This window comes from Antedon mediterranea, chromosome 3 (genome assembly GCF_964355755.1).
Source record: "Antedon mediterranea chromosome 3, ecAntMedi1.1, whole genome shotgun sequence".
NCBI classification, from domain to species: Eukaryota; Metazoa; Echinodermata; class Crinoidea; order Comatulida; family Antedonidae; genus Antedon; species Antedon mediterranea.
This window is the reverse complement of record NC_092672.1, coordinates 22,518,185-22,590,273: the sequence shown is the minus strand read 5'-3', so window position 1 is coordinate 22,590,273 and position 72,089 is coordinate 22,518,185. Positions and strand designations below refer to the sequence as shown.

Below are 72,089 nucleotides of genomic sequence, written 5' to 3'. Positions count from 1 at the left end.
TCAGCTTATATTATGTTTAAGTATGTTTAATTGAAAGTGATTACATAACAAAAACCAGGAAAAATACGGAAATATTTTCCAAAAACTCATTTCTAAAAAATCGGTCAGAAAATAGTGTTTTTTAACAAATTACAGTTTTTCAGTAACTTAGGGGTTATTAGTTTACAATACGTCGTGAAACGCGTTACACTTAGCGACTGACGCGTTTTAGTCGCTGGTCAACGCATTGTGGAAATGTCTCCCCTTTGGTAAATTATGTGTCGAAAAATGGGGAATAAATTTTATACACACAATTAATACGATTTGTTTAGGCCTAACTAATATTTCCGATAAGAATGTCAGTATAATTTACATGTAACCTCATGATTTTCACTGTACAACAACAGCATAATAATCTTATCAGATTGCTTTTAACTTTAAGCTAGAGCTAGGCCTAGCTAAGCCGTCTGCTCAGCCTAGCTAGCCTTGAATTTTTGTCTAGAGGCCTATGTATTCATAGGCATGGTCGTTTCGCCCCATTTATCGTTCCTGGGTTTTCTCGCACATTAAGAATTGTGGAACACAAAATCCTATACAGAACAAGAGTAGTAAAGAATAGTAAAGCGATGTGCAAGCTTAGACCTGACTGAAAAGCAACTATTCAGGCACCCTATCATGGCCCATGGGTAGGCCAAGGTCGGGTGACAGCAAAACAAACTTCACTGCTGTCAGCCTAGCCTAGCTAGAGGCCAAGCTAAGCAGCATCGGTACATGCCTACACTCTAGTAGTAGGCCTAGGCCTAGCTTTATTGAATATATAGCCACATCTTTCTCAAATCTCGTTAAATTTGACATTTTAGTAATAGTCTCATAATCACATTATTACACTGTGAAACATAATAGGGTCACATTCAGAATGTTTTAATATACTTTTCGCCCGTCAAAAATAACATCGCGACAAAATAACAGATCGCCAGCTGCAGTAGTGTGATTGTGAAAAATGTCACGTGATCGTACTCCCTAGCAAAATAAAAAACCCAATTGGACCCGAACGGGGGAAAGTGTCTATTTACGCAAAATTGCGCAATGTATACGTGATAAAAATACCAGAAATAGAAAGATCTGGAAAAATTACATAAATATACATTTTACATTTTTTTTTTGGTGAAGAAATGAATTTTTTAGGATTATTCAAATATACCCCCCTTTTGCATGTAAAAGAATAGGAAATTACAAGGTATCCCCCCAAAACGCAAAAAGGCGTGATTTAAAAGAAAATCGTACTCATTGAAAAAAAAATTCAAAAAAATATGAAGTATAAGGGATGATATTTTTAAATAATAGTTGAAAATGTATGAAAAATAGTAATTTTCTGGGTGGAGCTCCACTTTAAGTACTAGCAAGACAAAGATTGCATTTGTTTCCTAAAATAGCATTTACACAATCATAGGCCATCTGTACAGGCCTACTGTAATTTTCAACTCACTATCACTTCTAAATACACTTTGCTAACAAATAGTATATCAACACTTAAATAAACGGAGAGTGTTTGAATGTCTGATAACTGTTATCACTTACGTTCCAAAATAGTGGTGGCGTACTTGCCACTTTGTTGTGTGACATGACAAGTTCAGTTTATATTTGCAAATTGCTTTTTCTTGTTTACATGAATGTTTTTCAATTGTAGTTGCTGGTTATGATATTTTGGACTAAATGTGATTTATGGACTGGTATGTGATATCTATATCTATATGTACTAAAATATAAAACGATCAGTGACTGTTGTTGAGGTTAATGTGAATGACTGCATAGTGTAGGCCACAATCTCATTGGCCCGTATTTATGACTATCTTTTGCCGATTTTGATACTGGTTTAGTCCAGGACTAAAGATTGTCGAGACTAAATCCAGAGATAGTCTCTTACGGGTCTCAGAGTAGACTTAGCAAATATTAGAATTATTATATCAAATCAAATAAACATTTATTTCTTCTAATCAAAGTAAAGTTTACCCGTTAGTTGTCTGCTTTGTATGTGCGTACGTTAAGTTATATAAAATAATATATAGTATGTCAAATATATTTCTTTTTTATTTTGTCCAATATACATATTAAATATATCATCAATTGGTTATTACAAAATATTAAAAACATATAAAATCTGGTTATTAAAAATTGTATTATATAAATATAGGCTACTATTGAAAAATTGAATGAAGTGTTCCGGTGTGCTCTGATTAAGCAACAATGGACTGTTAAATAAGTTCATTTGGATCTGATAATATAATGTGATAAAAAGTTACTTCTATATGATCCAATATAATGTCAAGTTTGTAAGATGATATCGGTACTTACATTTCCAGAGGACTTAACGTTTCGCCTACCAACAGCAAGGCATAATCATAAGTGAATACGTTCTGGTGACGTAACGGCGTGACGATGACACGGTTGAAAGGAGCCATTGTGAAGTTTACCGCTTGGTGTTATCCAAGAAGAGAAAATAACACCAAAGCAAAAAAGAATACTGTTCCCTACAGCAGAAGTAACACCACGAATTTACTGCCTTCCAAAAATACACAAAATGAATGTACCGCTTCGTCCTATTGTTGACTGCATCAACTCCATATACTATAACTTAGGAAAAAGCCTCGCCGATATTTTAGAGCCCCTAGTTGGAAACACTATACATCATGTAAAGAACTCCAAAGACTTAGTTAAAGAACTTGCGACGTTAAATGTCCCACAGAACTACACATTTGTCTCGTACGATGTTGTATCCCTATTCACCAAGACACCCACAGAATTAGCATTGAAAATCATACGAATAAAACTAAAAAATGATGATGACTTAAAAGAACGTAAAAATCTCTCCGTCGATGACATTTTAGAATTGCTGTCCCTTCTGATAAATACCACCTATTTCAGCTTCAACGGATCCTTCTATAAACAAATAGAAGGTGTTTCGATGGGAAGCCCAGTGAGCCCTATTGTGGTGAACCTGTTTCTAGAATGGCTAGAAGAGGAAGCACTTAAAACAGCTAATACAGAAATTAAGCCACTGATATGGAAAAGATACGTAGATGACGTTTTAGCAGTTGTTCCAGAAGGAGCTGCTGACAACCTTAATTATCATCTAAACTCAATCGATCCCACACACAACATCACTTTCACAGAACATATGACTAATAACACTATACCTTTCCTAGACGTTTCCATTTCACTCATTGACAACAAAATCACTACATAAGTTTACAGAACACCTACTCATACCAACCAATATTTACACTTTCATTCATGTCACCCATTACAACATAAATTGAGTGTTGTGAGCACACTTACCCGTCTTTATATATGCGTGTGTCAAATTATATACAAATAATTAAAATCATATTGTAGATATATTTCTTTTTATATATTTTTTCCAATATACAGAACAAATACATTATTTTCATTAATACCAAATATATAGAAACAAATATAAAACCTGGTTAAACATTGCATTATTTAAAATTTCAAAATATATTATAAGAAATAATGACGTGATCCGGGAGTGCTCTCTATGAATAATAATATAGCAACAATGAACTGTGTATAACAAACGACTTACTGTATTAAAGATGTAGGTAACCTGTACGGATTATGAATGGAATAACGCTATCTTCTTTGTGAAGCAGGTGACACATTTTGTAGATTGCGTTTTACCAAGAGAACACATGCATCCTGTTTAAATTCAAGTATATACATCAATTACAATCCTGCGCCCTACCCTTCTTGTGATTTTCCAAATATAGGCCTAGTAGTTTCTCGACAAAACAAATAACACTAACTTATTGTCAAGAGATCGGTAATTTGTAATTATATACTCACAAGAACTGTACAATTGTTTTGATTTAACCGTGATCTCCATTGTATTTTAAATTACAATTGAGTTTTATCCTTTTGTTTTTGTTTCAAGCTGTACCGTTTATCTATTTATTTATTTATTTGTCTGTATTGTACAGGCCACATACAGCGAACATGGGACATCAAAGAACTGTCCTAGTAGTTCTATTAATATCTGTAATTTGTAAAAGGGGGAAGGCAGAATACTTGTTAAAGTCAACTGATACTGTGGAATCAACACAAATAATGACACGCTTCTTAAGACTTACTAGCCTATACATAGATTCTTTATTCGTTTGTCATTCCGAAGTTTAAAATAAACCATACTAGCATATACTGATCTTGCATTTGTTTCGCTTTTGATTCTCGCACTGAGTGGTGATATAGCATATAACCTCGGCCCACTAAGGATCCATTCGGTTCTTGTACTAAGTGTGTCAGATCGAATCAACGCGGTATTCAATGCGACGATTGCAACTATTGATTCCATCTGAATTTCGCCAACTTTTTAGAGGATGAGTTTTACGCTCTCGCGAAATCAGTTGACATCTGATAGCCTACTACACCCATGTTCCTTGCCTCTGTTCAGTGACTTCTTTTTTAAAACTAATGATAGAGAATCGGTTGACAGTGAATATGCCTCCGACTCTGATAACAAACGTGTGGCATAGAGCGACCATGTAAACCACCATTTGAATTGCTAGAAGCAGTAAGACAGTCAACAAGTTTAGAGACTTGAAAGTAATCCAGTCGTCTCAAAACACGACTCTGACACGTGGTTCAATGATTCTATATCTGACACTGAAATACCTCAAATTGGTTATTTCTTATAAAGGCAAGACCGTTTACTCGGTCCAAAAGTAGTGCTGGTTAAGTCGTCTTTCTTATTAATCAGAAGACATGATCTTGAACCCAACGACGATATATTGATAATGAACTAAGACCAACTTCTTACCAAAAAAAAAGCATTTGTTCTGATGGTAATAAAGACGACTTCACTATAAACTTACTTCAACTCTTAATGCTTTTAGACCCACGTACAACCGAATTCATTTAATCGGCGAGTTTAACATCCCCGTGCTAAAGGTTTTCTTGAGGGGACTTTCTCTTAGACTTTACAAGATAAATTTTTAACTCAGGTTAATGATTTACCATCACGTAATGGTCATGGTAACGACAAGGTCAAGTATTTTTTTTTTACCTGATAGTGTAATCCTGTATAGGCCTAAAGATGTTAATGATATACCATCACGCAATGGTCATGTAAACATACTTGAACTCTTCGTTACGAGTATTATATCGAATATCTTGTATTTCTGAATCTACCCAGTTTTATCACACTGACCATAAGCTCTTGCATATCAGCCAAATTGACAGGCCTAATAGCATTAACGTCAATTGTACCATTTTAATATAACATTAGAAATACATTTGCCTCATGGTGTAAACTTGTACCATGCCACTGAACACTGATATTGTGGAATGTTTTTGCCTCTGTTAAAAACAATATTCTTAAATATGGAATAACCTACCAACTGAAATTAAATATTCCACAACAATTGCTTCTTTCAAAGCTAGATATCGACGGTCTCATTTTTTTTCAAAAACATTTTGCCTCTCTTATAAACAACATTCTTAAAATACTCATTTCATTAAAATCACCATCTAAGATACAACTGCTCCAGATTGGATAGATGGAGGTGAGGCATGGGCAAAACAAAGCTTATCTTACTTACTTACTTACTTGTTTACTTGTTTCCGGAGCTCAGCAATGCTGGGTCCGGAGTCGAGGCTAGGCTATGCCTATAAGCCCCTCTTGATAATTACATCAACTCTTGAATATGGCGCAAATTTAAGAGGGTGGTTGGACCATGCCCGTTCAAGACCGGACTTAAATTGATTGGTTGATCTTGAAGCTACTACATCCTCCGATAACGAATTCCATAATATAATAGCTTTTCGACCAAATGAGTCCCTCATCCAATTTGTGCGTGAGAACTTAAATTTTAATTTAAAAGAATGACCACGTGTTCTAACATCTTCATCACGCTCAAAAAAAGAATCAGCAGAAATACTATCCACTCCATGTAAAATTTTAAAAATCTGTATCAAATGAGCTCTTTGCCTTCTGTATGCGAGAGTAGGTAGGTTGAGAATTTTCAGCCTTTCTGAATAAGGTAAATGACGAATGGAAAAAATAAGCTTGGTGGCACGTTCTTGGACTTTTTCCAATAGGTCTTCCTCCTTACAATGTAGCGAGTTAAAAACAACGTTGCAGTATTCCAAGGTCGGACGAATAATAGCTTTATATAAACGAAGAAACCCATCCATATTTAAAAACTTGAAAGCTCGATATACCATGCCCAACTTCCGATTTGCTCTCATTGCTACATCTGCCACATGTACATTAAAAACAAGTTTAGAGTCAATAGTAACACCGAGGTCTTTTTCATGATCAACTTCATTCAATAAGAAACCACGCATGGCATACAGATGTTTGTTGTTTTTCTTCCCAAAGTGCATTACTTTGCACTTACCCTCGTTAAAAGGTAATTGCCATTTGTCAGACCAGTCACATGCTTTCTCTAAATCTTCTTGTAGAACTTGAGCATCATTCACAGTGTTAACTACTCTATACAATTTAGTATCATCTGCAAACATGCGTACAGAGGAGGAAATAACAGAAGGTAAATCATTTATAAACATAATGAAAAGAACAGGTCCAACGACGCTTCCTTGCGGGATACCACTACGAACATCAGCCCAATCTGAAACACATCCATTGACACTAACCCGTTGTTGTCTATCGTTAAGAAATTCTTGAAACCAGTTTAGAAGTTTACCTCTAATACCCAATGCACTCATTTTCAGAAGGAGTCTATGATGAGGCACACTATCGAAAGCCTTCTTGTAGTCAAGGTAGATACAATCAAAACAATCCTGATTATCAAAATAAGAAAACCAGTTTTCAAGAACATCAAGTAATTGTAAAGCACAGGAACGACCTTGCCGGAAACCAAATTGCTCATAACAAATAAGTGAGTGATGTTCAAGAAAGTCCAATAATTCCTTCCTGATAATTCTCTCCATAATTTTACCAACTACCGAAGTTAAACTCACAGGTCTATAGTTGCTTGGGTCAGACTTCACTCCTTTTTTAAAAATCGGTACCACTGTAGCCCGTTTCCAACTATTAGGGACGGCTCCTTCTTGAAACAATTTCGTAAAAATAATATGGAGGGGATAGCAAATGATATCCTTTAGTTCGACTAAGATGCGTGGGTGAATACCATCAGGTCCAGCTGTTTTAGTAATATTCAACGTTGATAAAATATTCAAGATTTCGTCACAAGGAAAGTCAACTTGAGATAAAAAATCCTCTGAAATGTCATCAATAGCCGGTACATTCGAATTAATACATATGTATCTATTAATACATAAGAGAGTCGATGGTATTAAATGCCGAGAGGAAATTTAAAAAATGAAGATCTGCATAGGACTTAGCTTTGTCAGATGAGCCAAAAAGATTTAAAAAATAACAAATAAAAAATCGTCCTCATTAACGCAATATACAAACTGATATGGATCCATGCAGCGTCTTTCGCTGATAATTATAAAGCAGTCAATTTATGTGAACCTAAAATTATCAATTTAGAAAAATTAAATATTCCTGGAGGTTTTATAAAATTATGTCTAAACTATAGAGGGCACTATAATATTTTGAAAAAATGTCAAACCATTATAGAGGGCACTATTATAAGACTAAAGGTATTGGCATTTATAATAGTAAACATGATCTCAGGCTAGCCAAATGTGGAAATTATGGTTGCAACTCATTTTTTTCACTTATTAAACAATTGATTAAAAAATTAACTTCTTGCTGATCGATATTAGTATGTTTGAATGATCTCTTTTTCTATCTAGAGTGTAGTATAAATTATAAATATCTGGGTATAACGTGATCTAGTATAGCACTTCGGAGGGAAACATTATTAATTTATTATTATAGCATAATAGATCCTGCATCCTGTTGTTAGATTGCCTGGACTTCGGAGAGAAACATTATTAATTTAACGTGACTTTGTATGCAACAGTACACATAAACACTATACACTTTTCCTCAGCAATAACATTTTAATCTATGTTGATAAAGATCATGGAAAAACAAAATTATAATCTCAGAGCTAGCTTGCAAATGTTAGTGTGGAGTAGTGTATGTTACCCTTTCAGTTATCGATATTTTTCAGTCATTATTATATATACTATAGTTTAAGTTATTATGATTATTTTCACTTATTACTCTAATATTTAATGGTTTTTTATTTCAGTGATGTGTGACTACAACAGAGATCGAGTCGGTTGGTTTAAAATTAGTTGTTCCTGTATTCACGCCATTTATTTTGTATCCGTTTGTTGTATTGTTTGTATTCTTTTTATGTTATTTTGATGCCAACTATGTAAAAGTGTAGTTTATGTCAACTATGTAAAGGTGTAGTTTATACCAACTATGTAAAGGTGTAGTTTATGCCAACTATGTAAAGGTGTAGTTTATGCCAACTATGTAAAGGTGTAGTTTATGCCAACTATGTTAAAGGTGTAGTTTATACCAACTATGTAAAGGTGTAGTTTATGTCAACTATGTAAAGGTGTAGTTTATACCAACTATGTAAAGGTGTAGTTTATGTCAACTATGTAAAGGTGTAGTTTATACCAACTATGTAAAGGTGTAGTTTATACCAACTATGTAAAGGTGTAGTTTATGCCAACTATGTAAAGGTGTAGTTTATGCCAACTATGTAAAGGTGTAGTTTATACCAACTATGTAAAGGAGTAGTTTATACCAACTATGTAAAGGTGTAGTTTATGCCAACTATGTAAAGGTGTAGTTTATACCAACTATGTAAAGGTGTAGTTTATGCAAACTATGTAAATGTGTAGTTTATACCAACAATGTAAAGGTGTAGTTTATACCAACTATGTAAAGGTGTAGTTTATGCCAACTATGTAAAGGTGTAGTTTATACCAACTATGTAAAGGAGTAGTTTATACCAACTATGTAAAGGTGTAGTTTATGCCAACTATGTAAAGGTGTAGTTTATACCAACTATGTAAAGGTGTAGTCTATACCAACTATGTAAAGGTGTAGTCTATACCAACTATGTAAATGTGTAGTTTATGTCAACTATGTAAATGTGTAGTTTATACCAACTATGTAAAGGTGTAGTTTATGTCAACTATGTAAAGGTGTAGTTTATGCCAACTATGTAAAGGTGTAGTTTATGCCAACTATGTAAAGGTGTAGTTTATGCAAACTATGTAAATGTGTAGTTTATACCAACTATGTAAAGGTGTAGTTTATACCAACTATGTAAAGGTGTAGTTTATGCCAACTATGTTAAAGGTGTAGTTTATACCAACTATGTAAAGGAGTAGTTTATGCCAACTATGTAAAGGTGTAGTTTATACCAACTATGTAAAGGTGTAGTTTATGCCAACTATGTAAAGGTGTAGTTTCAATAGATTATTATTATAGCATAATAGATCATGATCTATGATCATACATGATTTCTCTTTATCGTACTAAATGTTATGATGGTAGATCAATGATGATTTAGTCTACGCTATAAACTGTGGTTCAACTTAATAATTTATTAGATAATATTTTGGCACATATGTTTTTTTGTTTTGGCATCCTGTTGTTAGATTGCCTGGACATAGCATAAAAAAGACAATAAATACAGACTTGGGCAAGTCTAATAATTGAATTTACTAAACTATGTATACATGCTGTTTATTCTCGGTAAAGAATCATCAAGTTTACGATTGCCAAGTATGATTCAGAGAATACATCACACATTGTGTGTTAATTCAATATTTAAAGTTCAGTGATACAACAGATTATTTGTTCTCGGACATCAATCTATGTATATACATTTATGTTTCATTTTTGGTATTAATTAATTGAATTATTAATTTATTATATGAATTTATTCATAGATTTATTTATAAAAGTGTTTTGAATTAATTATAGTTTCAAATAAATATTAATTAAACATTAGTTTTCATAAATTTAAAAGATTTGGTCTATATTAAGGTATTTTAATCTTTGAGAATTTTAACTTGTAGGCCTATTGTTTTAAGAGGGCCCATTCTAGTCAGCTTTCTGCTGTAGTACAGCTGTTAGAGTTACCGTACCCTTGTAAAAATAATGTATAATAATCTCACCACGTTTGTATTGTTTCCGGTTTTGGTATCTAAATTAATTGTGTCTTTATTTGTTTACTCTTGTCTTTTTTATTGACACAAAAAAAATGAAAAATTATGAATTTATGTAAGGCACGGTACGGCAAACAACTATGACGTAAGATGAAGTTGTTAAGCCAATCATGGAGGAAATATACATATATTTCCTCCATGATATGTATATTTCCTCCATGAGCCAATTTAATGTAGAATAGAATTGCAGAATAATCAATAGAATACTGAGAATAATGACGGTGTATTTGTTCCAATGCCATTGTTACAAGGCCTTATTTAAATAAGTAGGTTTGAGATGATTACAACTATATTTGACATGTTATGAATAATAAGACTAATGAATATACATGCAAACTGCATGTTATTCATATTTACACCATCAATCAATCAACTTATTATTGCTAGACAGGACGGCAAAAATACATATGACGTTGAATTAGCTACAGTTGATATACAATGAAATATCAATGTTGAAAAAATGGTATTTATATCCCATTAATATTATTATTGAAAAAAAATTGTATTTTTGACTTGTGAACCCATATGTAGAACGCGTTTGTTTATCTATTTGTTTTAATACTTCATCTTTGCTATGCTAACACATTATGGTACCGTAAATTACAAGCTAAAAACCTAAACTAAAACAAATAAAAAAGGGATAAGTTAATAAAACACGAAAATCGCATAAACATCATTAAAAACATAAGTACAACGTTGCAGTTACAAAAATATATAAAAGCAACAACAACAAAATCATTAATAATATTTTGTTGTTTTATCATTTTAGTTTGTATCACTTGTATTCTATCCTTCGTGGTTCAAGTATTTATTAATTAGTTTCACCATAATTTCTCATTGTTAAACACGGAATTCATTGTACTTTTTTAAATCTATAAACACATTCTGTATAAACATACATTTCTATTGTGCACCTGGTGGTACGTCTCAGTTCATGTAACATTAATTGTTATATTGTGCACCTGGTGGTACGTCTCAGTTCATGTAACATTAATTGTTATATTGTGCACCTGGTGGTACGTCTCAGTTCATGTAACATTAATTGTTATATTGTGCACCTGGTGGTACGTCTCAGTTCATGTAACATTAATTGTTATATTCTGCACCTGGTGGTACGTCTCAGTTCATGTAATATTAATTGTTATATTGTGCACCTGGTGGTACGTCTAAGTTCATGTAACATTAATTGTTATATTGTGCACCTGGTGGTACGTATCAGTTCATGTAACATTAATTGTTATATTGTGCACCTGGTGGTACGTCTCAGTTCATGTGACATTAATTGTTATATTGTGCACCTGGTGGTACGTCTCAGTTCATGTAACATTAATTGTTATATTGTGCACCTGGTAGTACGTCTCAGTTCATGTAACATTAATTGTTATATTGTGCACCTGGTGGTACGTATCAGTTCATGTAACATTTATTGTTATATTGTGCACCTGGTGGTACGTCTAAGTTCATGTAACATTAATTGTTATATTGTGCACCTGGTGGTACGTATCAGTTCATGTAACATTAATTGTTATATTGTGCACCTGGTGGTACGTATCAGTTCATGTAACATTAATTGTTATATTGTGCACCTGGTGGTACGTCTCAGTTCATGTAACATTAATTGTTATATTGTGCACCTGGTGGTACGTATCAGTTCATGTAACATTAATTGTTATATTGTGCACCTGGTGGTACGTCTCAGTTCATGTAACATTAATTGTTATATTGTGCACCTGGTGGTACGTCCCAGTTCATGTAACATTAATTGTTATATTGTGCACCTGGTGGTACGTCTCAGTTCATGTAACATTAATTTTTATATTGTGCACCTGGTGGTACGTCCCAGTTCATGTAACATTAATTGTTATATTGTGCACCTGGTGGTACGTCTCAGTTCATGTAACATTAATTGTTATATTGTGCACAGCTGGTGGTACGTCTCAGTTCATGTAACATTAATTGTTATATTGTGCACCTGGTGGTACGTCTCAGTTCATGTAACATTAATTGTTATATTGTGCACCTGGTGGTACGTCTCAGTTCATGTAACATTAATTGTTATATTGTGCACCTGGTGGTACGTCTCAGTTCATGTACCATTAATTGTTATATTGTGCACCTGGTGGTACGTATCAGTTCATGTAACATTAATTGTTATATTGTGCACCTGGTGGTACGTCTCAGTTCATGTAACATTAATTGTTATATTGTGCACAGCTGGTGGTACGTCTCAGTTCATGTAACATTAATTGTTATATTGTGCACCTGGTGGTACGTCTCAGTTCATGTAACATTAATTGTTATATTGTGCACCTGGTGGTACGTCTCAGTTCATTTAACATTAATTGTTATATTGTGCACCTGGTGGTACGTCTCAGTTCATGTAACATTAATTGTTATATTGTGCACCTGGTGGTACGTCTCAGTTCATGTAACATTAATTGTTATATTCTGCACCTGGTGGTACGTCTCAGTTCATGTAATATTAATTGTTATATTGTGCACCTGGTGGTACGTCTCAGTTCATGTAATATTAATTGTTATATTGTGCACCTGGTGGTACGTCTCAGTTCATGTACCATTAATTGTTATATTGTGCACCTGGTGGTACGTCTCAGTTCATGTACCATTAATTGTTATATTGTGCACCTGGTGGTACGTATCAGTTCATGTAACATTTATTGTTATATTGTGCACCTGGTGGTACGTCTAAGTTCATGTAACATTAATTGTTATATTGTGCACCTGGTGGTACGTATCAGTTCATGTAACATTAATTGTTATATTGTGCACCTGGTGGTACGTATCAGTTCATGTAACATTAATTGTTATATTGTGCACCTGGTGGTACGTCTCAGTTCATGTAACATTAATTGTTATATTGTGCACCTGGTGGTACGTATCAGTTCATGTAACATTAATTGTTATATTGTGCACCTGGTGGTACGTCTCAGTTCATGTAACATTAATTGTTATATTGTGCACCTGGTGGTACGTCCCAGTTCATGTAACATTAATTGTTATATTGTGCACCTGGTGGTACGTCTCAGTTCATGTAACATTAATTTTTATATTGTGCACCTGGTGGTACGTCCCAGTTCATGTAACATTAATTGTTATATTGTGCACCTGGTGGTACGTCTCAGTTCATGTAACATTAATTGTTATATTGTGCACAGCTGGTGGTACGTCTCAGTTCATGTAACATTAATTGTTATATTGTGCACCTGGTGGTACGTCTCAGTTCATGTAACATTAATTGTTATATTGTGCACCTGGTGGTACGTCTCAGTTCATGTAACATTAATTGTTATATTGTGCACCTGGTGGTACGTCTCAGTTCATGTACCATTAATTGTTATATTGTGCACCTGGTGGTACGTATCAGTTCATGTAACATTAATTGTTATATTGTGCACCTGGTGGTACGTCTCAGTTCATGTAACATTAATTGTTATATTGTGCACAGCTGGTGGTACGTCTCAGTTCATGTAACATTAATTGTTATATTGTGCACCTGGTGGTACGTCTCAGTTCATGTAACATTAATTGTTATATTGTGCACCTGGTGGTACGTCTCAGTTCATGTAACATTAATTGTTATATTGTGCACCTGGTGGTACGTCTCAGTTCATGTAACATTAATTGTTATATTGTGCACCTGGTGGTACGTCTCAGTTCATGTAACATTAATTGTTATATTCTGCACCTGGTGGTACGTCTCAGTTCATGTAATATTAATTGTTATATTGTGCACCTGGTGGTACGTCTCAGTTCATGTAATATTAATTGTTATATTGTGCACCTGGTGGTACGTCTCAGTTCATGTACCATTAATTGTTATATTGTGCACCTGGTGGTACGTCTCAGTTCATGTACCATTAATTGTTATATTGTGCACCTGGTGGTACGTCTCAGTTCATGTACCATTAATTGTTATATTGTGCACCTGGTGGTACGTCTCAGTTCATGTAACATTAATTGTTATATTGTGCACCTGGTGGTACGTCTAAGTTCATGTAACATTAATTGTTATATTGTGCACCTGGTGGTACGTCTCAGTTCATGTAACATTAATTGTTATATTCTGCACCTGGTGGTACGTCTCAGTTCATGTAATATTAATTGTTATATTGTGCACCTGGTGGTACGTCTCAGTTCATGTACCATTAATTGTTATATTGTGCACCTGGTGGTACGTCTCAGTTCATGTACCATTAATTGTTATATTGTGCACCTGGTGGTACGTCTCAGTTCATGTACCATTAATTGTTATATTGTGCACCTGGTGGTACGTCTCAGTTCATGTAACATTAATTGTTATATTGTGCACCTGGTGGTACGTCTAAGTTCATGTAACATTAATTGTTATATTGTGCACCTGGTGGTACGTCTCAGTTCATGTACCATTAATTGTTATATTGTGCACCTGGTGGTACGTCTCAGTTCATGTATAACATTAATTGTTATATTGTGCACCTGGTGGTACGTCTCAGTTCATGTAACATTCATTGTTATATTGTGCACCTGGTGGTACGTCTAAGTTCATGTAACATTAATTGTTATATTGTGCACCTGGTGGTACGTCTCAGTTCATGTACCATTAATTGTTATACTGTAGAAGAAAGCAATGATATGATGGCAATTGAGTGCTGTGCTTTTCTATATATATTTTTTCTCTCTTAATAATAATATTCGTTCGTACAAAGCGCTTATTGCCATTACTATTAAACTATGCTTAAAGTAAATATACTAAATATTACCGTTCAAACCAACAAAAATTATTGAAACACTAATTTAAAAAGAAACTCTAATCGGCTTTTGGAATTTTCTATTGTTCAGTTCGTTTAAAACTAATAGCGCCCTCTAGTAATTTTATATACCGAACGCCGATTTATTCTTGCACATTTTTAATCTCTCCGTTTCGATAATTTCTTTTCGATTTACTCTAAGGATAGTGTAGTTCAACCATTTGGACTTTTTTTACTCGGGGTACCCGAGTCTAGTACTTACTCATTTTCTCCTCCACCATCTGGACACTATTGAGTAAAAAGTGCGATTTTTAAAGTACTACTCCTCCCTTATTAGTTGTAGTATTGAGCTGGGATTTGGCATGAACATACTACAGGGACATGTCCTCAAAGCTATAGAGCCGGATTTTTAATTTTTTGTTAATTAATTTGTTTAATTAAGAATCCACAATGTGTGACACACACCACAGCGTTATGTAGTTATATGGTTATATGCGGCTTCTTGGCGTAGTGGTTATCACGTTTGCTCAATACGCAGAAGGTACCTGGTTCGAGCCCGGTCTAAACCTTTTTTTTTTAAACTTTATGGTGAAAAGTACTGTATACGCAATATGATAATTATACACAGTATATCTTATTATTATTTTTTGAAATACTTATTTTGTGTAATCGGTAATTATCACTTTTACACATGTTTATTTTGCTTTGTGCTTATTACCATTTATTTGTAATTTAAATGGATTAAAAAACTTTCTGTAACCCACAATTTCAATGTAAGAGGTTTCGTAGTGTAGTGGTTGTCAAGTCTGCTTAACACGCAGAAGGTCCCGGTTTGAGCCCTGGCGAAACCTATTTTTCTTTAACTTTCTAACTGTATACGTCTGTATACAGCTTCTTTCGCTGTACCCCGAGTATTGCACATTCGTGCTTGTTATGGATAAATAAGCGATGTTGAAGGCCGGACCTGTTTTAGCGGCTATTTCAACGCCAAAATTGATCCGACCGAACCAGTTTTGGCCCCGGACCAAATTTCGCGTTACAAGTGTACTATATTATTATTAACATATCCTCTATGATGATGATCTGTAGGTAACCACGGCGTTCCATTTTTGACTTGTACACTTTTATTTATGCTTAATGACTGTCAGCTAAACAATAGGTAGGCCTAGGGGCGGTTGTATGGCGGTGTCCTTTGTACGAATCGTTACAAATGGGATGCGGAGGTTGCGCCACTGCATTCTTACTTTGCTTGATAATAATAATAAATACACTAAGTCAGAAAACGTCCCAACAAAAAATGATTCCGACGCTTAGGAGTTTTGGAAGGTATACAATCTACGACTTCATTGAAGAAATTACAACATCAGTTCTAATATTGGTTAAAGACACTAGATCTGCAATTGTTGCCGTTTTGTAAAAATAATATATAACTTTCAAAACATTAAATGTGCATTTTATGGTTAATTATGATAAAAGAGAAAATTAATGCACTCCCTAAGTAGCTCGCTTCGAAGGTTCTAGACGTTTCTAGTTCTAGCTTAGTTGAGCTTAGTTTTGTAAGCAAGACAAGGTATTTTAGCTGAAAAGTTACGGTTCTTTTATTTGTTTACCTTTTCATGTAACCAATCATCACCTCACAATATGAAATACCAATCCGCACGCGATGCATGTGACCAATCATCACCTCACAATATGAAATATCAATCCGCACGCGATGCATGTTGGGATTTAAAACAGGCCGCTAAAATTATTAGAATCAATTTTTTTTTTCGCAATAGGTCTGTATAGTAATATTATTTATTTTTACAAACAATCTAGGTCTATATATAGTGTCTTTAAGTTTATCCGATTTGTCTTTTCATTGTCAATGGACTGGTTTAAGATATCATTTTGTAGTTTAATACAGAGAGCCATTGTGGGGATCAAGGGCTAGTTTTGGTAATGATCTACTGGTAAATTTAAATTAGCCCACCTACATGGTTCAGGCTAATGCTGAAAAATTTTGGGAATTATGGAATCTGTCCGGAAATTGCACTATTATTCCAAACATTTTACTAGTACTGATTTTATTCAGAGGATTCAAAGTTCGTGTCCGGGATGACCGAGACACAACTGGTGCTAGCTAATAAACCTGGCTAGCAACAAGGGCGTATGTCCATACTTCGGTTTGGGTTTAGTTTTTCAATGTATATTAGTTTGTTATTTTATCATATAATTCATGTAAATCTTGAAAGCATTATGTTCAAAATGTCTTTCTTTATCAATTTAAAACTATACAATTTTATCAAAGAATTAAACAAAACATCTTATCATTATTATTATTATTATTATTATATTGAATCTAAATTTATAATACTGAATGTTCTTTATATCGTTTTAGCTCTGTAATATAAATTTTCACTGTATAATTGTTTTATCATATTTAGATTTTAACACAATATCACAATATTTTCTATACTCTTATAACCTCAGGATGTGTACTACTGTATCACATAAATATCCATTGATAGATAGATATAACTTTTATCATATTGTTTATCATAATATGTGCAATAAAAGTGGGCTGCCCCAACAAAAGAGAAATCGGTTGCCATTCAAAAATTGTTTATTATGACAATTTTAAATTTCATACTTTTTGGTCAATTATATAGAATTTGCTTTCAAATTATAATTGGCTTCGTAAATCTGTATGCATGGTGACTAGGTTAAAAAACAATAAAGCCTAGAGACTGCCCAAATTTTAGGCTCTGACATTCCTCCCATAATCTTAACACCTCCCCACAATTGTATAATTTTTACATTTACAAAAATTGTTTGCACTCAAATCCAGTATTCCAGTGTTTATTTTCAAACCTGCTCATTGCAGCCTTCTATACTACTGTACACTGTAAATTACAAATTTGTAAATAAATTGATCTGATAATAGTTAGGGTAGTATTTCTTGCTTTAATATGAACTACAATGCAAACTTACAAATTATGGACTCAACTTGGACTTGAAATCTTAATAACTTATAATACTGACTTTACCAATTCAACCAATTTGTAGCACCAACTGCCTACCACTCCTTACAGTCTATTTTCATATTTAGTGTTCATTCACACATAGAGATATTATAGTGAACTATAATATCTCTATGATTCACATAATATGCTTATTGACTTTAGCTATGATGTCACAATAGCTTTTGCACGGTCTATGCACTTCTTTTTGTTGATGTACAATTCACAATACTCTGTGGAATTTCCTTTAGAATTTTGTTATTAAATTTCTATGAAACCCCTAAAAAGTACTAGAGCTCAGCTCAGTTTTTATTAGCAAATAATTGCTATTTTAGGCAACAAAAAAAAAGTATTTTAATCTAATTACTACACATTTGAGAAAAATTCTCAGTATGGTAACTACAGGACTGAAATTTAAGACAGAAAAAATAATAAAACATTTAATTAACACATTAGATCTAGTATACCAATTGATTTCTGTAGGTCTGTTGGTATACTAGATCTAACCTGTTACATGTTTAAAAGACTGACAGACTTACAGGAATACATTGGTATATTAAATCTAAAATGTTAAATGTTTCAAAGACTGACAGACCTATAGAACCGACCAAGCAGCTTAAAAAATACAGTAGGCCATGCATTCTTTAAACTGACTAAGAAGTCTACTAAACTTATCAGGTTGCCGTTCAAAAAATGTTTAATATGACAAGTTTACATTTGACTCATACTTTTCGGTCAATTATTTAGAATTTCCTTTCAAATTATAATTGGCTTCGTAAATGCATGGTGACTAGGTAAAAAAAACAAGAAAGCCTAGAGACTGCCCAGATTTTAGGCTCTGACATTCCTAATTAGGGGTGAAAGCACATGCCCCTCCTATACTCTTAAGGCCCATTTACACTAGGGCGATAAAGATCGACGATAAATAGATACATTAGTTTTCGTTCTAGAACTATAGGATAATAATTTATGCTGTATCTGATAAAAAAAGTATTTTTTTTAAATCTAATCAAATTACATCATAATCAATAAAAACAATAAAATTATTGTATTGTCCCGATGTTATTGCTCTTACTATTAAATCATGACGTCATTTGATTGGACGTGTGGAAATATTGTTTTCATTAGAGGCAGCATAGATGATAATCCAGTTCTAGGATGAAAACTTTTTTAAATTCTTTTCTTTTTGAAAATAAAAATGCATATTTATCTTTTTATTGTAAATTGTTATTGCCCTATAGTGTAAATGGGCCTTTAACCCCCTTCCCACAATTGTGTCATTTTTACATTTACAAAAATGGTTTGCACTCTGTTCCAAACAGTATTTCAGTGTTTATTTTCAAACCTGCCCATTGAAGCCTTCCATACTACTTTACACTGTAAATTACAAATTTGTAAATAAATTGATCTGATAATAGTGAGGGTAGTATTTCTTGCTTTAATATGAACTACAATGCACTAGAGGGAAACAAGCTCAATTTTTTTAATTGCTATTTTAGGCAAAACAAAAATAAATAGTATTTTAATTTAATTCAATTCAATTCAATTCAAGAATAATTTTATATAAAATTAACAATGGTTTGCATTTTAGGAAAATTTTCAGTATGGTAACTACAGGACTGCAAGTTTAGACAGAAAAAAATAATAAAACATTTAACACATTAGATCTAGTATACCAATTTCTGTAGGTCTGTTGGTATACTAGATCTAACCTGTTACCTGTTTAAAAGACTGACAGACCTACAGGAATAAATTGGTATACTAGATATAACCCTAATTTATTTATATAATTATTTATATTTCAATGTTTAGGGGCTAAACTTGATTAGTTTTAACTAATTTTTAGCCCCTCCCTTGATATAATTATTATAATTTGTATGTATTGTTACAATGTTTATAATTTATATTCATGGGTAAAAATTAAATGAAATTGAAAATAAAATGAAATGTTTTAAAGACTAACAGACCTACAGAAATCAATTGATATCAGATCTAACCTGTTATTTGTTTAAAAGACTGACACTTGACAGACCTACAGAAATCAATTGATATCAGATCTAACATGTTAAATGTTTAAAAGATTGACAGACCTACAGAACCGATCAAGCAGCTTAAAAGATAACATCTCTACATTGACTAAGAAGTCTACTAAAATTATCAGGCTATCAAACATGTTATGTAAAGGGAATAGAGTTAAACTATATTAAAGTGTTCTCCTAAATCTACATACTGGTGATCATTTTCTCTTTAGGCTTTCTGTTGTTAATCTACATACTGGTGATCATTTTCTCTTTAGGCTTTCTGTTGTTAATCTACATACTAGTGATCATTTTCTCTTTAGGCGTTCTGTTGTTAATCTACATACTGGTGATCATTTTCTCTTTAGGCTTTCTGTTGTTAATCTACATACTGGTGATCATTCTCTTTAGACTTTCTGTTGTTAATCTACATACTGGTGATCATTTTCTCTTTAGGCTTTCTGTTGTTAATCTACATACTGGTGATCATTTTCTCTTTAGGCTTTCTGTTGTTAATCTACATACTGGTGATCATTTTCTCTTTAGGCTTTCTGTTGTTAATCTACATACTGGTGATCATTTTCTCTTTAGGCTTTCTGTTGTTAATCTACATACTGGTGATCATTTTCTCTTTAGGCTTTCTGTTGTTAATCTACATACTGGTGATCATTTTCTCTTTAGGCTTTCTGTTGTTAATCTACATACTGGTGATCATTTTCTCTTTAGGCTTTCTGTTTTTCTATGCTGCCATTAACAACACTTGTTTCTATTAGCTAGCATTGTCTGAATTTAACACAACTGTCAATCATGACCAAAAATAAAATTAACAACACTTGTTTCTATTAGCTAGCATTGTCTGAATTTAACACAACTGTCAATCATGACCAAAAATAAACACAAAATGTAAATTTAATGTTAAATCTTTAAACATTATAAACACTAACTTTTATCTCTTGTATCCAAACATTTCAGCTTCCTTCTTCCTTAAAACTCATAATAATCAAAATTATAAAATAATATAAATCAAATTTATAAAATTGATCTAAAAACTAGCAATATCCTGTATTTCTTACTGTACTTCACATCTACATTGCAAACTTACATTATTATTGCATATTATAAACTGGAATAATTTGGTAATTCACAATAACTGGACTGACGATCTAGTTGTCTGAATTCAATCAATTCATAGCACCAACTGTCTACTCTTTAGAGTATATTTCTATTATAGTATTCACAATGAATAGTACCTGACTTTGATATCACAAAAACTTGTCCACGGTCTATGCACTTATTAAATATAGAAGCACAATACACAAGTATTCTATTGAATTTCACTTTAGAATTCTTACAATTCATTTACAAAACTCTGATTTCCTTTGGAATTGTAGTACAAAACACAAGAAGTTGTTAATAGACATAATATCAATCATACAAGTATCATTAAAACAAGTTTCAATAGAAAATCATTGCTACAGTACAGATAAAAACTACTGCAACATTTGCCACGCGTAGGTAACGTAGTCTACGTGTGGCGGGTGCATAGCGGTTGCGTGGCGTAGCATTCGTAGTGCGTAGGCTACGCGTAGCATTCGTAGCCTACGTTGTGATCAACTGTGTGTGGGAATTCCCCAAACTCAACTGTGTACAAGTACATCGTCGACGGCTAAGCAGGCTACGAAAGGTTCGAATAAATAGAAATGATACGATTGTTTCGCCAATACAATAATATCATCATCATTATTAAACATACTTGAAATTCAAATTTTTCTAAAGAAAATAGCATTTAAAATTGCTCAAAGCCTAGGCTAGACGCGAAAAGTCTAATTAACTAGGCCTAGCCTAGGCTACTGCTGTACATTCACCATCGCCGGCCAGGCAGTAGTGTACAAAATGAATTGATGACGGGCCGTTATTATGACTACCTTCCATAGCAATAGTATTAGTAGTAGGCCTAAAATTGGAAGTTAATTTTTTATAAGTAATTAATACAGTACTCAGTATGTTTCATTTGAACAAAAAATATCCAGGTTTGAAACTGTCGTAACTGTACATCAAACTCCATTATTAGCTATTGTAACAACCTGCAGCAGAGGATCGGTGGAGGGTCAAGTTACAGGTTGTTCAGAACATCGTCATCAGCAGAGAGGAGGAGGATCGGAGGACACATAACACATGGTATAATACCTCCATGCATAACATGTGCTTGCCTGATCTTGTTGTTTTGGTTTTTTTTTAGTCATGCGCGATAATAAATTAGATAGTATTTAAATAAATGTTATTTTAGTTATAAATAAAAATAAATTTTAGGGTTAGGAAATATGCAAGACTTTATTTAATAAAAGTTGAACTTCACTAAATTGAAGGTTAAAAGCAAAACATAAAAGTACAGTTCAGAGAGAGTATCCATCCGCGGATCATAAACACGTGGATATAAACACACTGGGCGAATGAATTACAAATGGAGTGATCCGTCTCGATTTCCGTTGGAACAAAAATAATATCGTATTTGTATTCTATTATTTTGACATTTACAGTATTTAAACAATTCATATTATCCCATACAGTAGTACTAAATAAGCGTAATATTTCATTTAAACGCAATTTTAAAACGAAACATCGTTCATTATTATAGCCTAGTATTAGTAAACAAACATAGTTCAGACTGTAGAGTGGTACTGCGCGATACACACACGTGGGTAAACAGCAGCTTCACGGCGAAAACTGTCGTATCGAGAAAATATCCTTCTGTCACCTAGCTAGGCTATACCACATTATTTCACATTTTCACGCCATGTACATCGTATTTAACGCTTGTACACAGTATGGATTATCATACAGTACTACTACTAAGTAGGCCTATAAGTACTATAGGCGTACCACATATTTTAAAATTAAACTGTCGGTAGGTACGCCGGTAACCCTACCTTTTTAGCAAGCTAGCTAGGCCTAGCCGGAGGCCATTTCACACAAACAGACGACGACCGCCGTCCGTCCGTACGTTGGCCGATCGGTGATAGATGTACTACACTTGTTCTTCTTTCATAAAAATAAATGTCCCATTTTAACACAACCAACACACAGTAATTAATACTAATATTAATACATTTATTATTACTTCACAGTAATTAACTCGCATTTTAAATTTGATGAAAACTAGTATTCAAATTCGTTAACTAATTCCGTGTGGTGCATGTAGCACAGTACACAATAATCTGAACATTGGGATTTCCCCTCCTAGCTCTCCCTCGTAGGCTACGTGTAGACTACGCGTAGCATGTTAGCTTGCGTAGATTACGCCATGCGAAACCTACGAAGTGGCCACGCGTACGAAACGTAGTCTACGCGTCCAAATGTTGCAGTATTTATTATCTGTACTGTATACTGTAGGCCTATAGCAAAAACATACCGTACTATGTTGTCTGACATTTCCTTGGCGCACTTTTATGAGCAGTCTTCTTCAATGCTTTGCTATTTCTGCCTTTGTGGTAAGGTAACAACCACAAGAGGCACTGCTGCCCAGTTAGGAACCTGCAAAATAAAATAGTTTACAGTATTGGCAGCTGTCTATGGAAATTGATGTTATTATGGCTTGGCACTAATGCAATTTATTAGTATGCAAATAATGAATGTTTGAGTTGTAGTGAGAAAATGTCATGAATTGAAAGATTGACTATTGTTAAAACAAGGTTGAACTGAGTTAAATAGAACAGTCAGTATTTCAACAGGAAGTTTGTTTAACCTTGAAAAACCATGATGCAGGCGAATGCAAGATCAACAGAGGGCGGATACAGGGGCAATGGCCTCCCTCTACTCTACTATCAAGACCTATTAATTATTATGATTATTCTGAAAATTACTCTTATTCTGCAGTGTGTGCCTGATAGATGTGTATGTGTTACATCACAGTGAATATATTCATACTTCACATTTCTAATTTACAATATCCCTGTAGTTTTCCATAATTAATTATGATAGAAGTTACTAATTTATTATCTTATTAATCTTTACCTTAAATGAAAAAAGAGGCAAATGGTAAGACTTAGTACTCGTCTAGGCTGACTACGCTCATAGATTTTTTGTGTCAGTCGTTTGTTAAATGGTGTGTGTTTGGCTTGGAACAGTTTGGTAACGTAGAGAATGTGTTCATGATACAAATACCGGGTGTCACGAAAGCTCAGACCACGAAAGCCCAGACCCCCTAAGACCTAAGATCACGAAAGCTAAGACCCAACACCTAAGATTACAAATATTTATCTTTCGCACCTGCCTTGTATTTTAACTCCCAACATTTATTCTGAATACCACACCTTAGAATTGGCACTTTCATGAAAAAGAATCACATAAAAAGTAACAAATACATTTTTAAATTGATGATTTTACAGACGTTTTTCTCGCACACAAAATGACTAGCCTACAGTACAGTAGGCCTACCCCATGGGCCATGTTCAATGTTTTTGTTTCTATGGAACGTCAAAAGAGCAAAAATTATATAGAGGGCTGAAAACTCTGTGGAGTCCATCTACAGTGTGGATGGAACAATGTAAAATTAAAATTGTAATGATAATAGTATAATCATGCAAGTACGAAGAAATAAATACTGGCAAATAAATTTTAATTTAAAAATCATGATATGTTTTTTGTTTCGTTTTCTTTCTGTTTTTATACTTGTACTATTATTGTTGCTCTTTTGGCGCTCCATAGAAACAAAAAACATTGAGCATGGGGAGCTCGAGGAGTTACATTGTCATTACAGTATACAAAGAAACACATCTGTAAAATCATCAATTTAAAGGATTTATTTATTTGTTATTATGTGTTTCTCCTTCTGAAAGTACTTATAAGTCCTAATTTTAAAGTGTGGTGTTCAGGATAAAGTTAGTCAACAAATTTGGAGTCAAAATACAAGAAAGGCAGGTGCGTAAGAAAAACATCCTCTGAACCAACACAATGGAGTAAATATATACCAACAAACAACCCGTCAAGTTTGTTTGTTGTAAAGAAAAAATATACATTTACTCAACGGGCGAAAATAATGTGAGTTTATCTATGTTTTGCGGTAGTATTAAATTATATTTATGGTAATAAATGAAACCTACTGTGTTTAAAATTATGTATGGATAAACAAGCATTGTTTTTAAGCTGTAGTATATCTTAGTATTTGTAATCTTAGGTGTTGGGTCTTAGCTTTCGTGATCTTAGGTCTTAGGGGGTCTGAGCTTTCGTGGTCTGAGCTTTCGTGACACCCTACAAATACCTTCAAGAAACAAATGTAAAAAATGATGCCTCTGCTAAAGGTATTAAACCGAGCTTTACAAAATTAAGATGATGACTGGAAAAATTGTGGAATTAAAAAAATTAGAGAACAAAATATATACAAAACCATGTAATCTTGTCGTATAGTGGGTCATACCAAAATATTGCGGCACACACTGTATAGTAACTAATGTATCATTTTTGCTACCAAGATATTAAACAGATTTATTGCTTAAGTTGTAGGCATTCAATCTTAAAATTATCAAGTCTTGCATACCTCGCCAGTCGGAAAAGCTGTGATAGACTGCTGTTACAGAAAGACAGGTACCTAAATCTCAGCTAGCTAGGCCATAGTGAGGCCGGATCGGGGGCTTAACTTTAGCCTACATACAGTACTTACTACACAGCTTACTATAGTAGCCTAAGGCTAAAATCATTCTTGTCTTATTAGCTTAATAATTATTAGTAGGCTTAGGCACCTGTATTGTTGGAATGGCCTATTGTTATCCTTTACAAAAGTCACTGATAGCTTAACTTTACCATAAAATATGTAAAATATTACCGGGAACTAAAGTTCAAAATATGTCAACACTAAGTAACAGTCATGATTCCTGAAAACTTTTTTGTGCCACCACCATGTAGGAATACCGTCGTGTTCGGCCGCCAACGAGTTCGGCCGCATGTATTTAGTATGGAACGTCAGGCTTGCTTGCATTGTTTATCCAGGCTAGCCTAGTAGGCCTAGCCTCTATACTCCTAGCCTAGTAGGCTATATAGCCTAGCTAGTAGCCTAGGCTAGGTAGGTAGGCCTGGGTAGGGTATTATTGGGTGCAGGTCAAGTCGGCCCCAACCGTCTCGGCCAAAGTCAAGTCGGCCCCACGTCAAGTCGGCCCCAAGTCAACTCGGCCTCAAGTCAACTCGGCCTCACATCAACTCGGCCAAAAACTAATCGGTCAACTGCAACTCGGCCACAATATTAAAGTATGGAACGCAAAAAGTACTTAATGTTATTATGATTATTACTAGGCCTAGGCCTATCCACTCTAAAAAATGAAGAAATAAAAAATATAATATAATAATATCATATAAAAAAATGAACCAGGGAATAATTTCGCCAGTGTAGCATAGCAAAAAGCTATACAAAACAACCTTTTTGCTACACATTTCTACAATTGTGTAGGCCTAGCAAAAAATACAATACAAAACTATCTTTCTTGACTAAAAAATCAGTTTGATTAGCAATTTTGCTAAACAAAATTTTCAAATGAAATTTTTCCCTGTGAACTCATTGCCGATATGAATAGAAGTACCCGCGTGTTACAAAAACATGTGCAGGTAGGCCTATTGCATTTATGATTTAGTAAATCGAAGACGGAGGCCTACGTTCCATCACATTTGGCCATAGAAAAAATGATCGTACATCGTTTTTGTCCATGCTTTGCGTTTTTAAAAAAGGGGAATCCCCCGACCCCCGGTCAGCGAAAACACATAGCAGTTGTAGATATCGAAAAAGCTGCCAAACGCACAGGGAGGCGCAGCTACGAATTGTTTTCAATTGTGCAATTTGAAATTTTATTAAACGTAAATAAAGGAAAGTTGGTGAAATCATTCCTATTTTTTTTGCTAAATATATTATTCTCTAAATATTAATATTCATTAAAAGTCAGAATTATTCATAGTTAAAAAATTGTGAAGAAATATTATTTTATCAATCCCCTTCATTTGCACTTTTTGCGTTCCATACTTTAATGGGGCCGAGTTGACCGATTATTTGAGCTATATTGTGTAGTCGTTTTTTGATAACTGAGAACTATCAGTGTGTATCATCCTCGTACATAACTGTTTCTTAGTTGTAATAAAGATCACATTATTATAACATCTAGCATGTTATTATAGTATATAAATTAATAGGTACCAATACTAATATTTTTATTTTCAAAAAAATTCGATAAGTATTTTAATAACACTAAAACAACATTCTTAATATAACAAATGATATGTAGTACTACTAAATCAATGTCTAATGCATAAAGGACTATGTACAGTATTATGATCAGTGTAGTTACAATTTGATAACTGAGCACGCATCTTTTAATATCTACCTCATCAATAATTAGCATTGATATCATATATCAGATTGTTGGATATGATCAGTGTAGTTACAATTTGATAACTGAGCACGCATCTTTTAATATCTACCTCATCAATAATTAGCATTGATATCATATATCAGATTGTTGGATATGATCAGTGTAGTCATAATTTGATAACTGAGCACGCATCTTTTAATATCTACCTCATCAATAATTATTATTAATAATCTATATCACATTGTTCGATATAATCAGTGTAGTCAAAATTTGATAACTGAGCACGCATCTTTTAATATCTACCTCATCAATAATTATTACTAATAATCTATATCACATTGTGCGATATGATCAGTGTAGTCAGAATTTGATAACTGAGCACGCATCTTTTAATATCTACCTCATCAATAATTATTATTAATAATCTATATCACATTGTTCGATATAATCAGTGTAGTCAAAATTTGATAACTGAGCACGCATCTTTTAATATCTACCTCATCAATAATTATTACTAATATATCACATTGTGCGATATGATCAGTGTAGTCAGAATTTGATAACTGAGCACGCATCTTTTAATATCTACCTCATCAATAATTATTATTAATATCTTATATCACATTGTTGGATATGATCAGTGTAGTCATAATTTGATAACTGAGCACGCATCTTTAAATGTTTACCTCATCAATAATTATTATTAATAATCTATAGCACATTGTTTGATATGATCATTGTAGTCATAATTTGATAACTGAGCACGCACCTTTTAATATCTACCTCATCAATAATTAATGTTAATAATCTAAATCACATTGTTGGATATGATCAGTGTAGTAATAATTTGATTACTGAGCACGCATCTTTTAATATCTACCTCATCAATAATTATTATTAATATCTTATATCACATTGTTGGATATGATCAGTGTAGTCATAATTTGATAACTGAGCACGCATCTTTAAATATCTACATCATCAATAATTATTAATAATAATCTATATCACATTTTGGGATATGATCAGTGTAGTCATAATTTGATAACTGAGCACGCATCTTTTAATATCTACCTCATCAATAATTATTATTAATATCTTATATCACATTGTTGGATATGATCAGTGTAGTCAGAATTTGATAACTGAGCACGCATCTTTAAATATCTTACCTCATCAATAATTATTATTAATAATCTATATCACATTGTTGGATATAATCAGTGTAGTCATAATTTGATAACTGAGCACGCATCTTTTAATATCTACCTCATCAATAATTATTATTAATAATCTATAGCACATTGTTTGATATGATCAGTGTAGTCATAATTTGATAACTGAGCACGCATCTTTAAATATCTACATCATCAATAATTATTAATAATAATCTATATCACATTTTTGGATATGATCAGTGTAGTCATAATTTGATAACTGAGCACGCATCTTTAAATATCCACCTAATCAATAATTATTAATAATATCATATATCACATTGTTCGATATGATCAGTGTAGTCAGAATTTGATAACTGAGCACGCATCTTTTAATATCTACCTCATCAATAATTATTATTAATATCTTATATCACATTGTTGGATATGATCAGTGTAGTCAGAATTTGATAACTGAGCACGCATCTTTTAATATCTACCTCATCAATAATTATTATTAATAATCTATAGCACATTGTTTGATATGATCAGTGTAGTCATAATTTGATAACTGAGCACGCATCTTTAAATATCTACCTCATCAATAATTATTATTAATAATCTATAGCACATTGTTTGATATGATCAGTGTAGTCAGAATTTGATAACTGAGCACGCATCTTTTAATATCTACCTCATCAATAATTATTATTAATAATCTATAGCACATTGTTTGATATGATCAGTGTAGTCATAATTTGATAACTGAGCACGCATCTTTTAATATCTACCTCATCAATAATTAATGTTAATAATCTAAATCACATTGTTGGATATGATCAGTGTAGTCATAATTTGATAACTGAGCACGCATCTTTAAATATCTACCTCATCAATAATTATTATTAATAATCTATATCACATTGTTGGATATAATCAGTGTAGTCATAATTTGATAACTGAGCACGCATCTTTAAATATCTACATCATCAATAATTATTAATAATAATCTATATCACATTTTGGGATATGATTAGTGTAGTCATAATTTGATAACTGAGCACGCATCTTTCAATATCTACATCATCAATAATTATTATTAATATCTTATATCACATTGTTTGATATGATCAGTGTAGTCAGAATTTGATAACTGAGCACGCATCTTTTAATATCTACCTCATCAATAATTATTATTAATATCTTATATCACATTGTTGGATATGATCAGTGTAGTCAGAATTTGATAACTGAGCACGCATCTTTTAATATCTACCTCATCAATAATTATTATTAATAATCTATAGCACATTGTTTGATATGATCATTGTAGTCATAATTTGATAACTGAGCACGCACCTTTTAATATCTACCTCATCAATAATTAATGTTAATAATCTAAATCACATTGTTTGATATGATCAGTGTAGTCATAATTTGATTACTGAGCACGCATCGTTTAATATCTACCTCATCAATAATTATTATTAATATCTTATATCACATTGTTGGATATGATCAGTGTAGTCATAATTTGATAACTGAGCACGCATCTTTAAATATCTACATCATCAATAATTATTAATAATAATCTATATCACATTTTGGGATATGATCAGTGTAGTCATAATTTGATAACTGAGCACGCATCTTTTAATATCTACCTCATCAATAATTATTATTAATATCTTATATCACATTGTTGGATATGATCAGTGTAGTCAGAATTTGATAACTGAGCACGCATCTTTAAATATCTTACCTCATCAATAATTATTATTAATAATCTATATCACATTGTTGGATATAATCAGTGTAGTCATAATTTGATAACTGAGCACGCATCTTTTAATATCTACCTCATCAATAATTATTATTAATAATCTATAGCACATTGTTTGATATGATCAGTGTAGTCATAATTTGATAACTGAGCACGCATCTTTAAATATCTACATCATCAATAATTATTAATAATAATCTATATCACATTTTTGGATATGATCAGTGTAGTCATAATTTGATAACTGAGCACGCATCTTTAAATATCCACCTAATCAATAATTATTAATAATATCATATATCACATTGTTCGATATGATCAGTGTAGTCAGAATTTGATAACTGAGCACGCATCTTTTAATATCTACCTCATCAATAATTATTATTAATATCTTATATCACATTGTTGGATATGATCAGTGTAGTCAGAATTTGATAACTGAGCACGCATCTTTTAATATCTACCTCATCAATAATTATTATTAATAATCTATAGCACATTGTTTGATATGATCAGTGTAGTCATAATTTGATAACTGAGCACGCATCTTTAAATATCTACCTCATCAATAATTATTATTAATAATCTATAGCACATTGTTTGATATGATCAGTGTAGTCAGAATTTGATAACTGAGCACGCATCTTTTAATATCTACCTCATCAATAATTATTATTAATAATCTATAGCACATTGTTTGATATGATCAGTGTAGTCATAATTTGATAACTGAGCACGCATCTTTTAATATCTACCTCATCAATAATTAATGTTAATAATCTAAATCACATTGTTGGATATGATCAGTGTAGTCATAATTTGATAACTGAGCACGCATCTTTAAATATCTACCTCATCAATAATTATTATTAATAATCTATATCACATTGTTGGATATAATCAGTGTAGTCATAATTTGATAACTGAGCACGCATCTTTAAATATCTACATCATCAATAATTATTAATAATAATCTATATCACATTTTGGGATATGATTAGTGTAGTCATAATTTGATAACTGAGCACGCATCTTTCAATATCTACATCATCAATAATTATTATTAATATCTTATATCACATTGTTTGATATGATCAGTGTAGTCAGAATTTGATAACTGAGCACGCATCTTTTAATATCTACCTCATCAATAATTATTATTAATATCTTATATCACATTGTTGGATATGATCAGTGTAGTCAGAATTTGATAACTGAGCACGCATCTTTTAATATCTACCTCATCAATAATTATTATTAATAATCTATAGCACATTGTTTGATATGATCAGTGTAGTCATAATTTGATAACTGAGCACGCATCTTTTAATATATACCTCATCAATAATTAATGTTAATAATCTAAATCACATTGTTGGATATGATCAGTGTAGTCATAATTTGATAACTGAGCACGCATCTTTAAATATCTACCTCATCAATAATTATTATTAATAATCTATATCACATTGTTGGATATAATCAGTGTAGTCATAATTTGATAACTGAGCACGCATCTTTAAATATCTACATCATCAATAATTATTAATAATAATCTATATCACATTTTGGGATATGATTAGTGTAGTCATAATTTGATAACTGAGCACGCATCTTTCAATATCTACATCATCAATAATTATTATTAATATCTTATATCACATTGTTTGATATGATCAGTGTAGTCATAATTTGATAACTGAGCACGCATCTTTAAATATCTACATCATCAATAATTATTAATAATAATCTATATCACATTGTGGGATATGATCAGTGTAGTCTTAATTTGATAACTGAGCACGCATCTTTAAATATCTACCTCATCAATAATTATTATTAAGATCTTATATCACAATGTTGGATACGATTAGTGTAGTCAGAATTTGATAACTGAGCACGCATCTTTAAATATCTACATCATCAATAATTATTAATAATAATCTATATCACATTGTGGGATATGATCAGTGTAGTCATAATTTGATAACTGAGCACGCATCTTTTAATATCTACCTCATCAATAATTATTATTAATATCTTATATCACATTGTTGGATATGATCAGTGTAGTCAGAATTTGATAACTGAGCACGCATCTTTCAATATCTACCTCATCAATAATTGTTATTAATATCTTATATCACATTGTTGGATATGATCAGTGTAGTCAGAATTTGATAACTGAGCACGCATCTTTTAATATCTATTTCATCAATAATATTATTAATACTCTACATCACACTGTTGGATATAATCAGTGTAGTCATAATTTGATAACTGAGCACGCATCTTTAAATATCTACCTCATCAATAATTATTATTAATAATCTATGTCACATTGTTGGATATGATCTGTATATTCATAATTTGTTATAACGCATCTTTTAATATCTACCTAATCAATAATAATTATTAATACTTAATGTTGGATATGATCAGTGTGATTTTGTTAGATTTACTGTATACAAGAGATCGAGTCGATGGATTTTGAAAATGTGTTATTCTTTTGTTCCTAATTACCCTATTGATTTGTATCCGTTTGCTGTTTAAATTTATACTTTTAAGAACGCATCGTTTATGATGAACGTGTGCCGTTGTAAAAATAAAAATATTCCATATCTTTTTATGTTTGATATGTATTGTAGGGGCCATCATGAGACATGCTTTGGCTTCTATTGAGGGTCCCAGTTCTTCTTAACAGAATAAATGTGCAGTGAATGAATAATTTGATAAATGAGGACGTGTGTTTTAACATCGATCTATTCAGACCGTAATGCTCTTCCAGAAATGATATGTTGCTATAATAGGCCTATGACAAATTTCCATTACATTAATAATTCAATTAAGATTTGAAATGTGTCAGAAATACTAAAGAAATCCAGTAATCTTATTGATTAATAATTATTTATACCATTTCTGATGAACGAACAGAAAACTAAACTTGCAGCCAATCAAAAAGCTGCTGTACTGTATAAGTAGGGAATTTTAAGTAGGAGTTGTTTTAAATGTCATTGGTCTCGGCTAATCAGTTATTGCCATTTGACTATGATAAGCATCTTTATTACCAAACAATATTAAAATGTAATGATTTCCTTCACTTTTTACAACCTAGTTTGTGTTTTAAAATGTCAATTTTGGATAAATTTACAGATTTTACTATTTAAACTGCGTAAACTTAATGCTAACTTTAAAAAAACACCCACAAACATCATCCAAACAACTTAATATTGATTATACCACTACAAGAACTATAAAAGAGGACAATTTATGAAATAATTTCATTGAAATAGCTCTAGGTTTGAATTTTTAGGGTAAAAGATGTCAATTTTGGATAAATTTACAGATTTTGCCATGTAAACTGTGCAAACTTTAAAAAAACACCCCACAAACATCATCCAAACCACTTAATATTGAGTATACCACTACTAGAACTATAAAAGAGGACAATTTATGAAATAATTTTATTGAAATAGCTCTAGGTTTGAATTTTTAGGGTAAAAAATGTCAATTTTGGATAAATTTACAGATTTTACCATGTAAACTGCGTAAACTTAATGCAAACTTTAAAAAAAAACCCACAAACATCATCCAAACAACTTAATATTGATTATACCACTACTAGAACTATAAAAGAGGACAATTTATGAAATAATTTTATTGAAATAGTTCTGGTTTGAATTTTTAGGGTAAAAAATGTCAATTTTGGATAAATTTACAGATTTTGCCATGTAAACTGCGTAAACTTAATGCTAACTTAACAAAAACACCCCACAAACATCATTCAAACAACTTAATATTGATTATATCACTACTAGAACTGTAAAAGAAGAGAATTTTTGAAATCAATTTATTGAAATAGCTCTAAGTTTGACTTTTTAGGGTGAAAAATGTCAATTTTGGATAAATTTACAGATTTTACCATGTAAACTGCGTAAACTTAATGCTAACTTAACAAAAACACCCCACAAACATCATCCAAACAACTTAATATTGATTATACCACTACTAGAACTATAAAAGAGGACAATTTATGAAATCAATTTATTGAAATAGCTCTAAGTTTGACTTTTTAGGGTGAAAAATGTCAATTTTGGATAAATTTACAGATTTTACCATTTAAACAGCGTAAACTTAATGCAAACTTTAAAAAAACACCCACAAACATCATCCAAACCACTTAATATTGATTATACCACTACAAGAACTATAAAAGAGGACAATTTATGAAATAATTTTATTGAAATAGCTCTAGGTTTGAATTTTTAGGGTAAAAGATGTCAATTTTGGATAAATTTACAGATTTTGCCATGTAAACTGTGCAAACTTTAAAAAAACACCCCACAAACATCATCCAAACCACTTAATATTGAGTATACCACTACTAGAACTATAAAAGAGGACAATTTATGAAATAATTTTATTGAAATAGCTCTAGGTTTGAATTTTTAGGGTAAAAAATGTCAATTTTGGATAAATTTACAGATTTTACCATGTAAACTGCGTAAACTTAATGCAAACTTTTAAAAAACACCTACAAACATCATCCAAACAACTTAATATTGATTATACCACTACTAGAACTATAAAAGAGGACAATTTATGAAATAACTTTATTGAAATAGCTCTGGTTTGAATTTTTAGGGTAAAAAATGTCAATTTTGGATAAATTTACAGATTTTGCCATGTAAACTGCGTAAACTTAATGCTAACTTAACAAAAACACCCCACAAACATCATTCAAACAACTTAATATTGATTATATCACTACTAGAACTGTAAAAAAAGAGAATTTTTGAAATCAATTTATTGAAATAGCTCTGAAGTTTGACTTTTTAGGGTGAAAAATGTCAATTTTGGATAAATTGACAGATTTTACCATGTAAACTGTGCAAACTTTAAAAAAAACACCCCACAAACATCATCCAAACAACTTAATATTGATTATACCACTACTAGAACTATAAAAGAGGACAATTTATGAAATCATTTTATTAAAATAGTTCTAGGTATAAATTGACACATTTTACCATGTCAACTGTGCAAACTTTTAAAAAACACCCCACAAACATCATCCAAACCACTTAATATTGATTATATCATTATTAGAACTATAAAAGAGGACAATTTATGAAATAATTTTATTGAAATGGCTCTATTTTTTTAGGAGTGAAAAATGTCAATTTTGGATAATTGACAGATTTTACCATGTAAACTGCGTAAACTTAATTAAAAAATACCCCACAAACATCATTCAAACAATTGAATACTGATTATACCACTACTAGAACTATAAAAGAAGACAATTTATGAAATCATTTTATTAAAATAGTTCTAGGTTTGACATTTTTGGGGTGATTATGAAATAATTTTATTGAAATAGCTCTAGGAATAAATTGACACATTTTACCATGTAAACTGTGCAAACTTTTAAAAAACACCCCACAAACATCATCCAAACCACTTTGATTATATCATTATTAGAACCATAAAAAGAGGACAATTTATGAAATAATTTTATTGAAATGGCTCTAAGATTTTTTTAGGAGTGAAAAATGTCAATTTTGGATAATTGACAGATTTTACCATCTAAACTGCGTAAACTTAATTAAAAAATACCTCACAAACATCATTCAAACAATTGAATACTGATTATACCATTACTAGAAATATAAAAGAAGACAATTTATAAAATCATTTTATTATTAAATAGCTCTAGGTTTGACATTTTTGGGGTAAAAAACCACTTAATATTGATTATCACTAAAACTATAAAAGAAGACAACTTATGAAATGATTTTATTGAAATAGGTCAAAGTTTGACCTTTTGGATAAATTGAACTTTACAATGTAAAAAAGGCCATCTGCAATCATCCTTCAAACCACTTATTATATTAAGACAATATTAATATTTGAAGCAGATATAAAATGATGCATGCTCAGTTATCAAATGACTAGGCCTACACTGATCATATTTGATATTGGTATATAGACAATTAATATTAATTATTGTTGAGGTAGTTCAAACTATGATTACACTGATCATATCCAAAATTGTGATATAGAATATTATTAATAGTTATGGAAAAGATAGATATTAAAAAACTAAACAGATCATATCCAACAGTTTGATATAGATTATTAATATTAATTAATGATGATGCAGATATTAAAAGATTTTTGCTCAGTTATCAATTTATGACTACACTGATCATATCCAACTATGTGATATAGATTATTAATAATAATTATTGATGAAATAGATATTGAAAGATGCATGCTCAGTTATCAAATTATGACTACACTAATCATATCCAACATTGTGATATAGATTATTAATAATAATTATTGATGAGGTAGATATTAAAAGATGCATGCTCAGTTATCAAACTATGACTACACTGATCATATCCAACATTGTGATATAGGATATTATTAATAGTTATTGATAAGGTAGATATTAAAAAACCAAACAGATCATATCCAACAGTGTAATATAGATTATTAATATTAATTATTAGTGAGGTAGATATTCTTCTTCTTTATTGTATCAAACAAAAACAATTTCAATACAAAAGGTAGCCAAGGTATAGCCGAAGCTAATCAAGCTTGGTACCTTTTATCTTAAACTAACTTAAGCTACGAAATTAACAAATGAATAACAGAACTTAAAAGAAAATAAAAATTTGATAACGTCAAAAACCAAACAAAAAATGTTGAATAATAAATAAATAACATAACATAAAGTGCTGTATGTACTATGCTGTAATAAACAAAACCATATCAGTTCAATAGATAATATCTGATGAATTCACAATATATAAAACATTTTAAATTATAGATTATTCTTTTATATACTTAAATAAAAGTAATTCTAAAGATGTATGCTCAGTTATCAAATTATGACTACAATGATCATATCCAACAATGTGATATAAATTATTAATAATAATTATTGATGAAATAGATATTGAAAGATGCGTGCTCAGTTATCAAATTATGACTACACTGATCATATCCAACATTGTGATATAGGATATTATTAATAGTCATTGATAAGGTAGATATTAAAAGATGCGTGCTCAGTTATATTATGACTACACTGATCATATTGAACAATGCAATATAGATTATTAATATTAATTATTGATGAGGTAGATATTAAAAGATGCATGCTCAGTTATCAAATTCTGACTACACTGATCATATCCAACAATGTGATATAGATTATTAATAATAATTATTGAAAGGTAGATATTAAAAGATGCGTGCTCAGTTATCAAATTATGACTACACTGATCATATCGAACAATGTGATATAGATTATTAATATTAATTATTGATGAGGTAGATATTAAAAGATGCGTGCTCAGTTATCAAATTCTGACTACACTGATCATTATCGAACAATGTGATATAAGATATTAATAATAATTATTGATGAGGTAGATATTAAAAGATGCGTGCTCAGTTATCAAATTCTGACTACACTGATCATATCCAACGTGATATAATATATTATTAATAGTTATTGATAAGGTATATATTAAAAAACTAAACAGATCATATCCAACAATGTGATATAGGTTATTAATATTAATTAATGATGATGTAGATATTAAAAGATTATTGCTCAGTTATCAAATTATGACTACACTGATCATAACCAACAATGTGATATAGATTATTAATAATAATTATTGATGAAATAGATATTGAAAGATGGGTGCTCAGTTATAAAATTATGACTACACTGATCATATCCAACATTGTGATATAGGATATTATTAATAGTTATTGATAAGGTATATTAAAAGATGCGTGCTGTTATTAAATTATGACTACACTGATCATATCGAACAATGTGATATTGATTATTAATATTAATTATTGATGAGGTAGATATTAAAAGATGCGTGCTCAGTTATCAAATTATGACTACAATGATCATATCCAACAATGTGATATAAATTATTAATAATAATTATTGATGAAGGAAATAGATATTGAAAGATGTGTGCTCAGTTATCAAATTATGACTACACTAATCATATCCAACATTGTGATATAGGATATTATTAATAGTCATTGATAAGGTATATATTAAAAGATGCGTGCTCAGTTATCAAATTCTGACTACACTGATCATATCGAACAATGTGATATATTATGATATTAATATTAATTATTGATGAGGTAGATATTAAAAGATGCGTGCTCAGTTATCAAATTATGACTAACACTGATCATATCCTACATTGTGATATAGGACATTATTAATAGTTATTGATAAGGTAGTTATTAAAAGATGTGTGCTCAGTTATCAAATTTTGACTACAAAGATCATATCCAACATTGTGATGTACTGTAGATTTATATTAATATTAATTATTGATGATGTAGATATTATAAGATGCATGCTAAGTTATCAAATTGTTACTACACGGATCATATTTGATATTGTGATTGATGATATATTCATATAAAGAGTGTACAATACTCACAGTATTTTTTAATCCATCCACATGAAGAAGAGACACAAGAAGAGTTGTTTGAAATTGTGAAGCCTCACAACCTTACTAATTGTGATGACATTTAATATAATATTACAGCCATACACAAACAGTAAGGTAGTTAGGGTCACTACAATCTATTAAAATAATTAACATTAATTTAACTGGAAACATTGTTAATTATCAGTTTGAGTTTGACTTTTGTCTCTTTTGTTGTAGAATTGAATCTCTGTTTATCCATTGCTTTCAACCTGAAAATAAACAGGCCTAATACCTTGGCATTAGCAATGAAATCAACTTACACACTGATGAATCTTAATACTCCTACCTACCTATCTAATATTTTATATAGATAGGCTGTCTATGACCCCCCAGCCTATCCCTAGCTAGGCCTATGCCTCTCTAGACCATTCTGCTGGCTAGCTAGCAAGGCCCTAGGCCTAGTCCTATAATTAATAGCACAGGTCTCATATAGATAGGCCTAGCTAGAGTGTTTAGACTGAGCCTGGTTATATGCCTATTTATTTAACTAGGACTAGGCAGGCCTAATCAGCCTAAACTAAGGCCTAATAAACTAGTCTAGGCCCTAACTAGAATACATAGAGCTAGCTAGTTAGGCAGCCTAGGCCTAGCTACTTATTAGCTAGTAAGTAGGCCTAGCTAGCTAGCCTACCAGTTCCCTAGTAGGGCCTAACCAGGTGGGCCTACTAGCCTAGCCTACTACTCTAGCTAGGCTAGATCTTTCTATTTCTAGTAGGCCTAGGCCTAGCTAGACAAGGCTAGCCATAGTAGGCCTAGTAGTACTAGGCCTACCTAGTTTTTAGGCCTAAACTATTAGCTAGAGTAGAGAGATGCTAGCCTAACTAGGCCTAGGCCCTAGCTAGCTAGCTAGGCCTAGACTAGGCTAGCCTATAGGCTATAGGCCTGCCCTCCACTACCCTACTAGGCCTAATCTGCCCTTTTTGGAGGCTAAAATATTGTCTGAAATAAGCTATGACCTACAAATATAGCTTAACTATCTGTTTAAGGGTGACACTGATGATGGGTAATCAATAAAATATGCTTCTAAATCTACCTTTTTGGCTTGCAATCATAATATCCAGTCTAGCCTAGGCCTAGGCCTGCACGGATCAGGTAGCGAAACGAACGAAGTGAGAGCAGAGAGCTGAGGAGGAGGAGGCCTCCTCCTCGGCCTAGGTTTCAGGCAGAAAAGAACATCTTGAGTTTCTGTAATTATATATCTATTTATAGTTATTTTAAAATATATCCCTAACATTTAAAAAATTATATATATTACTGACAATTAATTCTAAGAATGATACTCTATCTAATGATAAAATCAATTAAATGTATTTTCCGTACGAAATTAATTATATACGAGGATGGCATAAGTGATAGTTCTCTGTTATCAAAAAACAACTACATACTATACCTGATTATTTTTTGGCTGAGTTGACGTGAGGCCGAGTTGACTTGAGACCGAGTTGACTTGAGGCCGACTTGACGGGGGGCCGACTTGACTTGGGGTTTACTTGGGGCCGACTTGACTTTGGCCGAGACGGTTTAGGGCCGACTTGGATCGAAATCGTATTACAGTATTACTATATGGGATATTAGGCCTAACCTAAGTCTAGGCCGGTTATCACAGTAAAATGTTTTTATTTGCTGCCCGATCGTCTTGGGCCCAGAAAATGTGGTCCCGATCGTCTCATGCGTTGGCCCGATCGTCTCATGCGTTGGCCCGATCGTCTCATGTGTTAGGAACCAGTTTGGTTTCTATCGTCTCATTTGCTGGGCCCGATCGTATTAGCACAGTGTTGTGATTTTAGGTCGGTGCTGGAATGGCCTGATAATGAAAGCTACTAGGCTTACCTTAACAGTCCCGCTTGTCCTAAATCACACAAGTATCCGAAAGCAGTAAATCCAAATATCTTTGTCAATTCCGGTTGCGTCCGTTTCTCCTTGGTTCCTGCTTCGAATAGCTCGGTTCGGCCGGCGTCAAGGCCCCACGTTAACATTTGCATACCCCCTGTATGCAAATCAAGCTATCGGGGCGACGCCCTCGTTCGGTCGGAGGGGTGGTCTGTTTACCCAGCGGGCGCCGTTCACAACACTCCTCCCGTGTTTGAAAAGCGGGCACCCCGTCCTGGGTCCACCTCGGGGGTAAACCAGGTGATTTTCGTACGTGAAAAAATACCCGATACCCGTAGCTATGTAGACTGCTCCCAACGATCTCTTCAGATAGTCAATGGCCGTGGGACATGCCAGTAGCACCGTCCCCCGCTTCCGTCAGCAAACGGCACCTGGTCCCTGTCTGAGAGAGAAGAGAAAATAAACGCGAGTACCTAATTGTTAACCGAGGACTTGCAGTCCGCACATCGATATAAGTCGATGTCCAAGGCCTCAGACGGTGCAATATTCACACATGCACCATGGTACCACACCTCGCAATAGTCACATTGTATCATAAATGAGCCGGCCCAGGGCTGGCGACATAGACAATACAACGGTCCTCCTGCATCCGGATCTGTAGGTGAAGAGAGAGGAAGTAAGTTAAAATCAACCAGCCATTTAGGAAGCTGTCGATCCCGACAAGGCTTCAGCTTGTCATGATTTAAAACCACTGTCTTGTTTCTCAGCTGCACCTGAAATAAACAAGAACTAATAACCTTAGTGATAATACCAGGCCCCTTCCAGGGGGGACACAATTTCTTGCACTTCCCCCGAGGGGTAGCGTTGTCCAGAACGTAGACTTTGTCCCCACATTGGTATGGACGTTCCAGCACTCGAAGATCATAGTCCCGTTTCATCCTCTTCTGAGTCTGCTTTAGCGTATCCCTAGCGATGCCATGGGCATCACGGGTCGCTTTCACCAAATCTGCAACGTAGATAGCGGCTTCCTGCTCATCAGTGGACCGGCATTCTCCGAACATGAGATCAGCTGGTAAATTTACCTCTCGGCCCAGCATCAGCATGTTTGGAGTAAAACCAGTCGAGCGGTTCACCGTGGCGCGTAGTGCACCAGCAATCTGCGGTAGATAGACATCCCAGTCTCGTTGTCTCTTCCCAACGAAGCATCGTACAGCATCCATAAGTGTTCGATTAAATCGCTCTACTTGACCATTAGCCGACGGTCGGTAGCTTGTCGTCCGGGTCTTGTGGATCTGTAAAACTTTACACAAAGATGCAAACAATTCACTCTCAAAATTTCTCCCCTGGTCTGAGTGCAACTGAAAAGGTACACCGAATCTAGAGAAGAAGTCCCTTACTAGGGCTCTAGCGGTTACCTCCGCAACCTGAGACGGGAGCGGGCTGATCTCAACCCATTTTGTGAATTGGTCGACCATCATAAGAACGTAAATATTCCCCTGTTCAGTTTTTGGTAACGGGCCGAGGAAATCGATATGTACGCGTTCCATGGGAACGCCGGCCTGGAATTCAGTCAACCGATGTCGACCTTGCCGAGTAGCCTTCTTGCTTCTATTACAAATATTGCAAGTCTGTACATACCTCTGTATATCCCCGCCCATACCGTACCAGAAAAACTTCTCCTTCAATCGGAACTTGGTCCGAGCGACCCCTTGATGACCCGCCGACGGCAAATCATGATGTAACCTAAAAGCTACGGCATGTAGCTCCTTGGGCAACACAAGTAGTCGTCCGGTACCCTCTGCTTGGTTGATGAACAGTATACCTGCTTCCGTGAGATGCAAGCGTTGCCTGTTCAGCCAGTAGTGTTTGGTGGCAGCGCTGGAGATAAACAGCTGATTCTCGGAGGGTTCCCCATTCCGCAACCAGTCCAGAACAGGTGCCAAGTCAGGATCACTCGTTTGATGTTGCCGTAGCTCATCCAGTGAGTAACCCCAACACTCGGCTCCCTTCGGCCGTAGCTGTACTGCAGCCACTCGTCCACCATCATCGTCCTGTAGGAAAGAAAACTGAATCGTACCGTTAGTAGCAGTCCGTGATACCTCTATACTTACTTGTCCACCGGGGTCCCAAGGAACATCGTCCCCTGGCAGAGTACCCTCCAGGTGGTCCACGGCTACCTGGTGTACGTGCGCGATGGGCACAACGTCGTCCACTTCATCCTGGAACGCTGACCATCTCGCATCCGCTCGTTGACAGTACGAACAGCCCCCACAGGGAAGCCCTTCAAGCGCAGGCCGTTCGTGGCTACTGTCATGAGTTTCGGGTCGGCGAGACAGAGCATCGGCGTTGCCATGGTGTTGCCCTCGGCGGTGTTCAATCAACAGGTGGTACTGGCTCAACTCCTCAATCCACCGAGCAAGTTGCCCCTGTGGCTGCTTGAAGTTGAGGAGCCAGGTCAGGCTATTGTGATCAGTCCGCACTCTAAAAGGTCTGCCTAGAAGGTAGTGCCTAAAATGCCTTGTCATGAACACAATTGCTAGCAACTCCTTGCGTGTAGTGCAATAGTTCCGTTGTTCATGAGTTAGACGAGCACTTGCGTATGCAATTACCTTCTCCTTACCTTCCTGCACCTGGAGCAGCTCGCCTCCTAGCGCTTGATCCGAAGCGTCGACATCCAGAATAAATTCATCAGTCCCGTTCGGCAAGGCGAGTAGAGGAGGTTGAACGAGAGCAGCTTTCAGGTCGGTGAACGCTTGTTGTTGTTCCTCATCCCAGTGAAACTTCACCTCTTTTTTAGTGAGTTCATATAGAGGTGCAGCTAAACCAGCAAAGTTCTCAATGAACTCTCTATGGTAATTAGCCAACCCCAAGAACTGCTGTACTTCTCTCAGATGGGTAGGTGCCGGCCAGTCTTGAACAGCCTTTATATCCGAATCGGACACTGCCACCGTATCCTCCCCAACGATTCGCCCTAAAAATTCAACCTGTTTCTGAAAGAAAACACACTTTTTAGGTTTAAGTTTAAAGTTGTTAACACGAAATCGCTGCAGAACCTGAGAGAGGTTGCTGAGATGATCTTCAAACGTTTTACCTAGCACGACAATATCATCGAGAAATGCCAATACCGTATCCCACGCCAATCCCCGCAGCACCAAACCCATGGCACGGGAGAAGGTTGCAGGACAATTGGTAAGACCAAATGGCATCTTCACGAATTCATACAGGCCATGCTTGGTGATAAACGCTGTCTTCTTACGGTCTTCATCCTTCATCTTAATCTGCCAGTACCCCCAAATCGCGTCCAGTTTAGAAAACCAGATATTCCCCGACAGTGTGTCAAGGCAATCACGAATCAGAGGTAATGGATACGCATCTTTAGTCGTGATGTTGTTGAGAGCTCGATAGTCAATGCAAAAGCGCACAGAACCATCGCGCTTCCGGACCAACACAGGCGGTGACGCCCATTCAGACATGGATGGTTGAATAACACCAGCCTCCAACATCTTCTTTATCTCCTTTTCCTCCTCCCCCACAAAGCGCAGAGGAGTATGGCGGAGCCGTTGCCTGATCGGTGAGGCATCTCCAGTGTCGATGCTGTGTTCAATATCACCAAAGGTGCCAATGTCGAACTGATGAGCGGCGAAGACATCCTGGTAATCAACCAATAGTTTAGTGAGCGCGTCAGCCTCTTCACCTGAGAGATTAGATCTCGAAGAGTCCAACATGCCCACTAGGTGCGCCGGCACCCCCTCAGGTTGGTCACCGTCATCGTCCGCTTGATTCGACAAAGCATCCTCGGACGGAGTCGCCCCCGTCTGGAACACACTCACCCCTTCAGCTTCCCTGGCCGTACCTATCTGTCTACCCTTTTTCATAGTAAGGTAATGATCAGATGTGTTGATGACACAGATGCATGGCGCATCAGTGCGTAGATGTAAAGTTGCCGGTATCGCCACATCGTCAGTAGTTGGAACTGGCTCTATAAAGAAATCAGGCATAGATACATTGTTAGTCACAAGTTTACATTTAACATGAGCGGCTGAGTGAGGAGGAATTACTCTCCGTTTAGCCACCGTTACCTGGGCAACCCTAGGTTCCACCGGTGAATCCCCTCTTAGAGATATGGTACTGCCCCCAATTGCCAAAAGCAAATTTCCACAATCGATAACGGCTCCCTGTGGATGAAGAAAATCACCACCCAAGAGCATATCGTCATTGATGGGGGCAACATAAAAGAATTCATGGTACTCTTTGGTTCCCAATGTAAACTGTAGCGGCCCCACCTTCGACCCTGGCATAGATGTCCCCCTCCCTGCCAAAGTAAAGGACAGGGTGGACACCACAGGTGGTGCCGGATCTAGACTTTTATAAACCTTATCGGATAGTATGGTAAAATCCGCTGCAGTATCCACGACTGCGTCAATTTTGGTACCATTGACAAAAGCAGTTGCATGCAACGCATTCAATGATTTTACCCTATTGATAACAATCCGGGTTTGAGTCTCTTCAGTTTTGGTTGTCGTCGGTGTAGATGATTCAATCAGCCCTGAGCTAATTGCAGACGGCTCAATGATCGTCACAGGATCCGGTGCTACCCCCTCTGTATTTACAGGCTTGGCCATCGGGCCTAGCTTGGGGATAGTCGACGAACCATCCTCTTTCTGGCCAGCTTCCGGAACCGGGTTAGGTCGTCGGCCCTCTGACCCAACCCTTACTCGTTTAACGGATCCGGCTCATTGCCACTAACCTGACGCAAACGGCTCGCTAATCTCGGACACTCCCTGCGGAAGTGTCCCACCTCCTTACATTCAAAACAAGCCAGTTCGCCTGGTTTCAGGAAACGCATGAGCTGATCCAATTGATTCCGCATGGCGGCAATCTCCGTGTTCACGGTGTTCTCCACCCGTCCCAGATTGGTATTCAACGTCTGGAAATTACCCTCCACAGTAGCCAAACGGGCTTCTGTAGTAGGAGTATTGTTGGTGGGTGGCACCGACGTCACAGTTCGAGGCTGGTTCTGGCCGTCAGTAGGTGCGGGTTCCGGAGGAACCCAAGCTGGTGCTGGCCTTTGAAACGTTACACGGTTTCCCCTCATAGGCCTCCCTCGCACCTGCTGAATGGACACCTCATCGCCAGTTTCACCCTCGGTATCGTCCTGGTCTTCTGAAGGTAGCTGAAAAGATAGTGGGGGTGCAAAAGAAGTACGGACCGTGGACCTAACATGAGGTTTCACGGTATCCTTAACCTTACTCTTACGTTTACTATATAGCCCCCTATAACTATCATATTTTTCAAACTCCCTAATAGCTCTGGGAATAGTTGAACAGTGCTTGTGCATGACGTGCCTACCTACTTCTGCATCCCTGCACCCAATACAAAACCTAACTACGGCCTGCTCTTGGATCCACTCCTTGGGCAAATCCTTAAACGCCTTTCTAGTCAAGGTTAGCACTCTATCTCCCCATTCCTCTATAGTCTCTCCCTCATTTTGCGTAGCAGTCTCTAATTTAGCTTGGAGGACTGCGGGGAGCTCGTCCTCACTAAAACGTCGGTTAAAAGCTTTAATGATCTGCCTAAAGCCCAAATCAGCGTCCATTTCTATCAGATTCACATAGAACTCAGCCGCCGCCCCGTCTAAACACCAAGTAAGGACGTCCTTACTTTCACGGTTTGTGAGTTCCTGCTCCTCTATAAATGAAGCCAACCGCCGCTTAAAAAAGGACCAGTTGTCTCCCCTCCCCCTAAACGTTAGAGACCTAGGTATATCTTTTTTACGCATCCTCCTACGTTCTAAAAAACCCTGCCGGCCTTCATAGTGCCTGATTCTTGGGGTCGCCCTAAGACACTCCACTGCTGTCCTAGCCCCTGCACTATGTCTATCCGACTGTCTATCCGACTCTCTACTCCTGCTACTATCAGTATCAGCACCATCCCCACTAAGGTCACTATCGCTGGCCGATGGAGATCGCCGGCGAGCCCTAGTTTTAGACCTAGCGGTTTTAGATAGTCTCCTGGGGAGTCTTTCCTCCTCGTCCTCCCTAGAGCTAAAACACGAGTCTAAGGTTATCGGAGATGGCTTTTTGATGTAGCTCCTACGTTGTGTTGACCTATTCTTACTCCTATCCTGGTCAGAACGCCCAGCGAAGGTGGATGGCGTATAAGCCCCAAGCCCACCTTCGAGATAACGAGGATCACTAGCAGGTCCTGTAGTATAATACGTACCTGGTACGTCTAATAAAGGAGTAGCCTGGGGCGATGAGAGGACGTGGTATCGACCACTATGGCCCCCGTCATTTTTCCCCCGATATGCCCCTTCCATACCTACAGATTGTGAGACCTGCGACCCCTTTCTGGCCGCTCTATTTTGCTTCTCCACTATAGGTGACACATTATCAATCATCTGGCCTACGCCTCCCCCTAAACTCGGATTCGGCTGAAAATCCAGGTAATCCACCAACCTGGCAGTACCAGCTACTCCGTGTATCTGATTAATATTAGAGGGCGTAATGTTGCCATGGGTAGCCCGCCATTTAATTATTCTAGTTGCTCGTTTCTTCCCTACATTAGGGACTCCATGAAGATCTTGCACTGGGCAAAAGTTAACTAGAACCTTATTAGACGACATGATCTAAAAATCGTCTCTCTTCTATTGGGTTGTTATGCTCCTAAATCTAGTTACAGTGTATGGCAGATGTTATTAAGCAAAGAGTACGATACAAATTAAAATACCGCCAGACGTAATAAAAATTACAGGCCCAACAGTAGAATAAAATATCGTCAATGCAGTAACACACACACAATATTGCAAAATGGTTGTTGGAGATGCAAATATAATAAAATATTTCACCAGCAAACCTGCAATGAGAAACAACTAGATTATTCAAAGAGACGTCAATACAGTTTAACAACACTTACCACTAAACCTTCCCCCGATGCAAAGAAAGGAGAGCGATAATGCCACTGTGAGGTTAACACAATAATACGCACAGCCAATATAATTTCTCAAGATGAAAAACCTGACTGACGGACGAAAAAGATGTTATCAATAAAAAACAATCAAATTTAAAATTAGTGGTGCCACTCAGTTCAACGGCCACGCCCAGTATCCCACCAGGTGATACGGCCTAGTAAACTGCCCACTAATCCTTCAACTATAGCAAAATAAATACAACTCCCGGTACGCATCGACTACCCCGTCGATACGCTAATCAGCAAGTATCCAAATGCCACAATACTGCGTGATTAACTTTACCGGTATGTTATACCTTCAATAAATATACCAACTTCAATAAACTAACAAATGCACCGTAAGTACAATAAGTTAATAATTTCAGCAGAGGACGAAATACCTCGCAATCAACCCGATCACGTTAAGAATGCCAGCTGGCAATCAAGGCACCCGCCTCCCCACCAAAAAAAAAGATTTCCGAGCTTTTGCTCGCAGCGCCAATGTTGTGATTTTAGGTCGGTGCTGGAATGGCCTGATAATGAAAGCTACTAGGCTTACCTTAACAGTCCCGCTTGTCCTAAATCACACAAGTATCCGAAAGCAGTAAATCCAAATATCTTTGTCAATTCCGGTTGCGTCCGTTTCTCCTTGGTTCCTGCTTCGAATAGCTCGGTTCGGCCGGCGTCAAGGCCCCACGTTAACATTTGCATACCCCCTGTATGCAAATCAAGCTATCGGGGCGACGCCCTCGTTCGGTCGGAGGGGTGGTCTGTTTACCCAGCGGGCGCCGTTCACAACAACAGGGCCCAATGCGGTAGTTTTATGTTTGATATGGTAAAATCGATAACGTTTTATTTTGGTTCCGATAAAATCGGGTGTTCGGTATGGAGCATTGCTGATTGCTGGTTGTGGTCAATATTTGTTTGGTACTATAAGGGATGAATGTTTATTTAGGCCTAAGCTTTTTGGGCTATCCTGCAAAATCTTTTATGATGATTTTCTAATCAATTCAAATCAAATCAGACCGACTACACTTTTCTGCAAAAGCCTAGCCTAGCTGTTCCTAGTACTTAGTACTGTAGGCAGGCCTGTCTAGGCTAGGCTATAATAGTAGTATATAGGGCCAAATAACCATTTAAATTCCTAGCTAGGCCTAGGCTAGGTCACAAGTGGTTATATGTTCATAAAAATTTGTTTGTAAAAATTTAGCATTTCGCTATTTTTTTCAGATTATTACTAAATCTAGGCCTAGATGCATTCCACCACAAGTTAAAAAGAAACCAGCATGTCGTTTCAAAAAGGTAAAGGAAAATGCTGTTGATATTCTCTCTGTCATGATACTGTAGTAGGCCTACTTTAGTAGACCTGAAGTGAACATTCTGACACTTGGCACAGTTATTCATTAGGGTATTAAAACATGGAATGAAATGGTTGCGCACACATGGCTGGTTAATTTACTAATTCCATCTGTCTAGCCCTTCTTTAAGTCAGTAGATTGTTTAAAAATAATACGTACATGTGCAACGTTTCAACTTGTTTTTAATAAGTCTTCATCTGGCAACTGACTAGATGTTAGTAGTTGCTAGGAGTACTGTAGCTTTGCTAGTTGTAGATTAGCGCCCCCTAAAAAGGCAAAGAACTTCGGAAAATCACAGACTAAATTACAAATTACAAATAGTCATTCCCTGACTTGTTAAAAACAAGTTGAAACGTCACACATGTACGTATTCATTAATGGTTTTAACATAAAGATTTATATACAGAATAATTACTATTAGATCCTTCAAAATGAAACACATCCTCTTTTCAATACATAGTTTAGTCCTCAAAGCTCCAAATGAATAATTTATTATGAAAGCTGTTAGACTTTACAAAAATTACTCTTTAGCAATAATTTGTATACATGTGTATTTTAAATGTTTGTTTTAAATGTTTGTTTACATTTGTGAGTCTGCCACAACCAAAAGAATCAGATTGTGGATAATAAAAGTTGATTGAATTGAATAATGAACTGTTTACTGTACTTTCAGGGGTTAATGGTGTGGATACATAATGAAAAAGAGGTTTGGGTTCCAGCGTGTGTTAATTCATGTTTTAGTGATGGCAAGATTATAGTCACTAAATATAATGGCCAGGTAAGAGGTTTGGGTTCCAGCGTGTGTTGGTTCATGTTTTAGTGATGGCAAGATTATAGTCACTAAATCTATTGGCCAGGTAAGAGGTTTGGGTTCCAGCGTGTGTTAATTCATGTTTTAGTGATGGCACGTTTATAGTCACTAAATCTAATGGCCAGGTAAGAGGTTTGGGTTCCAGCGTGTCTTAATTCATGTTTTAGTGATGGCAAGATTATAGTCACTAAATCTAATGGCCAGGTAAGAAGTTTGGGTTCTAGTATGTGTTAATTCATGTTTTAGTGATGGCAAGATTATAGTCACTAAATCTAATGGCCAGGTAAGAGGTTTGGGTTCCAGCGTGTGTTAATTCATGTTTTAATGATGGCAAGTTTATAGTCACTAAATCTAATGGCCAGGTAAGAGGTTTGGGTTCCTTCCAGCGTGTGTTAATTCATGTTTTAGTGATGGCAAGTTTATAGTCACTAAATCTAATGGCCAGGTAAGAGGTTTGGGTTCCAGCGTGTGTTAATTCATGTTTTAGTGATGGCAAGATTATAGTCACTAAATCTAATGGCCAGGTAAGAGGTTTGGGTTCCAGCGTGTGTTAATTCATGTTTTAGTGATGGCAAGATTATAGACACAAAATATAATTGTGAGGTAAGGAGGGGAGGGAAGCATACCATCTATGTCAACAACCCAACCTTGCTACTAAATATTCTATATAATGTATTTTAAATATTGCTTGTAACTTCATTGTCTAGGAGGTTGTGATACGTGGTCATGCTGGCTATCCAGTGCTGTGTACTCAAACAGATTGGATCAATACAGATGATCTTGTTTTGATTAATCCTCTCTCAGAACCTGCTGGTAAGTGAATTAATAGTAGACACATGTTTCAATGGTTGTTAGTACTATACAGGTCTTCCTCCTATTAAAGATCCCTTTAATTAAAAGCTCAATCTAATTTAAAGCCAGATGATCACCTATTTTTACCATTAGCTGCTGCCTCCCTCTAACTAATTAGAGATCAAAGACCACAATTTGGATGAATCCAACATTTTCCTTCAAATTTTTCCAAATTAAATACTCACTTTAAAATAAAATTGATAGTTCAGTAATACATTTTTAGAGTAGAACAGCGAATAATTTGAAGAAAATTTGACAAAATATTGGCAACACACTTGAGCAGTACTTAGCTGGTAGATACCACACTTAGACTGGCAACACACTTGTTACTTCTAATGTTTTCTGTTCATAGTGCTGAACTGTTTATGTGAGCGGTACTTAGCTGGTAGATACCACACTCAGACTGGCAACACACTTGTTACTTAACAAAATGTTGTCTGTTCATAGTGCTGAACTGTTTACATGAGCGGTACTTAGCTGGTAGATACCACACTCAGACTGGCAACACACTTGTTACTTCTAATGTTTTCTGTTCATAGTGCTGAACTGTTTACATGAGCGGTACTTAGCTGGTAGATACCACACTCAAACTGGCAACACACTTGTTACTTAACCTAAGTTTTTCTGTTCATAGTGCTGAACTGTTTACGTGAGCGCTACTTAGCTGGTAGATACCACACTCAGACTGGCAACACCCTTGTTACTTTAAATCCTTTCAAAGAAACTGGACATTTTGATGTTCATATGATTCATCGTTACCATAGTGATCAAAAGGTAAACAATGATTCGCTAGTATACTATTGATTTTTAGGAAAATTTATATGTTGGTGACATCACTATTAAAATCTTGACTTCACTTTATCTTCAATATTGGGCAAAAATATTAATATGTCCTCAGTTGCACTTAGAAGTGAGAACTTAGAGATATATGCTGAGCTTCCCTGAAAAGATAATTGTTTTGCTGAATATGCCATTTTATGTCACATAATACTGTAGTTATTCACTTTTTGACCAAAAATTGGAAAAAAAAAACATTATTTACCTGAAAAACTGTAATTTTTTAACAGTCACATTTTCTGTCAGAAAATGGGCTTTTAGTTAAATTTAACCATTCATTTTGTCTTTTTTTAAAGTAAACCACTATATTTGTGTGTTTTTTATTTCTTTAAAATTAATAACTTTATTAAAACAGCAAAATGGCTTGATTTTATTAATCCTCATTTTCATGTTTTTTGGGGAATATACATCTTTATTTTATATTATATATATCTTTATTTTATATTATATATTTTATCAGGCAAACCCACCACATGTATTTAGAGTTGCAGAAATAGCATTGTGTAATCTTACTAGAAGACTAGACAAGATTAATCAGTCAATAATTGTCAGCGGGGAAAGTGGTTCTGGAAAGGTAATTCAACAATTTCAGTTAATTACGTTTCTTTTCACCAATGTAATCACAGTCAATTTTTTACAAAACCACTTCTTTATTTTGAAATATTAGTGAGGCCCAAAATTGAATAAAAATAGAGAGGCTAAAAGCATGGACAAGTAATAGAGAGTGCTATAATTTGTTTTTACTGTTTCAAAGGACACTGTTACAAAATCAGCATTTATTGAATGTCACTAAATGCTTGCCAGACGTGCAAAGAGGGAATGTTGGCAACCCATTTTCACAAAGGCAGTTTAGTCAATATTTTTTGTTATCTGTTATTTATTACTGTTTTATTACAGACATGGAATGCAAGATGTTTACTAAAATATCTGACAACGGTGGCAGTATGTAACCCTGGGTATGAAAATTAAACACATTTAATTTAATATCATTAAACACTCTCATGTATGTAAAATTACAGTTTTTATTTCATCATAATTATAGATTTGTCTCTGTTTTGTTACTTATTTGTTATAACTTGTTGTCTTTTTTGTTCTTAGTGGTTTTACACCATCACCAGCAGATTGCATTGAAGGTAGAATATTAGACTCAAATCCTATTCTTGAAGCATTTGGTAATTATTACGTTTATCTTTTAATAAAGTACAGTAAGATACACATGTCATTCTCAAATGTAAAAACATCTATGTACTGTTATGGTCCTAAGAAAGGTCGCTAGAAGTTGGACCTTTATTTTTGTTAAATATACAAAATCAGCATTTTCAAATCATATCAATATATCAAATTTTCTATATTCATCATCATTATCATCAACAGATAAAGAAAAAATAGAATAAGAACAGTCGATAAAGAGATGAGAACCAAATAAAAATGAGCATAATGATAGTGTACCATTAAAATTACAAGAAAACTAGGGAAGAGTTAAATTAAATTGTAATTTAACTCTTCCCTGAGAAAACTGAAATATAAAAGTCAATAAGTATCATACTGATTTAAAAATAAATAAATAAAGCTACACCTAACCTAAAATTGATTAACGCTTTATGTAAAATGAAATTTAAAATGATAATTTAAAGCAGTTTGTGTACTGATTTTACATTTTGTAATTCTAGCATATCTTTAACCTTCAGTCATGGTGCCAAAATCCTTTAAACTCCTATTATATAGGCTAAAACTGTTGATCAGCAGTGGGGAACTTACAGTATGTTCTAAATATGAATTTGGTGAGATTTTATGCTCAAATTTAATTTTTGGCAGATTTGGTATCATTAAGACTAGTAGAATTGCAATTGATGGCAATATTTGATGGCCTGCACCAGTATATATATATACAGTAATATTAATCTTTTGCCACCCAGTACCCTACACCTCCCTACAACTCCATCTCTGTTATACAACTATTATTTCATTTTTTAGGCAATGCTAGCACAACCAGGAATCACAATAGTAGCCGCTTTGGAAAGTACATTCAGCTACAATTCAGTCGGTAAGTTTCATACATTATTTTTATTTGTCAATGTTCAACCAACATACTGTATACAGGCCATGCATTTTGAGTTTCTACATATGCCATTTTGTGTGTCATAGCAGGCAAGAATGAAATTACACACAAGAGGAATTCTTATTTTACCTTTCCAATTTTGTTTTCAGTGGAAATCATGTTGTTGGTGCTTCTATTCAGACATATCTTCTTGAGAAAACTAGAGTTGTTTATCAATGTGATGGTGCCAGGAATTTTCACATCTTTTACCAAGTTAGTATTAGTTATGTTTCATTTTTGTGTACCTTTAAACCGGATAACCAACTGTTTAACTTAACTGCTGGAACTGTGATACATTTGCATATTTTCTGCAGGTTAGAGAAAACCCTGCAATATATTAAAGATCTAATAAGTCTGGAGATCAATGTAGGCAGATGTGAAAAGGATCTTTCTGGTACTGATGATATTAAACATCTTGAAAAAAAATTGTCACTCACTTTGTAATATTTTGTAATATAGGGCAAGAAAGCACTCACTCTACTAATGTTATCAAAGCATGAAATATATTATTAGTTTATATTATTCTCATTATTAGTCTTTTTAATAATATCATTAACATTTCTTCTTTCAAATTATCATAGATGCTGTTTGGCGGAAATGAAAGGGAAATGAGGAACTGGTTACTACCAAACGTATTGAGTTCAGACAACTTAAACTATGTGAAACTAAACCGTTCAGAAGATGCATGTAATCAAAAGGATAAACAAGATTTTATAATTACAAAGCAAGCAATGTGTAATGTTGGACTTAGCAGGTCACAGCAACAAAAATTATTTAAAGTAAGAAACTTTTACTTAATTAGTTAGTAAGCGATGGCTAATGTTGGACTTTAGCAGGTCACAGCAACAAGAATTATTTAAAGTAAGAAACTTTTACTTAATTAGAACTGGTTAAACTTAGTGGTGATATTATTAGTAACTGAACCAAAACAATGTGTTTAGATGCCTTGGTTGAACTAATCCAGCACATGTGGACAGTAAACATCAGTGAACTAATTGAACCAAAGCAATGTGTTTAGATGCCTTGGTTGAACTAATCCAGCACATGTGGACAGTAAACATCAGTGAACTAACTGAACCAAAGCAATGTGTTTAGATGCATTGGTTGAACTAATCCAGCACATGTGGACAGTAAACATCAGTGAACTAACTGAACCAAAGCAATGTGTTTAGATGCCTTGGTTGAACTAATCCAGCACATGTGGACAGTAAACATCAGTGAACTAACTGAACCAAAGCAATGTGTTTAGATGCCTTGGTTGAACTAATCCAGCACATGTGGACAGTAAACATCAGTGAACTAACTGAACCAAAGCAATGTGTTTAGATGCCTTGGTTGAACTAATCCAACACATGTGGACAGTAAACATCAGTGAACTAACTGAACAAAAGCAATGTGTTTAGATGCCTTGGTTGAACTAATCCAGCACATGTGGACAGTAAACATCAGTGAACTAACTGAACCAGAGCAATGTGTTTAGATGCCTTGGTTGAACTAATCCAGCACATGTGGACAGTAGACATCAGTGAACTAACTGAACCAAAGCAATGTGTTTAGATGCCTTGGATGAACTAATCCAGCACATGTGGACAGTAAACATCAGTGAACTAACTGAACCAAAGCAATGTGTTTAGATGCCTTGGTTGAACTAATCCAGCACATGTGGACAGTAAACATCAGTGAACTAACTGAACCAAAGCAATGTGTTTAGATGCCTTGGTTGAACTAATTCAGCACATGTGGATAGTAAACATCAGTGAACTAACTGAACCAAAGCAATGTGTTTAGATGGCTTGGTTGAACTAATTCAGCACATGTGGACAGTAAACATCAGTGAACTGACTGAACCAAAGCAATGTGTTTAGATGCCTTGGTTGAACTAATCCAGCACATGTGGACAGTAAACATCAGTGAACTAACTGCTGAACCAAAGCAATGTGTTTAGATGCATTGGTTGAACTAATCCAGCACATGTGGACAGTAAACATCAGTGAACTAACTGAACCAAAGCAATGTGTTTAGATGCCTTGGTTGAACTAATCCAGCACATGTGGACAGTAAACATCAGTGAACTAACTGAACCAAAGCAATGTGTTTAGATGCCTTGGTTGAACTAATTCAGCACATGTGGACAGTAAACATCAGTGAACTAACTGAACCAAAGCAATGTGTTTAGATGCCTTGGTTGAACTAATCCAGCACATGTGGACAGTAAACATCAGTGAACTAACTGAACCAAAGCAATGTGTTTAGATGCCTTGGTTGAACTAATCCAGCACATGTGGACAGTAAACATCAGTGAACTAACTGAACCAAAGCAATGTGTTTAGATGCATTGGTTGAACTAATCCAGCACATGTGGACAGTAAACATCAGTGAACTTTTACCTAGTTTTTACAATCATGATAGTATATTGATTCAAAACAACTTTTACAAATTTATGGTTTGCCTTTAATGAAAAACCATATGGTAGTATATAAATAAGTGATAATAGACTTTGATGTTTTTTATACATAAATCTAATAGTAATGTTATAATTCTATTTTTTGAATTATTGAATTGTATTTGAAATGTGTTTATTTGTAGGTTCTAAGTGGTATACTTCATCTTGGAAATATAGAGTTTATTAGTGATGATGTCACTGGACCATGTGAAATTGATTCTGGAAAACAAGGTAAATGATATAAAGGTTATGGTGTTTAATTATTATACCAATACAAATATTGCATACAGTATTTATAGTTTAGCTTAAAGTAGTTGCAACCTTAAAGTTTTAATAGCTTATATTTATAATACGGTTTTTTTTTTTATTTTATTAGAATTTTAATTCTAAAGTAAATTGGCATTTATTTATGATTCAAAATATTCTATCAACAGTTTATATATCGTTTTAGTATTTTTTAATTTGTTTTTATTTCTACCATAATATAATATATGAAAAATAACTAAAAACAGACATAAGGAATAGCTTAATATTACGATAGGTTGCCCAAAAAATATATACAAAAATATCGTTAATAATTATGTCATTTTAAAATCTTAAATAATCTTATTAATATTTTTCTCCATCTTCAAAAAATGTTGATAAAATATTTCAGCCAAAGAGAGATTTTCTAATTTACTAATTATTCAATATATCATATTGTTGTACTATTGATGTTGCTTCACCAGGAGTTGACACCTCTGTTAAAGCTGCTGCACAGTTACTTGGTCTTGATGTTGATGCCTTAACTAGATGTCTAGCATTCCGACAAATCACTGCATCTCACAAGCGTAGAAAGAGTGTCTTTATGAAACCTTGCTTAAAAGATGAATGTCATACAAGGAGAGATTGTCTTGCAAAGTTACTCTATGCCAGGTATTTTACAAACATTAAAGCTATATTTGTTTGTAGTGAAAGAAACCTATTTACTCTTTTGAAAATGATCTTGTTGTGCAGTATTTGCCTTTTTACTGACCTGTTATACATTCAAAACAAACCCACAGAAGATGTTGTACAAATCCAATAACTTTTATTTGCTTCCCCATATGCATGCTGGACTGCACTGAGGCGGATTGCCCACAGCAAATCGTACATACACCTTTAAACATTCACAAAAATAAAATAAACATACATACATTACTCTAGTAGCTAGATCAACTTTCGTATGCACTTTGAGGTCCAGAGAATTTGACTTCAGAAACTTGTTTAGGATGGTCAAACAATCATTTTTGGCTTGGTTACACATTTTGAAAATGTGGGGAAAGGTCAAAAGGTCAGGGTGAAAGGTTATAATACCAAACACCAATAGGTCCTTAAATCTCGACAACCACTGGTCACAGCAAGGTAATTTTTGTCTCAAATTGATCGGAAGGTATACATATTCTATATTCAGTCTAATGGGACAATTTAGTCAAAAATGACCGGAAATGCCATTTCTGACCTTTGACCCACTACAGAGGGCATGTATGTATCTCCGTAAGTACTGGTCGTAGACACTTGAATTAGGTCCTAAAATGTTCGCAATATACATTTATTTATTTGTTGCACATTTTGAAAAATGTTACAAAAGGTCAAAGGGTCAGGGTCAAAGGTTATATGAACAAACACAAATAGGTACTTGTATCTTGGCAACCACTGGTCGCAGCAAGTCAATTTTAGTCTCAAAATGTTGAAAAGGCATGTATTCATATTCAGTCTAATGAGACATTTTAGTGAAAAATGATCAGAAATGCCATTTCTGACCTTTGACCCACATACCAGGGCATCTTAATATCTCTGTAAGTACTGGTCGTAGAAACTTAAATTTGGTACCAAATTGTTGGAAATATACATATTTACATTCATTCTAACAGAAAATTTGGTGAAAAGATGATCAGAAATACTATTAATTACTACATACCTCTACACAAGTTATTCTTATATAAAAGGATGCAATAACTGATGCTTTAAATGGTTTCATTATAGGAATTACAACAAATCCTTTACTGTTTGTAATTTTACTTTTGCTTATAATAATGCTAGAAAATATTGTTGACCCCCCCCCCCCCCCCCTGGATGAAACCTCCTTCATCCGGGTGCAAGTACAATCATGATATTGAAAAGGTATCGGAGACAACTATAATAGACCAATTCATTGTCATCATTCTGTTGTATAATATTTTTGAATGTCACAGACAAATTATACATAATTTATACACGTCTGTTCCCAGTGTACATAATAAAACAATATTTCTGGAGATTTATTATCAATACCACTAGAAACTTAGGTTTTTTTATTTTTTAAGTACTAAATGCATTGACAATAAAAGCATCAGAAGTGTATTTTAAAATCATGATAAAATCATACTACAATACACTACAGTACACAAGGGTGTTATCAGGAAAGCTGGACATATTGAAACTATGTATTGGCATATATGCAAAAGACGTGTTGATTGTTGACAAATTGTAGTTACAAACAAAACAGATGACAAATTGTGTAATCGTGTCTCATATAGCGTCTCAGGATAATGATGTCATTGTTTTATATCATTATATACTGGCACCTGGAGAGGATTCGTTAAATGGAGCCTGTGACAGTGTCACTTTTATTCTAAAAGACAGAAACATTTTAAATAAACGCTCACCCCTCCCTTCGATTCGACTCCCACAAGCATATACACAACAAGGCCATATACATGGCTGCAGTCGCGTGCTCAAATTTTTGTTAGTGTTTACCGACCAACCGACCGACATAGTGAGCTGTAGAGTTGCGTTGCATGCGACTAATAATTGTATCACAACACATTTCAATGACTACCATAATCTACAATTTACCAAGCATTTTGTATCACTTTTTGATAATAATTGTGCTGTATTTTTTTTTTCTGCTGTAGGTAGTATTTATTTGATTATACATACCATATTACACCAATAAAAAACGAAAAATCCCTTCTGAACAATAAATGCCGGGGCGTTTATTAGGATGAATTCGGTAAGCTACTTTAGCATTCTGAAAAGAATTCTGTTGGGCTCAACGTTTCTATCAAAATGTTTGATCATCCTCGGGGGTCAAAAATACTTTCTAGCATTATTATAAGCAAAAATACAATTACAAACAGTAAAGGATTTGTTTTAAATCGTATAATTCGTTTGAAACAATTTAAAGCATAAGTTATTGCAAAACATTACTGTCCAAGGATAAGTTGTGTAGAGATATAGTACAGGCTATATGTGACATTTATCCTATGTAACCTTGAAAAAATTCTAATAAAAGGTCTTTTGGTATTTCCTTGTAGCTTTAGGTGTGAATAAATACAAAAAAATTTTTGCTGCCTTCTAGTTGCTGCGTTAGTGAGATATTGAGGGTCAAAGGTCAGTGACCTTTTGTGGCATTTGATGGCTCATAACTCCTCAACTCCTGGGTTTAAAAAGACAAATGTTGTGCCTACATCTATGTTTTAGTGGTCAAACAACAAAATAAAGTTTTTGCAAATTTCGGGTTACTTGTGCCATTGGTCAGATAGTCGGGTCAAAGGTCATTGACCTTTATTCATTAATAACTACTGCTAGTCTAGGACCTTGGTAAGATTTGTATGCATTTAATTTAGGAGAGAATATCTCAACTGTTATAGGATAATTAGACCCCAAGGAACAACATGGGATATGTGCCAAATTCGTTATCTGGGGCGAACATGCCCAAATCGGGGTCAAAGGTTAGAAATGTATGGTTCTTATATCTCGACAACCACTTGTCATACAGATTTGCTTTTGGTGTCAAATTGTTCAGAATATACATATTTATATTCAGTCTAACACAACTTTTACCCCAAAAAATGACCGGAAATTCTTTTACTGACCTTTGACCAAAAAATGACCAAAAAAACACATTTTCGGGTTAAATTATTCCATAAAATGTCAATGGACACACTGTATGGTATAAAATGAAAGCATATACAATATGCTACCCATTGCTACCCAACTTGTATTAAACATTTTTAATTAGGAATATAACTTTATGGAAAATGTGCATAATTGATTTCAGCATTTAGAATTATTATTAATTTATCTTTATCAACTGGTACGACCTTTCCTGATGATTTGAAGTTGGGTCTAGTTACACTTATTTTAAAGACGCCTTCACATACTTGCATGGCAAATTTTCGATCTATTTCTAATGTCGCTTTCTTATCTAAGATCCTTGAGAAATGCGTTGCTTTAGATCTCATACATTTTCTTGACGACAATAATCTGTTCAACCCTCTTCAATCAGCATATAAAAAGCGCCACAGTACAGAGTCAGCCATTCTCAAGGTGCATAATGATATAATTTTAGCTCTGGATAAAGGTAATTGTCTTTTTTCTGTGTACCTCGACCTGTCGGCAGCTTCTGATACCATGGACTATTCCATTATTATTGCAAGACTTTCGTCTATTGGTATCCGTGGATCTGCTCTAAATTAGTTCAAGTCATATTTGTCTTCTAGGAAGCAGCAGGTCCAGATTGGTAATGTCAAATCCGCCTCTATCGACCTGAAATGCGGTGTTCATCAAGGATCAATACTGGGTCCAGTATTGTTTTTAGTTTACACCTCGCCCATGAGTGATATCATTAAGAGACATTGTGTCCAATATCATGTGTACGCAGATGATACATCAGCTTTAATTCAGCAGAGTTTAATGAGGCGAAGTCGGTTATCGAAGCTTGTGTTGTTGATGTTCAGGATTGGCTAACTAAAAACATGCTCTTTTTAACCCTGGTAAAACAGAAATCTTATTTATTCATTCAAAACACTTCAAGAAATTGGCCATTGCTAGAAACATCAATCACATCATCGTTGGAGGTTAGATATATCGGAGTTGTATTTGACTCAGCAATGATTATGTCCAGACATATCAACAACATTAGTAAATCTGATACCTACCACCTTCGTAACATAAGATCAATTCGCAAATCCTTAACCCACTCCTCGCTTATTAAACTTGTCCATGCACTAATAACATCACGGTTAGACTACTGCAATGCCATTTTGTTTGGTCTACCAAATAAAGAACTTAATAAACTACAACTAATTCTTTTCTTTTTTATACCAAATTTCATTACAACGCTAGAATTATTTCACCCAAAATAAACTTACATTAATTTATACTCATTTTTGTCTAAATTTAATAAAATATATGCATATTTTCCAAAAATAACATCACATAATTATATACAAGTTAGGTAGCATATTGTATGTGCTTTCCTTTGATACCAAATATGTCTTTTCAAACATTTGAATTATTTAATATCATAAATAAACCAAAATAAATTATCTGGTAATGTATACCCATTTTTGTCAAAAAGCAATAAAATATGCACATTTTTCACCAAAGTAGCATCATAATTACAGATTTGTATTAAAAGTTGGATAGCAATGGATAGAATATTGTATGGGCTTTTATTTGATACCAAATAGTTCTTCCAAACACTTATTTAAAATTATTTAACATTATATAAATAAGCACAACAATTACGCTACTAAATATTCATTTTTTGTATAAAAGTAATCAAATTAGGCACATTTTCCATAAGATTAGATTCCTAATTAAAAAATGTTCAATATAAGTTGGGTAGCAATGGGTAGCATATTGTATATGCTTTCATTTGATACCATACAGTGTGTCCATTGACATTTTAAATAATAATTTAACCCAAAAATGTGTTTTTTGGTCAAAGGTCAGTAAAAGCATTTCCGGTCATTTTTTTGGGTAAAAGTTGTGTTAGACTGAATATAAATATGTATATTCTGAACAATTTGACACCAAAAGCAAATCTGTATGACAAGTGGTTGTCGAGATATAAGAACCACACATTTCTAACCCTTGACCCCGATTTTGGGCATTTTCGCCCCAGATAACGAATTTGACACATATCCCATATTGTTCCTTGGGGTCAAATTATCCTATAACAGTTGAGATATTTTCTCCTAAATTGAATGCATACAAATCTTACTCAGGTCCTACACTAGCAGTAGTTATTAATGAATAAAGGTCAATGACCTTTGACCCGACTATCTGACCAATGGCACAAGTAACCTGAAATTGGCAAAAACTTTATTTTGTTGTTTGACCACTAAAACATAGATGTAGAAACCACATTTGTCTTTTTAAACCCAGGAGTTGAGGAATTATGAGCCATCAAATGCCACAAAAAGGTCACTGACCTTTGACCCTCAATATCTCACTAACGCAGCAACTAGAAGGCTGCAAAAATTTTTTGGTAATTATTGACACCTAAAGCTACAAGAAAATACCAAAAGACCTTTTATTAGAATTTTTTCAAGGTCAAACTATATATAGCCTCTACTAATATGTTATTCGTTTGAAACAATAACATTAGTAATTAATAGTATTTCTGGTCATCTTTTAACCAAATTTTCTATTAGAATGAATGTAAATATGTATATTTCGAACAATTTGATACCAAATTTAAGTTTCTACAACCAGTACTTACAGAGATATGAAGATGCCCTGTCAGAATAAGTTGTGTAGAGGTATGTTTTTTGTTTGAAACATTAGTAATTAATAGTATTTCTGATCATCTTTTCACCAAATTTTCTGTTAGAATGAATGTAAATATGTATATTTCCAACAATTTGATACCAAATTTAAGTTTCTACGACCAGTACTTACAGAGGTATGAAGATGCCCTGGTATGTGGGTCAAAGGTCAGAAAGGGCATTTCTGATCATTTTTGACTAAAATGCCCCATTAGACTGAATATGAATGCATGCCTTCTGAACATTTTGAGACCAACATTGACTTGCTGCGACCAGTGGTTGCCAAGATACAAGTAGCTATTTATATTTCTTCATATAACCCTTGACCCTGACTCTTTGACCTTTTGTAACATTTTTCAAAATGTGTAACAAATAACAAAATCTATATTTCGAACAGTTTAAGACCAAATTCAAGTGTCTACGACCAGTAGTTACGGAGATACATACATGCCCTGAGTTGTGGGTCAAAGGTCAGAAATGGCATTTCCGGTCATTTTTTACTAAAATGTCCCATTAGACTGAATATAAATGTATACCTTCTGATCAATTTGAGACCAAAATTACCTTGCTGTGACCAGTGGTTGTCGAGATTTAAGGACATGTTGGTGTTTGGTGTTATAACCTTTCACCCTGACCTTTTGACCTTTCGCCACATTTTCAAAATGTGTAACCAAGCCAAAATTGATTGTTTGACCACCCTAAACCAATTTCTGAAGTCAAATTCTCTGGACCTCAAAGTGCATACGAAAGTTGATCTAGCTACTAGAGTACATGCAAACTCTAATACTTAGTCAATTTAATTAATTTTTTTTTCTTGCCTAATCTCTCTTTCTGTCATGGCCTGACTTCTTTCTGTCTAATTTCTTTCTTTGTCATGTAGTTAGTATGTAACAGGAGAAAATGTTTACATGCAAACTTTTTCAACCCCACTTTGGTTTTACCAAAAAAAAACTAGCTTTGAAGACTGTGACTAAATTATGGTTTAACGTTTCAGAGTTTTTGATTGGCTCGTTGGATTCATCAATGGCTGTACCATGGCCAGGAGTTGGCAGTCTTACATTGGTCTACTGGATGTCTACGGATTTGAAAGTTTTTCATTTAACAGTTTGGAGCAATTATGCATAAATTATGCAAATGAGAAGCTTCAGCAACATTTTGTGCACAACTTCCTCAAAGCAGAACAGGTATTCCAACAAACTTATTTTCTATATATAGAGTATGCTAATATACAGTTGGTGCTACGGTGTTTTATTAGAGTGATAATAACAAAAGTTCTTTTATTTAAAAAAAAAATGAAGAAAAATATTATGGCACTTCATTTAGTTTATATCAAATGAATCTTGTAAAAAAAATATCAAAATACTAGTATAATTATAATATAATATAAAATAATTAAGATAACAATAATAATTAAAGTTGATGAGAATTATCATTCACTTTTTTTCTCTAACAGTGATAATGATGAACCTTTATAAACATAATCATACTGCTGATTAAACAGCCATGTTTGTATTATTTTAGGATGACTGTCAATCTGAGGGAATTCCATGGAAATTTGAAGACTTTACTGACAATAAAACATGTCTTGATGTTATTGAAGGCAACATCAGTATATTTGCACTTATGAATCAAGTAAGTGTTGCTATTCCACAGCAAAATACAAAAAATAATTTGTCATAGTTTTTCGCCAATTATGGTTGGAAAAGACCTGTATTCTGTAGTTTGTCTTTTTATTATTTAAGATAAACTGCTGTAAAAAAAGATGTATTGAGAATTTCTCAATTGTAGTACAGTACGTCGTAAAATAATAACTCTTTTGTATTTTGAATTTGACATTTTGAGAAACAGTGGTTTATACCATTCAGGCATAGTTTGTCTTACAAACCATAGTTTGTCTTTCCATAAAAATAAACTGTCGTTTGTAAGAAGATAAACAATGGACTTTTGAGCCTAGTTTACACTAGAAAACCTGGTGCTGATGTACTTTTGCACCTCAAGCTTAACCCCAATTTAAAAATATTCACCTGCTGCACATCAGTGATGGTGAGTGACCTTATGCCCAGTGATTTCAAGTTAGGTGCAAAAGTACAGTAGCACCACAACCAGTTGCAAACTACAAGTTGTTGTGCTTAGACTGTCCATCTAAGATCACAATCATGTTATTATGTCATTTACTTTCTATGAACTAATTGCAAGTTTATCTTGTTTATAGCAATGCAAGTTAAACAGACATTCAGATCCAAGTTCGTTTTGTGAGTTTCTTCATGACACTATCAGCAGTGCAAACTTATCTCGTGCACATATATCAGTGACATCACCAGCTTTTGTTGTGCATCACTATGCAGAGAAAGTTACGTACCAAGTGGATGGTCTAATTAAAAAGAATGAGGTAATATACTTAAAACTGAAAGCCAGTTTTACAGTATATTCACATAAAAAAAAGGGGGTTAGAAGGTCATAAATAGTTTCTCAAAGCATTACAATTATGGAATAGTGCATCTGCTTCGTTTAAACTTATTTCTCATAATCTTATAACTGAAAATAAATACCACAGTAAAATGTATCAATGGCTGTTTGTAGCTATAGGTAATGCTCTATCACCCGTGTAAGAAGAGGATACACAATTTAAGTTGGAAAAGCTTTTGCTTTTGCTAAACTATTTTAGCTCATTTATTCAAAACTTGTTGTGAGATCAAGGAGGAAGGACCGGACAATTTAACTATCAACTTTAGAATACAACATAGTGTATAGGAACAAATTAAAGGTTAGCCTGTCATTAATAAAAACAATGGTCAACAGTCAAATATACAATGATATTATATAGCCGAAGGCTAGATGTCAAACTACAAAGTTATCGCAGCTAGTTCAAAAGGTGATTCTCCATGGAGAGGGAACCAACAAAATAGCGGCTTTCAATCGACCAATCAGATATGCCCTACGCAGTACACAGTGCTATATGAGCCTATCTGCGTGAGAACAATACACAATGCAGCGTGTTAAGCGTATAACCGTGAACGCATTCTATATGATCCTCAAATACAAAAATGCTAGATTACCTAGAATTTATTCATTCCATTGCGATTTATAAATCTTCACTGTTCTTTGACAAGAATATGTGAATGTATTATATTAGATTATTATTTGTTATGTTAAATAATGTTTTTGAACACATTTACGGCTGCCATCTTTTTTCAGTCTGGAGTACGTGCTCAGCCTTCAGCTTACATACAGTATTACATATCTCTGGTTTTATATCAAAATAAGAATTGGTTCACTAACACAATTCTATTTAGAAAACGACAAGAGTGTTTCAACCTATTTAACCACATATGCTCTCCAATATTACAATTTCATCAAGTTAACGAACAATCAATTTACCAACTTGCCCTCCTGCCCTATTACCATGGCTTTTTTTCTGAGCATCCCTATAATATTTACTTTGAATGGAAACCTTATATTGCTATTACATTATATTTGCTCATTAGATTTGATGTGCAGTGTTCACAGGTGAATGTTCATTTACTAATTAATCTATTGTGTATCATTTGATGTTTTTAGGATGGTATTCCAGCAGAACTTGTAGATTTGCTTAGAATGAGCAGCAAGAAGTTTGTGCAACAACTAGTTGATGCTGATGTTACCAGTTTACAGGTGATTGATCTTTTCATTTGTTTTTAAACACCATAGTAACACTATACTAATGCCATACTAACATCAAACTAACAATGTAGTAACACCATACTAACACCATACTAACAATGTAGTAACACCATACTAACACCATACTAATGCCATACTAACATCAAACTAACAATGTAGTAACACCATAGTAACACTATACTAACACCATACTAACATCAAACTAACAATGTACTAACACCATACTAACATCAAACTAACAATGTACTAACACCATACTAACACTATACCATTGCTTTTTAAGTTCTGTCTTCATCAATGTTACATCATGAAACTTTTAAACAAAGAACAATGCCGAATAAATGTGTGATATTTATAATGCCTTTGCATCTTGTCAGTTATGTCAATAGTTCTGTTTAACCTGAAATAGGTTAATTTTATGATTTTTTTTTTTCAGAGTCCAAGTAAAACAAAAGGCAAAAAGACTACTTCTACAGTGGTATCAACATTTAAGGTACAGAATCCTGAAAATTGGAACTCATACAAAACTTAATTTAGAATCTTGATGAATTTAGTATGGAACATCAATTAAAAAAAATACCTTCAAGACTGAGCTCTTGTTTTAGGAGTTAGATAGGTTTTTTGCTTTGTTGTTGTTTTTGCTTTCTTGACCCTTTTATGGGTTATCCTCAGCATCCCTGTTTTTGTATATTGTTGATGTTTCATATTTTGTTTCCTGTATATTATATTAATTGTATTTTATCTGTAAATTGTTTTTTATGATGCTGAAATAAATCAAATAAACATCTGCAAGATCACTCAAATTATTGCTTCCCAATTTTTTTTTACTTCTGTTGAAAATGTAACTTATAATATATTCAAGATATTTTATTTTTTGATTATCAGACATATTTCTTCAATTCATTTTGTATTTACTTATACTTATTTTGGTTGATACCATTCATTACATTCGTTTTTACATGTAATCTTCGGGGTAACAATCTAACAATTGTATCTTATATCTTAGAATTCATTGGACAGTCTTATGGATACTTTACATGAAACAACACCTCACTACATCCGCTGTATCAAACCAAGTCTTGAGTGTCAACCAGACAGCTTTGATAATGTTCATGTTATAAATCAACTACGTGCTTGCGGTGTTCTTGAAACAATTGAGATCAGTGCAATAGGCTTCCCTACCAGGTCAGCTTACAGCTATTGTTTTGTGTTCTTTTTATACTAACAATGTACCCATCTATGACTGGTTGATACCCTTGTTTAGTTAAGTTAACTTGAAACAATTGAGATCAGTGCAACAGGCTTCCCTACCAGGTCAGCTCACAGCTGTTGTTTTGTGTCTTTTTGCACTAACAATGTACCCATCTATGACTGGTGGATACCCTTGTTTAGTTAAGTTAACTTGAAACAATTGAGATCAGTGCAACAGGCTTCCCTACCAGGTCAGCTTACACCTGTTTGTTTTCGATATTGAATAATTAAGCAAAAACTAAAATGGCTGTGTTGTATTGTTTTATAGGTTGCACTAAACATGTTACAACCTTCTTATTTGTTGTAATTTGTATTTTACTGTATTTTTTACTATTACAATCCCAATTAAACAGCTTGCTCTAGGACTTACAATACATATATATATGTATATATATACTGAAAGATGAGGGCGTATCAATTTGATCTCTGATGCGTGTGCGTACAACTGAGGGACTAGTGCTATACCGCCTTACCACGACGATCCAATCGAGTTTGAACAATACCATGAAAGCCCCGTGGTCTAATGGTTAGGACATCAAGCAGAAGGTTCCGGGTTTGAATCTTGGTGGAGGCGACTTTCTCTCATTCTCACAGATTTCCTCATCTTCATCGTTTCAAATTAATTAATTGAATTTCAGTATATCACCGGGCGATATAGAATTTATTCTGTGCCTGTGATGTTTATAATATATACTATATATATCCCTGTACATACTGTACATGTTGAACACCTACTAACATACTTGCCAGTGTGTTGTTTATAATATATACTATATATATCCCTGTACATACTGTACATGTTGAACACCTACTAACATACTTGCCAGTGTATTGTTTATAATATATACTATATATATCCCTGTACATACTGTACATGTTGAACACCTACTAACATACTTACCAGTGTGTTGTTTATAATATATACTATATATATCCCTGTGCATACTGTACATGTTGAACACCTACTAACATACTTGCCTGTGTGTTGTTTGTTATACTTGATTCTGAATGATAATGACAATTTTCTTATAGAATGTTGTACAGTGATTTTCTTAAGAGGTATGAATTATTAATAAGGTCAAACTCAGAAGATGTAAAAGATTTGGATACAAAAAGTAAATGTGCTGTTAGTACGAATCTGGTTTTAGCTGAAGCAGACAAAGAAAATAAAATGAAAAGCTTTTTGTTTGGAAAAACAAAGATATTCCTAAGAGAGGGACAGGTACTTAAAAGTAGTTTAATAATAATTTAATTATGTTATATTTGCAGTAGAATAAATTAAATTTTAATTAATTTAAGTGAATATTTTACTTTATACGGTCATTTTTCACCAAGGTAAGGTGAACTAGGCTTGCCGACCCAGCCAAGTCTACTTACACTGCTACATATTTTAATATAACAGATGTAATATATAGTTCTTCGAGAAAAATATCATTCCCTCAGGAATGTCGATTGTTGAATTTCACCTCTAAGCAGGCAATATCTGTATAATATAAACCTGTGCAGTAGAGCTGAATGAGTGTTGTGAAATAAACCTTTATTTTTAAAAGTAGTGCTACAGGAATATTTTTGTCGTATAACTTAATAATGAGATAGGAAATTCACCAAAATTAACTAAATAATTATGTAAAATTGAGGCATTTTTCTTTTTAAAAAAGTATATAAATATAAATCAAAAGAACAAATAATTTGACACAATTTAAAAAATACCATTTTATTAAAAATTATTACCCAGTTAAATGTGTGTAAATCATTGAAAATCAGTAAGATTCCTATCTTATAACATTATGAAAAAGTTGTAGCATCAAATTATAATACTTTTAGCTTGTAAAAAAGTAAGTAAGAATCTGCATCATTGTATATTTATTATATTCCGTTATTTTTTATTTAGTTGGATAAACTTGAAGTTGCAAGATTGAAGGAATTCAATTTAAGTGCTGGTGTAATACAAATATGGTGGAGGAAGATCCTGGCAACCAAAAGTAAACAAGAGGCAGCTGTGGTCATCATTCAAGCAGGTATTGATTGTAATAGTGTTTTGACAAATATCTTGCAGGCATCATGCTGTTACCAAACCAAGCCACTAATTGTCACTAACTAGAATTGATATGTTGTAGGTTTTAGAGGCTGGAAGGTGAGAGAAGATGTAAAGAGACGACATGAGGCAGCACGTGTCATACAGTATGCTATGATTGGATATTCAATTCGTTTACACCAACGCAAGTTAGATGAACAATTAAATGAATTGAATTCAGACGAGGTAGGCTTTTACTTAAAACTCGCAATTTTCAATCTTCGCTGCACCAACAAACTTTACAATGTGAAGTATGTTCCTTCATCACTAGCACATCCTCATTTACATGTACTTTAATGATGTTAAATAACACATCATCATATGTACTGTGCTATAAAACTAATAATGTTGAATAGAGTATATTTCATTTACTGAGAGATTGTCTGTGCTTGGTTCCGCCTCATTAAATGGTCAATCAGTTAATTTTCATGAAATATTCTCCGTATTCAAATCATAAACATTCAATTTATGATTTTTAATCTAATTTTTTTTTTCTTGATACAATTTAATACAATTTAACATTTATTTTTACCAGTTTGCTGATTCTGATGTGCAAGAATGCAATGATGAACAATCGCAACAAAACAATAGCATATTAACAGAAGGTATACTGTCAGCAGTATCATTGGATAATGAACCTCATGACAGTAACCTGTCAGTGATTAGTTCAATGCAATGGCACCAAAGAAGTTGAAGATCAAGACAAAAGAGATAAGTTTACCAGTAAAGGAATTGAAGATCAAGACAAGAGAGATAAGTTTACCAGTAAAGATAGCAAAGAAGTTGAAGACAAGACAGATAAGTTTACCAGTAAAGATACCAAAGAAGTTGAAGATCAAGACAAAAGAGATAAGTTTTCCGATAAGAGCGTCAATGAAATTGAAGAACCAGAAAATGTAAATAACAATAGAATACAATTTCATGAAAATGGTAACGTGAACTGTAATAGTGGTAGAAGTGAAGGAAATACAATAGTTAACATTGAACAAAAGAAAGATGGGGATGAAATATCTCAAAAGAAGAGCTCAAATGAACAATGTGGTACACATAAACCAATAATTAGTGAGCACCAGAATGGTAGACGTGTTGAAGAGGAACCTGTAAATCAAGGAACTACTACCATCATTAACAAGTTTGTACAAGTTGCAACAACTCCTGCAGTTGATATAGCTTTTGGTATTGTGTTACTTGGTTTGCTGTATCATGGTCCAGTTAGGTTATAATACAGTTCATGTCAGGATTAAATATGTTAATCCAGGAACTACCACCAGTATCAAGGTTGTGTCAAATGCCGCAAATTGTCTACTGTATATGTTGAAAGAAAAATGAATATTGACACAATTCAATTTTTACATGCGTGTGCTGTCGTACCAATTTGTATTCACAATACAAACAATAATACAATTGTTGTACAATAAAACTTAACATCCATTACACTGTAAGAATTCAGAGTCTTTGTGGAGCTCTTTCAGCTTTAATTTGGTTTTCACGCATGAGTAAGTTTCATGTCAATGAATATGAAATCCAAATTTTAAATTTTATTATAAACAAATCATGTAAAACTAACAATATAATTTTAGTAAATAAAAATAATTCTCAGAAATATGATTTAAGTTTGTGATTTTTATGTCCCATGCATTTAGGATCATTTGGGATTCAAACTTTGTGTTTGTGTTCCCGACACCATTCCATTGGAAATAAGTCATAAGACTGTATGTGCATTCTGACCGTCTGTAAGGTAAGCTTATATGGTCGTGGTCACCCTTACTGCACGTGTGACATGATTTAAAGTTGCATTCGGTTTCTTTCAGTCCCGAAACAATAGAAATTGTTTGTGTTGAGGTCAGTTACTCGAATTCTTGTCATTTGATTGGAGAATTGTTGGTCAAATCTAAAATGACGTCTACGAGAGTGCATTTTTGAGGATGTAAGCACATCTTCTAAGTCGTAAGAGCGGTTGACTACAAATATCAACATAATGTGGCTAAATGCCAAAAAATGAATTTTCTTCATACTTTGGTAATTATTCACACTTTAGGTAAATATAACAAAACTGAAATATTTTTGAAAAAAAAGTAATGGTTGCCATGGTAAAAGGTGTGATTTTGGCATGTGAATTTTGTCCTTATTTAGATATGGCACAGAATTTGTGAATTGTTTTTGTGAAATCTTTTTGTACTAATCTTGCTCTAATGTAAAACAAAAATTTACGTAAATCAATTATTGAATTTAGGAAATACCATTATTTTTCTTATGGGTGTTTTTCTTCAGGAATTTCATACATGGAATTTGTGTATGTTTTTCAAAGAGCTGTAACTCCAATGGTAACGCTTTAAAAGCAACCAGGGTGCAGGCATGGTTGGTTGAAATGTTGCTCTTGCTATTTCCATTAAAATTATCGTGGGGCATCATGTAATTTCTGTGTAGTGTTTCAAAATAATAGTTGAAATTTGCATTTTCTCATGTTATTTGTAATATATAGAAATAGGTTGTATAGCTTTTTCAGTCCAAAATGTTTTTTGTTGCTGTTAATATAGGCCTATATAGATATTAGTATCTATACCCTGGGTTGTGTATTAGTAATTACTTGTTTTCCATAAATTCAAAATGGCTGCCATTTGAAA

The 72,089-nt window shown here is 34.1% G+C and overlaps 3 protein-coding genes and 2 long non-coding RNA genes across 5 annotated transcripts in view; 4 read left to right on the top strand and 1 right to left on the bottom strand.

The window, feature by feature from the left end:
* The window catches only part of LOC140043951 (uncharacterized), a 21,745-nt gene extending 18,129 nt beyond the window's left edge, over window positions 1-3,616 (bottom strand). Inside the window, exon 1 of the long non-coding RNA XR_011844443.1 lies at window positions 3,584-3,616. This is a non-coding gene — a long non-coding RNA (uncharacterized lncRNA). The remainder of the gene's footprint in view (window positions 1-3,583) is intronic.
* A 44,333-nt stretch (window positions 3,617-47,949) lies between these two features.
* Window positions 47,950-52,655, top strand: LOC140044156 (unconventional myosin-XIX-like). The gene is made up of 7 exons (XM_072088633.1): window positions 47,950-48,027; window positions 48,752-48,823; window positions 50,398-50,503; window positions 51,177-51,316; window positions 51,840-51,953; window positions 52,277-52,335; window positions 52,478-52,655. The coding sequence occupies exons 1-7, from the start codon at window positions 47,950-47,952 to the stop codon at window positions 52,653-52,655; spliced, it is 747 nt and encodes a 248-aa protein (XP_071944734.1).
* Window positions 52,656-53,215: 560 nt separating this feature from the next.
* LOC140045046 (uncharacterized) lies at window positions 53,216-54,204 on the top strand. Its single transcript, XR_011844531.1, has 3 exons — window positions 53,216-53,423; window positions 53,588-53,690; window positions 54,059-54,204. It is a non-coding gene; the product is annotated as an uncharacterized lncRNA (long non-coding RNA).
* Window positions 54,205-54,296: 92 nt separating this feature from the next.
* Window positions 54,297-63,724, top strand: LOC140044154 (unconventional myosin-XIX-like). Its single transcript, XM_072088632.1, has 4 exons — window positions 54,297-54,338; window positions 56,064-56,151; window positions 56,649-56,835; window positions 62,878-63,724. The coding sequence occupies exons 1-4, from the start codon at window positions 54,297-54,299 to the stop codon at window positions 62,909-62,911; spliced, it is 351 nt and encodes a 116-aa protein (XP_071944733.1). The 3' UTR covers window positions 62,912-63,724.
* A 1,591-nt stretch (window positions 63,725-65,315) lies between these two features.
* LOC140044153 (unconventional myosin-XIX-like) lies at window positions 65,316-71,276 on the top strand. The gene is made up of 8 exons (XM_072088631.1): window positions 65,316-65,450; window positions 66,039-66,131; window positions 66,577-66,633; window positions 67,147-67,325; window positions 68,424-68,613; window positions 69,283-69,409; window positions 69,509-69,651; window positions 70,001-71,276. Exons 1-8 carry the CDS (start codon window positions 65,316-65,318, stop codon window positions 70,157-70,159), a joined length of 1,083 nt encoding a protein of 360 aa, XP_071944732.1. The 3' UTR covers window positions 70,160-71,276.
* The last annotated feature ends 813 nt before the right edge of the window (window positions 71,277-72,089 follow it).

What these genes read in the sequence shown, in the direction of transcription:
- LOC140044156 (XM_072088633.1), top strand. Translation starts at nt 47,950, where the DNA reads ATGCCAGCTGGCAATCAAGGCACCCGCCTCCCCACCAAAAAAAAAGAT. An exon ending in TTGCTCGCAGCGCCAATGTT is followed by an intron (nt 48,028 to 48,751) that starts GTGATTTTAGGT and finishes TATTTTTTTCAG; the next exon opens with ATTATTACTAAATCTAGGCC. An exon ending in GTGGCAGTATGTAACCCTGG is followed by an intron (nt 52,336 to 52,477) that starts GTATGAAAATTA and finishes TTTTGTTCTTAG; the next exon opens with TGGTTTTACACCATCACCAG.
- LOC140044154 (XM_072088632.1), top strand. Translation starts at nt 54,297, where the DNA reads ATGTTGGACTTTAGCAGGTCACAGCAACAAGAATTATTTAAA. An exon ending in AATTGATTCTGGAAAACAAG is followed by an intron (nt 56,152 to 56,648) that starts GTAAATGATATA and finishes TTGCTTCACCAG; the next exon opens with GAGTTGACACCTCTGTTAAA. An exon ending in GCAAAGTTACTCTATGCCAG is followed by an intron (nt 56,836 to 62,877) that starts GTATTTTACAAA and finishes TATTTCGAACAG; the next exon opens with TTTAAGACCAAATTCAAGTG.
- LOC140044153 (XM_072088631.1), top strand. Translation starts at nt 65,316, where the DNA reads ATGTCAAACTACAAAGTTATCGCAGCTAGTTCAAAAGGTGATTCTCCA. An exon ending in CTGATGTTACCAGTTTACAG is followed by an intron (nt 66,132 to 66,576) that starts GTGATTGATCTT and finishes TTTTTTTTTCAG; the next exon opens with AGTCCAAGTAAAACAAAAGG. An exon ending in GCAATAGGCTTCCCTACCAG is followed by an intron (nt 67,326 to 68,423) that starts GTCAGCTTACAG and finishes ATTTTCTTATAG; the next exon opens with AATGTTGTACAGTGATTTTC.